Source organism: Thermobia domestica, chromosome 2, assembly GCF_964235325.1.
Source record: "Thermobia domestica chromosome 2, izTheDome1.hap1.1, whole genome shotgun sequence".
Taxonomy (NCBI): Eukaryota; Metazoa; Arthropoda; class Insecta; order Zygentoma; family Lepismatidae; genus Thermobia; species Thermobia domestica.
In genome coordinates, this window is record NC_137455.1 from 35,106 (window position 1) to 107,194 (window position 72,089).

Below are 72,089 nucleotides of genomic sequence, written 5' to 3' on the forward strand. Positions count from 1 at the left end.
GTTCCCATCGTTCAAGATATTTTCAAAAATTCTACAATTGCTCAGGAACTAAAATTAAAACGAACGAAATGTACGAGTTTGATCAAGAATGTTGTTGCTCAGGTTGAAACAGATGAAGTTGTGAACGATATCAAAGTTACCGCTTTCTCCATTTTAGTTGACGAAAGTACAGATATTGGATTTAAAAAGTTTCTTTACGTTCTTATGCGCTATATTTCATCGATAACAAGGAGAGTGAAAACTCAGCTCTTGGAGCTGGTAAATCTAGATTCACAAGACTGTTCGGCAGAAAACATATATACCGTCTTTAAAGAGTGCCTTATTTCCAAGGATATACCCTTAAATAATATAGTCGGAGTTGCTTGTGATGGAGTCAGTGTTATGGTGGGGCCAGAGACTCTTTTGTTTCGAGGCTTAAAAAGGATTCGAGTGACCTAATTTCCATGGGATGCATCTGTCACTCTGCAGCTTTAATCGCTAGCAAAGCCTGTGAGAAGCTTCCGCGGGCACCGGAAGAACTCTAAAGAATATTTCCTTCCATTTGTCATGCAGTTAAAACAAAATGCACAATTTCACGAAATTATAGAATTTTTGAACACGGAAAGGAAAAAAAATCTCAAGCCTGCCCTTACGAGATGGTTAGCAATGCATGCGTGCGTGTGTCGTATTCTTGAAAATTGGGAGGCGCTCAAAAGTTTTTTTCAATTAGCAGTCTTCGGAGATAAATTGAAAAGTTCAGAAATGATATTGACAAAATTTAACAATCTATTCATAAAGACATACATGGTTTTCCTCAAATATGTGTTGAGATACCTTAATACTTTGAATGTACTTTTTCAAGGTCGGAAAATACTTATTCATACATTAACCGAACCTTCTGTGCGTCTTCTGAAGGAGATAGGGCAGAACTTTTTAGTGTCAAATGCTTTACAAGATATAGAGACAGTGAATGCTTCATGTCCCAGAAAATTTCTTCCCTTGTCTGAAGTGTACCTTGGCCCGGACGCTGAGAATTTGTTAAGTGAGTTACCAACTTCCGGAGCAGAAGAAGTGCGAAAGAGATGTTTGGAATTTTATGTTACAGTTGTGACTGAAATTCAATGACGCTTACCAGTGAATCAACCTCTCCTTCATGAACCTAGGTTTCTGTCTCCCTCTGTAGCCTTAGAAGTAAATTCTTGACATGAGCTAAAAGAGCTTACACATTTAGCCAAACATTTCAGTAAGCGTATTGACGAAAACGATTTGTTTATTGAATGGAGGGTTCTGCCACACTTCTTTAATGCCAACGAAAAAAGTAATTTAATGGCTATGGAATTGGATATCATGTGGGATTCCATTTCAAAAACGAAAGATTTTAATGATGAACTTAAGTTACCCAACTGAAGCAAGCTTGCAAGACTTGTACTCACATTGCCCCACTCAAATGCTGAATCGGAAAGAATTTTCTCCACTGTGAATGATGTGAAAACAAAAAAGAGGAACAGAATTGGAAATGATGCTCTCAATGCAGTGGCAGTAGGGAGATCAGCTTTTCAGGCGAAGAATATAGATTGCTCTTCCTTCAAGGTCAGCAGGTCTCATATTCCTCTTCACAACTCCGATGATTTCTACGACTAATGATTCTGAAGGCACTTCTGCACTCCCTGTTCTGATGTCTCTGTGGTAAGTTAATATTATTGTTAATTTTTCTCAGATTTCTTCAGTATGTGAAACTGATTTGTTGTTGTTGTCGTTGTTTATGATTTCATTAATGTAATGGCTCATATACTGAATTAGAAATATGCCGCCTTATGCACAGTCGTTTTGATGTATGATTAAGGTCATACTAAATGTATGACTACTGCAAGAAACATATGTTAGTCGAACCCTTTAGTATGGCACCAATCAAGCATCAAAACGACTCTACATACGTCCCATGATGTTTTGCATCAACCAATGAAGCCGCTGTTTGTTGCAAATCCAGATTTATCGGCACATGAGAGTTTTAAACTTCGATTTGCGCAGAACAGTGGTTTAATTAGTTAATGCAAACCATCCTCGTATTAACTGCTAATATTTAGTCTGTAATCTTTTCTTTCTGTTAGTGAAGAGAGTTTTGTAGAAACCCATGTTAAATGGGTAATTGAGAGTTATAAAATTGATAAAAGAAATATTGTGGGAAAAATCAGGCAGATGTGGGAAATTTTCATAATTGATGTGGGAAATTCAATTCTAGGCATCTGGCAACACTGTTTAAAAGAAAAGAGAAGAAAAAAAAAATCAGTGCATCGATAAAGTGTAATGTATAAGAAAACAATACTATACAAGAAAGGTGATATACCCGTAAGTAAAGTAGAAGAAAAAATATAACAGTTCATTCATTCATTCTTTTATTCACCCATGTCGTACATTATTGGTCAGAGACCAGTACATAGGACTTGTCTAATAATAAGAAATTACAGCATAATTGATATTACAGTATTTCCGTGCAGGTGTAGTTTTGGCGAACCACTAGAAAGACTTCATGAAAAAATATAATTCTTTCGCTACTTTTTTTTCTTTTGGTCCCCTAAAAGATTTGCAATGAGCGATATAAAAATATCTGCCCTAGTATAGATACAGTTCAAGGGGGCCACCTGAAATAATTGCTGAAAAGTTTCTTTCAGCAATTTCCTTCTTACTGACCAGTAATAGATTTGTGATAGGCGGAATGAAAATATCTCACTCGGCATAGATGGATTTCATAGGGACCGCAGTAAATAATTGTTGAAAAATAAAAAAAATTTCACAAATTTCCTTCTTCATCATTACCAACATCATCATCATCATCATTTTCACAACGGGATTTGACAATACCTCATTTACCTTTATCTTAATTCAAGGGTGCTGTATAGAAATGATTGTTCAAAAGCACAAACCAACTTGTGCTACTTACCCACTAAAAAGCATGAATGCCATCTAACCGAGGCAGGGCAGGGAGAAGTTTGTAGGGCCACGCGGTGTTGCGCCAGAAGGCAGCAGACACGTCAGCGATGATGGGCATAGACAAAATCGAGTATTTACACAAAGAGCACACTCATTATCTACGTGACCGTCATAACAATTATGCACTTACCTTACTTAGTCTAACTGGCTGTAATAGCTGATTTCAACACTTTCCTACCATTCCCTGCCTCGGACGATTTTCAGGAACTTTTGGGCTACGGCCTCATGTTTGAACATAACATGGGCTAAATATAGGAAAACATTCTTCTACCTATTGTACTTCGGAAGACTTTGTTTCACTGTTCTCCAAGTACTCTCAGTTGTATTTGTATGTGAGCCTGTTTCTGCATTTATGAAATTAATACTGTGATTCACTCTAAGATGTGTGTAAGTTGTTGTGGAGAGATTTTTGTAACCTGCGCAACAGTCTTTTACTGCTGTAGTCTATTGCTTTATCCACTGCTGTGTCAAGTTCAGCAGAGTCCCTCTTTTCGGCCTGAAACCGGAACTAAAGAACATATGCTTGTCTCCCTCTCTATACCTCCAAACACCCACTGCCTTTCGTCTGCTCTTCCAACTCCTCCCACTTTTCCGCTGTTCTCTCTAATGTACTCCTCCATTACCTCTTAAACAAACAAACAAACAAACAAACAAAAAATCCTTCCTGTCTACTAGTGTTCTTTTTGATATATTGTACTACTCTTCAATCCTTAGTACATAACTTTCCTTCAGTACTTCGTATGATTACTGTAATAGTTAAATGACTTCCAGTAAACCAAGATTTCTGCCGCACAGATAATCTCCGATAACATCGTTTGTGCACACACCTTCTGTTACGTACTTCCCTTCTTCTCTTAAAACACAATCACTGCATACGGTCACTAATTGCTCTCTAACAAGGTCTAAATTATATGATCTTGAAGCTTTGCTGGCGTCTACTATTAATCCAATGTTCTCGGGATTGCTGCCAGAGTGAGTGTTGCTGTGCTGAGCTTTCGTTACCATACAGCGGCAAGATCTTCAGAGCTATGTGTTGGAGTGTGCTGGTCGTAAAATTTATATTGTGGTCTTGAAGGATCGCTGTGTTTCTATTGGTTGTTTTTGTTGGCCAATGGCGTGCTCTGATTTTGCTGGTGGAAACTGCTCTCTGATTGGCTGATGGTTCTTTTCGTTCTGAGAAGCTGGATCCAGATGTCAGGTAGATGATAACCTTCGTCTCTGTTGATGGATGGCTTGTATGTACGGATGAATAGAGATTCATGTATTTTCCTGTCCCAGAACTGTTTGCTTTTCTTTAGTACTTCAATTTGGTCCCACATGGCCGTATGATTGTATTGTATGCAGTGTTCGGCTATTGCAGATTTTTCAGGTTGTTTAAGTCTGGTGTGTCGCTGGTGTTCTTTCATTCTGTCTTCAATGTTCCTACCCGTTTCACCTATGTAAGTGGCGTTACATTCACTAGTGATCCTATAGATGCCTGGTGTCTTTAATCCCAATGAGTCTTTTGCAGTTGGTAATAAAGTCTTGATCTTCGGTGGGGGGCAGTGTACCGTCTTGATGTTGAATTTCTTCAGTAGTCTTGCTAGTTGGTTGGAGGTTTTTCCCATGTATGGAATAACTGCAATATTTTCCTTGTCTGCCGTATTGTCCTCTTTTGTAGTGCAATTTCTGTTACTGTATTTTCTCATGACTGTCTTGAACTGTTTTGACGAATGTCCGTTGAATTTGAAGAGAGATAATTCTATGCTTATATTATCTGCATCTGCTATTTGGTATGCTCTGTATATTAGAGTATTTAACACCCCCATCTTCTGTGCAGGATGATGAAAACTGGTCGCATCGAGGTAGAGATCAGTGTGCGTGGGTTTCCTGTAGATTGAATGGCCTAGACTTCCATCTGGTTTCTTGTATACGAGTACGTCCAGGAACGGGAGTCTTCCTTCTGTTTCTGTTTCCAAAGTGAACTGGATGTTGCGTTGTATAGAATTCAGATGCTGCAGGAATTCGTCGAGTTTCTGTCTGCCATGGGGCTATATGACGAATGTGTCGTCTACATTTCTGTAGAATACTGTAGGTTTGTATGTTGCTGTTTCTAGCGCTTTGTGTTCAAAATACTCCATATAGAAGTTCGCTATTACTGGAGAGAGAGGAGAGCCCATTGCCACACCATCGCTTTGTTCAAAGAAATTGTCTTGGTAACTGAAGTAGGTAGACGTTAGGGTATGTCTGAAGAGATGTACTATATCCTTGCTGAAGTGCGATTCCAGGAGTTTAATAGAATCTTCTGTCTAGAATCAGGAGGTTTTCTTTTCGATGGAGTTTAATAGAATCTTCGTAAAGAGAGAAACCACATCAAAGCTGACGAGTATGTCATCTGCGTTTGTCTTGATGCTGTGTAGTAGTTATACGAAATGGCTGGAGTTTTTGATATGGTGTGTACATTCTCCTGTTAGTGACTGTAGTAGTCCTGTTAATTTTTTGGCCAGATTGTACGTGGGGCCTCGTATGGTGTTAAGTATGGGTCGTAATGGAACTTCTTTCTTGTGTATGTGCGGAAGGCCATAAATCCTTGATGGTATTGAACCGGAAGGTTTAAGCCTCTTCTTTTCTTCTTCATTCAGACTGGAACTTTGTATTAATCTGGAGGTTTTCTTTTTGATGGCCTTGGTTGGATCTCTGTCAATTTTTCTAAATGCTGGATCTTCCAGTACGCATGTCAATTTGGAGTGGTAGTCTTCCCTGTTGAGAATGACGGTCGCATTCCCCTTGTCTGCTGGTAATATTATGATGCTTTCACCTGCTCGTAGGTCATTGTGGGCTTTCCTTTCTTCTCTGGATAGGTTGTACTTCAGCCTCTGCTGCTTGGCCCTCATAAGGACCGTAACGGCTTGTGTGCGTATGTGGTCTGCTGCTTCTTGGTGTAAGTGTTTTATTGCATGTTCAATACCGCTTACAGTTTCCGTGATGGGAATGTGTTTTGGTGTTGGAGCGAATTTCAGGCCTTTGCATAGAAGACTTGTAGCTGCTTCACTTAGTCTTTTGCTGGAGAGATTCACCACTTCTTTTTCTCTGCTCGGATGAGATGGTTCAGGGTTTTGTCTTCGGTTAAGCTCTTCGAATTTCTTCTTGAGATGAACTGTGTGTACTTCATGCTGCCTGCTACCATATGCATACCTGATGGAATCTACCCATTCCCAGTCTCGGGTGTAGAGCACTGTTGGTAAATACAGAAGTAGATGCTTCATTTCCCTGTCTTGGTGGTCTAGTCTTCTGTGAAGTTCGTATATCTGTTCCCTGACTAGAGTGTGGCTGGCCCTGATAAGGACCCGTTGTGCCTTCTGTGACTTGATGTGACTGGTTACCTTGGCGAAATCTGGAATGATACTTTGGTCTCTGCATCGTACTAGGAAGGCCAATCGAGATAACAACGTCCCTTTTGTTCGGCGGAGTGTCTGGAGTCTGTTTATCTTCCTGTAAATATCCTCCCCGTAGAGGTTTGTCAATATGATCTTGAAGCTTTGCTGGCGTCTACTATTAATCCAATGTTCTCGGGATTCCTGCCAGAGTGAGTGTTGCTGTGCTGAGCTTTCGTTACCATCCAGCGGCAACATCTTCAGAGCTATGTGTTGGAGTGTGCTGGTCGCACAATTTATATTGTGGTCCTTAAAAATCGCTGTGTTTCTATTGGTTGTTTTTGTTGGCCAATGGCGTGAAACGGGAAGGAACATTGAAGACAGAATGAAAGAACACCAGCGACACACCAGACTTAAAAAACCTGAAAAATCTGCAATAGCCGAACACTGCATACAATACAATCATACGGCCATGTGGGACCAAATTGAAGTACTAAAGAAAAGCAAACAGTTCTGGGACAGGAAAATACATGAATCTCTATTCATCTGTACATACAAGCCATCCATCAACAGAGACGAAGGTTATCATCCACCTGACATCTGGATCCAGCTTCTCAGAACGAAAAGAAACATTAGCCAATCAGAGCAGTTTCCACTAGCAAAATCAGAGCACGCCATTGACCAACAAATACAACCAATAGAAACACAGCAATTCTTAGGGACCACAATATAAATTTTACGACCAGCACACTCCAACACATAGCTCTGAAGATGTTGCCGCTGTATGGTAACGAAAGCTCAGCACAGCAACACTCACTCTGGCAGCAATCCCGAGAACACTGGATTAAAAGGTCTAAATTAATTTGTGCACTGCACTTGTCACATATCCTTTACAAGTCCACCATCCATGCAAAATTGGATTATCCTCTCATTGTCCTTTCCCAACTTTAGAAAAAAAGCACGATTTGGTACGTCAACAATCCCGATGTCTTTCCCTCTTCCAACATTGGGAAAATCTTCATTGTTTTTCAATTTCAATTAATACTCAAATATAACATCTGTTAATTCTTGCATTCCGGTTCCTGACTTTCTGCCCACTTCGCCGCGAAAACTCAATTCTGAATATAGCTAATGTTCATTTCGTTTCTCAATTGTTTCTCCACAATAACGTACTTAACGGAAGAATACTTGTATTCGTTTCGCATTTTTTTCCCTACAATGCTACTGACGGGTTCGGATTCCGGGACAATGTAAGTCTGTTATAATACTGTGCAATGGAAGATACTGAAGGCAACTAGATTTCAAGTACGGTAAGTTCTTCTGCCAATTTCTGCGTTCATGCTTTACATTAAATTATGTCACCTACAAAAATTTGTTCCTTAAAAATGGAACGTATTTTTATGGAAAGTATTCAATTTCACCTATTAATCTTCCAAAATGTGGTGCGGCAAAAATACACCAGCACCGATATTTCGGTATGGTTCTGTATTTTCGGTAATGTGGTATATCGATATTTTGGTTTGGATAGTAGCAAAATTTCGGATATTTTAAAATAGTGGTTTCAGTACCGTAAGACTCACGTCAGGGGTAACTTTGCAGAAAATATGAAAAGAGTTGCACAGTCGTCTGTCGGAGAAACCATGAACTTAGTTTACTTTATTTTAACATCCTGTACAGCAGCGAGGCTATATGAGACGTGGACCTACGGATTAAAGTGGAATCCGAACTACATGACCTCCCACCGGGAAAGAAAACCATGAACTGTAAAAAGAAAGTTTCAACTACCACCGTAAGATAGAACATCTAACTGTATTTTGGCTATATTGTTGGCGGTTAACATCAGTTCTAATTACCCGTAGGGTTTGTTGTTGTAGAGATGTACAAAGGAGTAATTCTGAAGGCCGACAAAATTTGAAAGATATCACGTACAAGAATTTCCGTGAAAGTTAAGTCAGTACCGGTCCAAAGTAACCCCTTAGATAGGAAATTATTACTGCTGGTACCTCCTGCCTTCTAATTTTATGTAAATGCCGGAATGGATTTCTTGTTTGAAAATAAATTACGAAGAGTGGCGGATTCAGAAAAATACTTCGAGAGGAGCTTCACTCAGAAAAACTTCGTTTTTGCTCAGAAATCATTAGACTTTTAAACTTTGGGGGGGGGGGGCGTCACAAAAGTTTACACGGATAGGAATGACTAAAATTAGATTTTTAAAAAAGAAATGCAATTTGGCTATGATTCAGCCTGAAAGCCCCAACCCCCGTACATTTTCCACTAGTTACGGTTCGGATGATGTTCTTGGACATAAACAGCAACCAAAGCAAATGAGTTCACAGGATTTTTTTTTTTTTTTTTTTTTTTTACGTTTCTCAGTTTTCATTTCGTGTGAGATATGCTAAACTGTCAGAATGTGGTTCCTGTGCCGCTACCAGAAAATACATAATTTTCTTACGAATATCGATAATTCATAATAAGTACTGACACCTGTACCATCATTCTAGTATCAATATTTGTAGACTACGTGCAAGTTTGTATACGAAGGGAAATGAATAAATGCTGATGGGAAAACATTGCACAGAAACATTATGTTTCTATGCTGAACGTACGTTTTTGTAGGTTGTGCAAAGTATCCTCACCTATACACTAACTTTGCACGATTGTTTATACTTCAATAACTACGTTAATACTGAATGTTTACTAATGCAATTACACAAATGGTTTCCTTATACTGTATATCTATCTATTATATGTTTAAAACACAGTGGTCTAAATCATTACGTTTGTAAGTTAGGTGTGATTTTATTTAAAATTCCTTAAATCTTATGCAAAGTAACCCCGTCTTACGGTACCTTTTACAACTCTAGTCTGATCGCGAACCATTTCACTCACTAACTCAATTTCACTTGAAGCGGTACTTACGTTGTCTTCTCCCGGCTTACACAATTTTTTGGTTAAAACGAATAATATCTTTCTTGTTGCTTTCAGATTTGTTTGTTTTGCTCAACATTAAATGCTGAAGGTTTAAAATCTCCAACGTAGACAGTTTTTCTGGTAACGAAATGGCTTTTCATTATTTCAACTTTACTTGTAATGAAATTGAAATGAAAACAGGAAACGTTCCTATTAAGATTGAAATGAAAACAGAAAACGAGTCATTTGAAGAATGTACTTATAAACTATGTACTAGTAATAATGATCATAAAGATCCTTTTAAAATAAGTTTGGAATGTAAGGAACCAGAAAGTGCAACGAAAAGAGAGAATATCGCTTCAGAAAGTAATGTGGATGAAACAATATCAGATTGGAAACTATCTTCGAAAGCAATATGTTTAATCAAGCGTTTATCAAGTAGTGAATTACTTGTAAATGCCAAACATTCTCACAGTAACATTAAGCCAAGATCCCCGGATTTTACACATAACACGGAAGGGTCAAGCACTCACATGTCTGCCACTATCGGAGACAAGGACGATCACGAAGATGATGTTCAAGAATATGATGATCGAGAAGCAGGTAGCAATGCTCAAGCCCTCAGGTAGGTTTAAATGCGTTTATTTCACTACGGGTTTGCTGTGTATAAATATATATTTTGAACATTTGCTTAACTGTGTAAGAAGGAAGACAGTTCGGCAATGAAATAAGTATGCAAAGGCAAATGCAAATTGTTGTAAACCGCCTCCTACTGCTATAATCGTTGAGTGTTAAGATGGAAAACTAATACGCTTTTGAGTAATGTCAATATTCGGGACATATGTTTTCTAATATAGAAAATAGTGCTTCACTGGCTTATCTATTACTTTCTCCGCTCATTCAAAATGTCTTCGTTATAGAAAAGCTCATACTTTAGTATTAATTTATTTATCGCTTTCTTTTTAGGTAAATTACAAACTTTCAATCTAATGGCTACAGCATCATCGTAGGATCATGGTTCTTAAATCGTTTCCTTCACAATAGAGCAACCTTTCAAATGGTACTATTTACATTTCCCTATCATGTCTCTGAGACGGGAAATTTTTAGAGAAATCGGGATTTTGTTCTGTAAATATATTTTTTTTTAATTTTGAGGCCCCTCTGGACCCCCTATAATAACGGAGAGGCCTGAAAATCACCTGAAAAATACTGAGGGGATATACTAAACGTGTTTACAAAATCTCAAACTTTATCTTGACTAGTAAGGGTGGGGAAAGTAGTTATCAATAATCCCCACAATGTCCAAGATCACCGCAAAATGACCTGATCTCAGGTAAAAATTTCCTGAGTCATCCCTATTTATGCAAGGATCATGGTTCGCCCATCATTCTCTTGAGAATAGAACTGCCCTTCAAGCGGTACCATTCACATGTTTCCATCATGTATCTGAGATGATAAAATTCGGAAGAAAGGGTAAAATACCCGCAAAGATCTGGAAAAAAATATGGTAAATACTACTCGGTACAGTGAATATTTGTGCAAAATTTCAATTTTCTAGATGCAAAAGATAGCCCACCAAAAATAACGAAAATAGGCATAACAAATTTTTTTTTTTTTAAGTTATGAAGTCATCACCTCCAATGTCTCGACACAAAAGGCAAAACCTCTAGACTTGATAAAGCAGAGACGAACAGAAGTAAAAAGCTTTATTGGTTATTTTTTTATCGAATAATAAAGACACTACTTTAGTACCTAAAAATAGGTACTAGAACTCCAAAGGGTTAAGAAACTGTAACATTTTATATACAGAACACCATACTAGATAAGAATGGAAAGTGCGATTCACTCGAAGTAATTACCGAGTTTTTTAAATTAGTTTTTAATGTTACGGAACCCTTTCACTTATTTATTTATTTATTTAACAAATAGATAAGTAAAAGGGTTCCTTAAAGTTAAAAAATGATTACTCCAATGTTGATGTATGTCGTAAAACCAACAAACTATAACTAGACCAACCAGAAATTAAGCTTTTGCAAATAGTTCATTTTAATGTATGGTTTCATTAACTTCACATTTAAAAGTTCCTGGGTCAGGAAATTATATGTTAACGTGGAGTCAAATGTCAAATTATATGTTAATATGACATAGCAACACAGGCAAAGCTTATAAATAAAAGGTTTTTTCTTGTTACTTTTTTATTATTTTGGCGGCAAAATAATATTTTGTCTTAAAAAAATACTTTTTCCTGCTCTCCAACACCGACCATGTTACGGGGGTCACGGTGGATCATTGGGAGAGTGATCACTTCCGGCACGGAGACCCCAACAATTGGACTTTGTGATGTAGAAACACAGTTTGTTTGGGTTTCTCGGAGTTCTCGCGTGTTTCCCATTGTCCCCATTAGCCTGGTTGCATAACCATGGGATGATAAAAACGACCATGTTATAATTAAATGTTGACAAGTAATTTGCTAAAGAAAAGAGAATCTAGGAGGATTAAAATCCTATTAGAATCGATAGGATCCGATAGCATTAAAAGAAAAGAAAGTTAGTCATCATTTATTTAACTATTCTGCTGCTTCGATTTTTCCAAATGGATGCATTGCTTTGATACTTCGTTTCACTTATGCCAAGACAGCAATGCTTGCCTTGTAACGAAATATCATCAAGTTATAACTATAGGTTTTTTTGTTGCTTCGTATTTAATGGTAATTGGTTACATCATCGTGTAATGAGAAACATTGTAAACGGTGCTTTGTAATTGTTTAATGAAATGGCAGGCAAACACACTATTAGGAAAATGTGTGCTTTGGTCCATTTATTAAATAAGTAAGCATTAAGTTCTTTGAATGATTGGCAGTAAGAAATTGATTAACTCAATAATTGAAAATCTTCAACTAAGAAATTCAGTTGTATTTTTTCTTTTTTTAAAAAAGTCTTTTGAATATCTGTTCCTTGGAAAACATTTATAACGTAGTTTACTAGATTAGTGCATAATTTTATAACGGAATGTTTGTCTGTATTCTATTGAACACGGAAAAATGTCAGTTCTGGGTTGCTCAAATTAGCAAAAGATATATGTGGATTATGTTCAGACATTTTACGTGGCAAAGCTTACAGCTAACAAGAGTACCTGAGATCTATGGCTATTGTGGGAAACAAAACAGAGGACTTTTGAAAGAAGGTGGAAGAAGAAAAAGAGAACGAAAAAGAATGAAAATATCGAAGACTTTCAACCACAGTGTCTGACTCACGTAGAAAACAACTTCCTCGTTTAAGCATCATTAGAACTTCGCTTCAGGCAGTTTTCTCTCTTCGTTTAGGCTAGCTATAAACAGTACTTAACTGTGCTTGAATCAAATTGATATGATCTACAGTTACTGTACAATAAAAGGACGTTTGAGTGATTAATCATAGGGATTCACACGCTGATTACCAACGAAATGTTAGTGCTGTTTGTATTTTCTTTCATTCATCACGTAAAATTCAATTCAATGATATATTACATTCAACTAGTTAAATATACATAAGAAATGTTAACATTTATACTCTCTTTTTAAGTAACTGCTGCTAAGACGTCGACGGTATATCACAGTGGTTGTGAATACTGGTAGGTCATATTAGTTCATTGTAGGTTGTGGTCTTAGTGTATCGAGGTGGAAAATTGTTAGTGTAATACAAGTGAAATAAATTGTTCTGTACCCTGGGTTTTATTACTGAATATTTACTACTGAAGAATTATGGGTTTTCAATTGTTTAGCTTCTTCAATATTGATTCTAACGTTAAAAGTTTTGTAAATAGTGTGCCGGTACTGTGCCATCAGTTGTAGCGCAGAATAATCTCTAAAAATACTCATAGAATAAAGTAACAATTGGGGATGGAACTGATGCACAACACGGTACTTAACAACTAAATTATGATTGAATTTAAATAAAATTCAAATGTTTCCAATTTTGAAAAATGACTGGTTATGGGAAACAGGTGAGAAAGAGAAAGGATGTAACTAAGAAATAGGAATGAGCACTAGCCTGATAATTCCAACAAGGCTGACGTCGTCCTGGTCATCTGGAACGATGAAGGGTTTGTCGTGAAGGAACCTGGATGTTCTGGTAACAGCCAACAACTGGAACTCAATCCTGCTGGACTGCTAGGTGCGTCGAACTCTCCGTGCCGCGTCTCTACAATAATGCGTCTTTAGGATGTCCTCTTACATCTTCATTCCACTAATCTCAACTGACAAGTGTCTGCGGCGATGAACCGTCAGAATGATATTCTTTAGACGGAGTCGGTTCTCTTCCAATGGTGGGATCTGCTTGTCTCCGATAATCCTGCATCTTCCTCAACTTCGTGGCGAATACCCCTTGTTGTGTCAGTCGTGATTTTGTTTGGCTGAAAAATGATGAGTTAAGCGTCCAAAGAATCGGGAAGTATCAGGCTATGCTTGAAGGTATGCGGAAGGAAGCTAGTCGAGTTTACTAACAAAATGTGTTTACAACGGGTGTCTTTGAATATACAATCCTGATCAAAGTTTTCTTCCAATGAGTTTTCAACAGTTCATGTTTCTTTCGTTAATAATGTAATTTAATAAAATAATAGAATTTAGTGAATTAGAGTCTATACAATTATCTCATCGTCATTTCATATCCAATACACAGTTACTTCACACACCCTCCTCGAAACTGAAAATACACGAAAATTTTAATTTTCCGTAGTAGAAAAAATATTGAAGAAAATCCCAAAAAAATGTTTGTTGAAGATAAAAGATTTCTTTTTATAACATATTGTTTGTTTTGAATTAATCCTCGACTGCAAACTGCTGAGTGTATATTGCTGAGACAGTTCATATAGTTCACTGGGTGACCTTGGAATATATGACGACAGCGTCTCTGGGAAGATGGAAAGCAAGAAAAAGAAAAAGAAACATTAGTGCTTGCATAATATTATTATGAGTGACGTGTTTTGAGGTGTTAGTGTGGAGTTCCGTTAGTGCTCAAGGAAGGGAAAAGAAAGGTGGGAATAATACTAAATTTAATAATTATTACTAATACAAATCATCAAAACTTAGATACGTATAATAAAAAAATATCATAATCAATAAATAAATATTTCATGAATGTAGTATAATCTAATGTAGACCTATATATATATATATATATATATATATATATATATATATATATATATATATATATATATATGTTCCTCTAATGCAGAAAATAACTTCAATATCAAACATGACTAATACGCGAGAAGAAAAAAAACTGTGATACTATCTAGCTAACCAAAGATAGTAAAGTTAGGCTGCACAAAAAAGGGTATTGACTTCAGTTTGAAAAAAATGAGCTTTAAGTTATTTAGGTTTAAAGCGTCCGTAGACTGGAAAAGAATTCCAAGATATGGTTATAGCCCCATATACTGGCTGTAATCAAACTATATAAAATCAGCACGACAGAACTATTCACCACACGTAACCTACAACCCTAACTAACACATAAATTCTTCTTTCTTCTTAAATCTTGTCCTCTTCGGGCATCGAATGTTGGATATCGATCATGGCATCGAATCCAGGACCTCTAAAAGGATGGAGCATGGTTCTTGCAATCTTGACTTCAATCTTCTTACATCTTCTTAATATATCCATCCAAATATCTATCCATATGCGTGTAGTTGATTTTCTTCATTCTTCACATACTCACAAAAAATAAAAGTAAGAAACTTCTGTAGTGATAAGTTGTCCAATGAAATGAAATGGTACAATTCTTGAAGATACTAACATGTTCCAAAATTCGAAGTATTCCAAGTGTCAAAGTGTTCTAAGTTTTCGAAGTTTTCCACCGGTGGATTTGGATGCACTATACAAAACCAAGATTAACTTCTGAGCGTGGCCAGTGCTAAAAGAAAATTCATCATCCATATGCAAGATGTTCCTATCCACAATCCAATCTTCAAGGAAAGCAATCCACATACAAGTTACGTGCGGACAGACGGACTAACAGATTCTTCAATGGGAAAATATATGGGGAGTAATCGCTGATAAATGTCCCAATACTCTCTATTATAAATACAAAATACGACAAGGTCTATGTCATCTAGATGTTCCTCTAAAAATATTCTTGTTGTAGCTAAGGCAATTTTGGCAGCTTCTAACTTCGGAAATGTAAATGCTCCAGTCGAAATGTTAGGTAATACGATTGTAGAAAGATCCTTCTCCAACATCACTTTAAAGCAATTTTAGTGCGTCTCGTAAAATCTTCTTGTCTGAGTTCCGTGGTCCACATGTCATAATTACATAATTAGCTGCTAATCATAATTAGCTAAGATATGGTCAAACATTCTTCTAAAAATTCAGATCCAGCTGCGTCTTGAATGGCTGTATCTGCACCACCTAAAGGAGTTAAGGTTTCATTAGTCGGATTTACTAAGGCATCTCCTTTTATATCCACTATAATACCTTTATAAATACTGATCTTCTGATTGATGGCTGTATTACAAGCAAATTTCGATTGTTCTTCTGTGAAATTCTTCCCTATAGTTGCCCACGTTGGTAGATTTTCGGCAATCACATCATCCTTAATATGAAGAGAAGGGATGAAAATTTCTTCTTCTAAACATTGTTTCCTGGGGTTGAAAATCTCTTCAGTTGGTGGTCCTTGATGGTCTTCGCGTCTCATCTTCTTTTTCATCGTTTGGTCTTCCGAGTTTTTCTTCTCATAAAACTTTTATAATCTCTGGACTGCTATGCTGTCTATCTTGTAAGATCCTCGGGCGGTTTTATACTTAACAAAATAAACTTCGATTTTCCACACCTTCAATTATGCCTGGACCAATCAACTTTCCACTGAATGCTTTGGCGTGACCCTTCTTTCTTGTGGTGCCCAATATCCAAACTTTTTCTCCTTTAAAATCACGTTTCGTATGTCTCTTGTCAAAAAATATTGTCGCCGTTTTATGACGTTTGTAAAGATTTTCTTGCGCTCTGTCTCTAATCTCTTGTAGTTGCTGTAAACGAATGGTATTGTCTTCGTATTGACACGGGGTATTTAATATTGCCTGATAAAGTAACCTAGGTTTGTTGCCAAAAAGACATAAATGGTGAAATTTGAGGCGATAAATTCTTGGTGACGTTAAGCGAAAAAAATATAGGTTATAATAAGTCAATCCATTCTCCTAAATCTTTGTCACATAAAGGTGATTTCAAACGCTCTTCTATGTCCCTAATACTAATTTCACAAACACCATTACTATAATGCCTATATACATTTACAAAACGCATGTTAGCACCAATCATAGCACATAATTCTTTAAATAGTCCACTAGTGAATGCACTGCCTTTGTCAAAGACAATTTCATAAAAAATTCCTAACTTTAAAATTACTTTATGATAAAGTAATGAAGCAAAAGTACTTGCTGTAACATCAGGAAGCGAATCTGCAATTAGGTATCTAGTACAACAGTCTACTACAACTACCAAATATTTGTGATTTAACATATTATTGGGGATATAATTCCCAGCTACATCTATGTGGACGCGATAGAAGGGAGGAACTGAGGGATAAGTAAGCAATGCACCATACGGAGAACCAATTTTCGATTTCGATACTTGACAAGTCGAACATTCTCTATACTTCTGATATATATATTTCTTCAGGTTGGGAAAATACACTGTTTTTACTAACATGTCATAGGTTTTAGAATAACCAGAATGAGATGATCCCAATGCAGACGTATGACAAGCATTAAAAACTTCATAACGCAAAGAAGTGGGAACTGCAACCAAAAATTTTATACCTTGAGAAGTTTTCTGTTTTCTATACAAAATTCCATCCTTAATAGTAAAATATAATGCTTGGCGTTCTATTTAGGATTTCTATTTTCTTTCTGTTCTAACCAAGAAAAAATATCTTTATAAAACGGATCTTTACGCTGTTCTGTTGCCAGATTTGGCTCACCTAAAATTGAAAATCAATTTGTGTTCTGAGCAAAGAAAATTTTCGGATCTTCTTGATTCTTTTTCTCATCTTCCAAATCTATAGGGGGGGGGTTAGAAAATGGCGTCTGCCTCTATGTTACTGGAGCCACTAATGTGTGAAATAGTAAAATTTACGATTCAATTTCACTCAACATCTGGAAATTTTACTTACATTCTTTGTTTGCTGCAAATAAGGTAAAATATGACAATCTGTCTTCAAATAAAAATGACTCTCAAGAGAAAATAGCTAAATGAACGTATTGAGTATAACAATGCTAGTAATTCAAGCTGATATGGGTGTAATTTTCTCTCACTAGGAGACGTTGCACGATTACAATAACTAATGGGAACTAGATTTCTGTCGTCAGGTGAATTTTGAGGTTGTTTGATTAGTCCAGAACGAGAGACCTTGCTGGCATCAAAATAGAGATACAGAGGATAATCAGGCTTGTATCTCATTAAACAAGGCGCTGAAATAATGGCTTGTTTGATATTATTGAATGCTGCCTCCTGCGGTTCCTTCCAACGAAAAGGAGCATCTTTTTTCAACAAAGAAAGTAACGCTTCTGCCAATTGACTAAAATTAGGTAAATATGAACGAACAAACAAAGCCAATCCTAAAAAACTTTTGACTTGTTTCTTTGTTTTGGAACATTGATAGTTGGAAATTGAGTTAATTATTCGTTTCGAAATACACAAACCATCTTTACTAACAGTGTGACCCAAAACATCTAATGAAAAATATCCCAATTTTGTTTTTTTCTGGGGAAAGCTTTAAACCAATTTCTTTTATTCTTTGAAGCAACATACGAGTTAACTGCAAAATTTCATCAGAACAATCACTAGACCAGAAATAATCGTCAACATATGCAAATATTTTACCTTGTGGAAGACCTAGGCTGAGTTTCACTAATCTATTCATACCACTAGTAGATGTCTTGACTCCCTGAGGCAAAAAATTAAAATGGTACGATCCAATGCCCGGAATCGAAAAAGCTGTAATAGGTTTTGATTCTTCAGTGAGGGGAATATTAAAGAATGCTCCAAAAACGTCGCTAGAACACAAATATTTGCGTCCTGCCAAATTAGTCAAAATATCCTGCATGAGCCTAATACTAGGCTCTATGATCTTACTTTTCAATAAAATATCTACTTGTTTTTTGATCTCATCCCGTAGATGAAATGGTATTGGAAATTGGGGTTTATTTACTGGGATATTGTCTACTAATTCAATTTTATCCTTATATCCTGTAGCAAAACCATAATCAAATTCATTCCGAGAAAAGCTAGAATAAAATTCCTCTACTAAATCATATAATTGCTGTTGATGTGGCAACAATTCAGGGTTTACATTTACTCGATATTTATCATAACTTTCATTAAAAGATTTCGTATCTACTGCATTAACTTGATTAACCTTATTGTTAGTGCTATTTTGTTTCTTGAAATTGGTATCACTGATAACATATTCGGCAGAACCCAAAACAACTTTTTTTTTCAAGTAACGTTTTTACTTTTGGTAGGATTAACTACAGAAATTACTGGATGAATTTCGTCTACAACTGATTTACGCACAAAAATTTCTGCCTGCGTATCTATTAACTCATTGGGAACAAATAAATTGCGAGTTCCTGCAAGATCATTCACTTTTTTTATGTAACTTGAACACTTGAATTTGGAGGTAAAACAACAGAGCGAGCTACTAAAACTTGAGGTTTATATAATTTCGATATATAGTTAGAAATTTCATCAAAAGATACGTATGGCGGCAATTCAACTCTTGGAGGAACACCAAATTTAACAAAACTAAAAGAATTCTTATTGTGATCAACCATTGCAAGATGATTTTTTAAGAAATCTTTGCCAATTATGCTATTATACGGAAAATCTTTATACACTCGAAAAGAATGCGTAAAATACTGTCCTCCTAATTTAAATTTCACTAAAGCGATTTGATCACTTTCTTGAGAATTTCCAGTGACGCCACGAATAAAAGTCGTTCCTTTGAGTATTTTATGCTTATTACTTGAAGTATTGCCAGAAATTAAGCTGACAGTGCTGCCTGAGTACAATAGAAATAAATGCGGCTTATTATCAATATATGCTTGAACATTAGGCAAATTAGCTTCATATTGAATAGGAACATAATATCGCTTACTATTTCTAACATTATTACACTTATTATTGTCTACTTTATTCCTATTATTCGATTCAACATTCTCATTTACATTGACTGCATTGACAGAAGCAGGAGGCAACGAATATGCAGAGGATGGAGAGGATGCGTGAATGGGATTTTTCGCTCCAAACGCGAATGCTCATTAAGATTGTATACACACAGATCTTCCTTTGTGTGCGTGAGAAATTTGCGAGCGCAGTTCGTTGCACGAGATCTTGTAACTGGACTTTGATACCGTCTAACTGAGCTATCAAGGTATTTTTTCTTCAGGCTGACTTACAGTTTCATTTACGTTCTGAATATTAACATCTAAAGTATTTTCTTTTTGCTGTATAGCATTATTACCAACAGGATGTATATTGTGTTCATTTGTTATTGCCAAGAACTTTGGTCCCTGACTACGCATGCTGACAAGAAAAGTAACTCTTCCCTTTAAACCTAAGGACTTTGCTAACTTAATAACAGTCTTACATGATTTTCTTACGACTACAGAAGAAAACGAAGGCAATAACCCATCGATTATCAAGGTAATTTGTTCGGTCACTGACATCTTCGGATCGTACTCGAGTATTAATTTCCATTTATGAAAAATGTAATCTAAGACAGATTGAAAATCTGACTGTTCTCTATTTCTCATTTCTTGCTCTAAAACTAGCGAAACTACGTTATCTTCATAAGCCTCTATTAATTTCTTCTTAATCTGAACTTACATGAGATTCTCATATTCTGCTGTCGATCCTAAAGCTAGCAAAAAGACAAGAGCCCCATTTTCTAAACAATACGGCAACAAATTACGTTTCTGTACATGACGTAGTTTATGAAGGATAGAAAAATCGTCAAAATAACTAAAAAATGACTGAACTGACTCGTTCAATCTGCCAGAAAATTTTGGGGTTCTACTAAACGATCTAAAGCAGAAGATATAGCACTAGTATTCTCCATTATATCTATTTTAAAAATCACACTTATAATAAATATCTTACATTTATATATCTCCAACACCAAAATGTATATAACACTTCTTATATACAAACAAAGAGAAAAACAAAATATAATAACTTGGCAAAATTTTCTCACCCACTTAATCATTCGACTAAGAAACAACAAAACAAAAATTACTCTAACAAAGGAAATAAATAAACGTAGCGAGGGTGGGCGGGTGGGCCAAAAATAATTCTACTCAATTCCTCTCCGGAAAAAAACTATAAATTACACTGTACTTATTACTCAAAATGCTCCAGTAGGCTAATCAAAATATTTGAAAATTTGGGATCTTAAAGCATCTACCACCATGTGCCTGTGCTGTGCCATCAGTTGTAGCTCAGAATAATCTCTAAAAATACTCATAGAATAATGTAACAATTGGGGATGGAACTGATGCACATCACGGTACTTAACAACTAAATTATGATTGAATTTAAATAAAATTCAAATGTTTCTAATTTTGAAAAATGACTAGTTATGGGAAACAGGTGAGAAAGACAAAGGATGTAACTAAGAAATAGGAATGAGCACTAGCCTGATAATTCCAACAAGACTGATGTTGTCCTGGTCATCTAGAACGATGAAGGGTTTGCCGTGAAGGAACCTGGATGTTCTGGTAACATCCAACAACTGGAACTCAATCCTGCTGGACTGTTAGGTGCGTCGAACTCTCCGTGACGCGTCTCTACAATAATGCGTCTTTAGGATGTCCTCTTACATCTTCATTCCACTAATCTCAACTGACAAAAGTCTCTGCGGCGATAAACCGGCAGAATGATATTTTTTAGACATGGAGTCGGTCCTCCTCCAATGGTAGGATTTGCTTGTCTCCGATAATCCTGCACCTTCCTCAACTTCGTGGCGGATACCCCTTGTTGTTGTGTCGGTCGTGATTTTGTTTGGCTGAAAAATGATGAGTTAAGCGTCCAAAGAATCGGGAAGTATCAGGCTATGCTTGAAGGTATGCGGAAAGGTAATGAGGAAGCTAGTCGAGTTTATTAACAAAAATGTGTTTTCAACAGATGTCTTTGAATGTAGAATCCTGATCAAAGTTTTTTTCCAATGAGTTTTCAAGAGTTCATGTTTCTTTCGTTAATAATGTAATTTAATAAAATAATCGAATTTAGTGAATTAGAGTTTATACAATTATCACATCGTCACTTCATATCCAATACACAGTTACTTCACAATAGTATTACACGCATTTTTCTGTATTAATATAGCTCTCCTCTCGTTGATTTCATTCCTTTTAGCTCCATGCCAAATACTTTAACTTAATCAACTCCTGTGTATTATTATTATTAAACGTAATTAGTAGTAGCACAGCGAACCACAAAAGTATCTCCCCCCTAAGTGCTCTAATTCCATTACTTGGGGTCCAGATAATTTGCACTTGTGAGAACGCCTATACAGATGCAACCCAATTTACACAACTTTTCTCGGCACTGACAGAAGTTGGTAGCCTTGAACCAAGTGTTTTTGCAGGTAAAATTGTAAAGTTAGTCACTAACGAAACAGTTCTTCAGTCTAAGATTAATCTCTATGACGCAGATCGTGTTTTCCAAAGAACACCATGTATTATCTCAATATTACTGTGTACGAGCTGTGCTCGTATGTGTGTGCTGTGCTCGTATGTAATGTATTATTTATTTATATATTGTATGTTTAGAAAAATAATAATACTGACCACGCACGAATCAAAGATGCTTGAAAGTATCTCAAAATATCAAATCTAGAATAACTGCTAGAAATGACTTTCTAAGTGATTACCTCCATTGACAGACCTCCAATTCTCATTCCAATATCTTTTTCTTCCTGCAGGAGAGATCTTGCTTGTTACACTGAGTATGTATTGAAATTGAAACATTTGAAAAAGTTTCAACCTGGCCGGGATTTCAACCCGAGTCGGCCGAATAGAAGTTCAATACTTACCTACCGCGTCAATTCATCTTTCGGGGGGCATAGTGGTAGAGCGTTCACCTCCGGTGCTTGGGGTCCCTGGTTCGATCCCAGCTCGCGCCTTGTTTTGTGACAAAACTTTGTTTGCAAAAAAATTAATCAGCGGACGTATGCCTCTTGAACAGGTGTCACTGTTTTAGGTGCATATTAGCCTGCAACCTTGTTTACTGACTAGGGTAGTGGAAAGTGCTGCCATCTACGAGCTTTCGTGGATGTGCAGAAAACCTCCCCTCTTCAGTTGGAAAAACTGTGTAAGAAGAAGTAGGACTACCTTTATTTTTTTCTTAGTAGTCTTATCTTATAAAGCATGTTGTCTATAAATTATCTTTTTTTGTGCTTGGAAACATATTGAGTGAATTTAGTGTGTTGAAACTAAAATGAAAAATGAAAAATAAGTTGTGTTATGAAGAAAAGTTGAATTTTGAATTGAAAAAATTTCGACAAAGCTTGTTTGACCAGCTAGATCTATATTAGAATTGGACCAAATAGATGTTAAATTTCCTGGATTCTTGTTATGTATTCTTTTTATTAATATTTGCATGGAAAAGAATATGGACAATTTATGTTGGGTATAAAGTACTTCAAATGATAACATGCTTCATAGACATTAGAAATACCCATTATATTTATTATTCGCGGATACTCTAAATTACTTAAAAGAGACATTTAATCGATATTATGTCTTGTTGACTACCTCAAAGAGAAATTATCTATTTAAAATTTGTTTTCTATTTTTGAATTATTACAATAAAATTTTTTGTTATATTCGTTTAGTTCAAATTTCAATGTTTACTTTTGCTATTAATCCTGAGAATACACCACAAAACGTACTATCCGAGCGATTCTATACTAATCTTTATCAGAACCTGCAACAAAATTTAAATTACCCAGTTTTTCCAACTCGGTGTTTCTTATTAAAACCTTTGGCTTATGAAAAAATTATACTTATTTGGATTGTAACCTTGTCAGCGAAACCTGTAAAATTGAGTTTAGAAGTGTGAAAGAGAACCACGTTAAAATAGACATAAGACAGTATGAATTTCATGTACGCTACAGAGGCATATGATTATTATTACCAATTTAATAGGGGGAATTATATTCCTAACCGCTATCAAGATTATACCCATTTAATATAGCAGTGGTTATAATGCTAGTATGGGTAATATGTGTTCGTCTGGACATGTGGGACCGGGCAGAAGTAGTCAGATGCGACCACTAGAAGATCTGATTGATTTTGCGGGGATTACAATCCGTCACAGCACCTTAAGTCATAACCCTAATTCAGGGCAAAATACCGGTATAAGATGTGATTTCAGAAAAATTTAAAATTAAAAGTGCATTTAAGGAAGTAGAAAGTTTGGTCAATAATCCCGTATTAAATTCCGTAGATGGATACCAGATATGTCACTTTTTAATGCAAGCTAACAGTTTGATAAAACAGAATGTAGCACCTATTGATACCACATTAGTACTTTTATTAGGTAGAATTACAGGTCCATTATTTTTAGATTTCCAACAAATCATAAATGAAAATGCAAATTGGGCTATAGTGCGTAACAGAATTGTAGAAAAATGTGTAAGCAGTATTATTAAAACCTAAATAATTAGAGAAAGGTTGTATAGAGTAATGCGACCAGAGGAAACGTCTAAGGAATTCATACTAGAAAAGGAAAATATTTTGGATATATTTAACATGCATATGAGTGAAATAGAATATTGTAACATGATAGTTAACCCAATCACACCTGAGATTCGTAATATATTTTTGCTAACCTCTACACCGAATCAAAAGCAATTACTATTGTCATTTGCTGAAACCTACGATTCAAACCGGAAATATAATACAGATTATGCAAATGCGACCGTGCAGTCTCAAGTACCTAGTAGTTCAAATTCACTTAATTTTAGAATAAATCGTAGTCAAAATAGACAGTGTTATATTTGTGGTATGAAAAATCATTTTTAGCGTCAATGTAATTTAAGAAAAGAGAAAAAGACTAAAAATTTGGTAGAAAACAAAAAGTGTTATAATATTTCGGATACAAAGCAAGATTACATGGTGCAAATCATGGTTTCGGTGTGTCATATTCCTGTATGTTGCTACATTGACACTGGCAATAGAACAAACTATATAGGCAAAACATTGCTGGATCAGATCAACTTAAAGTGTACTCCCAAAAGAAAGACAGTTAATCACGTAATCACTTCCATGAGTCAAGTACCCATTTCCATAAAAGAATTAGTGGAAATTCATTTCTTTATAAACAATAGGAAATTTACAGACTGGTTTGTCGTGATAGACTCTCCAGACATTTCATTGTTACTTGGTGGACAATTTTAGCAAGAACACGATGCGTGCATTCGTTATAAAGAAAAAGAACTGTGTCTAGGCAAAGGAGGTATTCTGCGTATTTTAAATTGGAAGAGAACAGCCTGTCAAAAACAGGAAATTCCCGTTTCGGAATTCTCGTTCCAGGGTTGCCGGCTCAACAGCTATGTCGACAAGCGCGCTAGGCATTACTGGGGAGAGGACAAACAACCTTGGACAAACGCAACAGCAAACATCTAACCTTCAGCGCGCACAGGAGACAAAAGGTGGAAGAGGAGAGCGAAAAAAGGAAGTTACCGATTTTCTCCCTGCTGCAGGACAGCTCGTGTTCAATCCAGTATATCATACTATTCATGATAATGAGTTGGATGAAGTCATGAGCCAATCCCGAGGTAATAATGTAATACGTGCCGATATTTTTATGAAAGTTTGTGATTATGTAAAAGACATAAAATCAAAATATTCAGATGTCATTTCAGATGAATTACATATTATCAAAAATCTTAAATATGAGATTTTGTTAAAAGATGATAAACCTAGTATTCAGCAGCCGTATGCTCTTCCAAAACAAAATGAAAGAACTGAATAGCTATATAGATTAGTTAATAAAACAGGGTGTTGTAGAAGAAATTAGAAGTTCTCCATACATATTCCCTTGTTTCTTGGTAACCAACAGAGATAATTGTAAGAGATCAGTCGTCAACTACTCTTCTGTAAATGAAAAAGTGATTATGCAGGCGTTTCCGGCTCCTAATTGTGAAAGCATAATAGGGAATATTGGTAAACATAAGATTTTCAGCGTTTTAGATGGAGAATCTGCATTCTACCAGTGCTTGTTAGATTAAAAATCTAATTATATACAGCTTTTGCTACTCCCAATAGACTTCTAGCCGTATATAGGGGAACGATCTCGAAGTCTTGTTCATCAGTTTGGTATTTTGTGCATTTGTGTTGGTAAGCCTCACTTCGATTTTACGGGCATATATGGTCGTGATTTGTTCACGTGATTTTAACATGCTTGGTGACTGTTTACTTCTACCTAATTTTCGAGACCCTTGCTTTTTCACCCACGCACTGTGGTAATTGAGAGCTGATTGGACTAAGCTATGTTTTGCGAATTGAAAATCCAGTGGTGTTCTCGCCCGTGAAGACGCACTACCTGTGCAGGTCGCTGCTTAGTTTGCTACCCTCGAACGTAAGCTGGGGTGCTACTTTACGTTGAGTCGCGCGCTTGATTTATTGGGAGCTAATCTTGCAATTTACACGAAAGTGAGTAGTATTTGTGTTATACCGTCAGTGTATTGAAACTCTCGGCTTTATGTAAGAAGAAATAAATACGCCAGTGTGGACGATTGTAATCCCTACCAGCAGAGGATTATAGCGGACTTTTAGGATAACACGACGTGGAACGTTTAGGACCCTCACGACTGCAATACCTCTAAAGGAGTTGACCGGTCGAAGATTATTGTGTGTAAGTGGAACCTTAATTTATCAATTGTGCCAAACAGCCACCTTTATCAAAAGAAAAGAAAAACAAAATAAAATAAGATAAAAGGGGAAAATGAAAGAAGTTAGAACGGCCGTAAATGTGTACGGTAAAAGTTGCTTGTTCATTTATAATCTTTTAATGTTCTTTAATTTGTATGAACTATATTCAGTAGAGATGCAAGGGCTCGAAAAAAACCCGGCTTTTTCGAAAAAACCTCGGATTTTTCTACTTCGCTTTTTTGCTTGGGAAATTTTGGGCTTTTTTCGAAATTCTGCTTTAAATTGATAAAGCAGACTTTGTTTCGCTTCTCTATAACACAAAAAGTCATTTAATTAGTGGTTGATGCCGATAATAATATAAAACCTCGAAAATAAACCATGAATTTCGAAAAGATATTTTAAACAATTTTACTTCAAAATTTTTACATTATGAATTCCAAAGGATTAACTAATGTATATAATAAAAAAAATAACCTCCTATATACAAAAGTAAGCAGAGTTGGCAAGAACCATGGTTGTTTCTGAAAATGCCAAAAACCCGTTTATGGGGGGCAGTTTAAAGCAGGCTTTTCTGGGGTTTAAACCATTTTTTTGATTTAGGTATTTTGCTTTATGTATTTATATTACAAATTCATAGAAATAATTTCGTTTCGCCTTGGTGTTATTATGCAACAGCGGGGTTATGCTGGAAGAGGTCCCATAAGCTTAAAGAAGTCGGGTCAGTAAATTTCTTAAATTGAGAAACTCCCGCCCTAGCCATCGGGAAAATCCCGTCATTCCTTTAAATGTAAAACAATAACGGGAAAATCCTGTTATTGCTTTCCATGTAAAATTTAAAGGGCAACGTATTATAATCAGTACGCTAAAACTGAGGTATTAAATTACAAATTTAGTATGTAGATATCATTGAAGGCCCAATCCAAGCTAATGTTGGAAGCTACGTAGGCAATCGAAAAATTTTACCAATTTCAATCAATATATTTAAGCAACCTTGGCTTCTTTATAAAACAACAGGCATGCTGAAATATATAATTTGGTTTCGTTTCGTATGTTTAGGCTTAACATCATTACGAAATACCGAGGTTATCAAGGAGAAGACTTTCGCTTAAAGTGACATCCGAACCGCTACTTGGTTTACACATGAAAGAAGGGTTGTGGTTCGACTGAGAATTGAACATGGGACACCTTGATTAAAAGGTGAAACGGAAATAAGACTAATGCACATGGTTTGACATGTGAAAACGTCACCATGAAGTTCAGATGATTCGCATTTTTGTTCTTTTTATTTTTTGGGTTTAAACCAGTTATTTAAAAAAACAGCTGTTGTAAACGAGCCAACCCTAAAAGTAAAAAACTTCTTTTAAAAAAATATACAAATAACTAGCAAAATTGTATGTAGTATTTTTACTTCAAAATATTCCATACCCTCTTTTTTGAAACAAAATAAAATTAAAATAAAACATAAGAGAAATATTTAGATTTATATGATACAGTTAAAGGCTGCACATCTGGAACTTTTGGTTCTGCATATTCTTGAAATTCTAGTCAAGTTTTTTATAACCACCATCAAGGGCGCCCATCAGGGGGGGCAAGGGGGCGCTCGCCCCTCCTAGAAGAAAATGTACTTCAGAATATCGAAAATCCAATAGAATTTTTACATTAGTTACAGCAAAATTTGAAACTATTTTTGAAACGTCGCTTATACTTGCCCCTCCTTGGAAACCACAACATGGGCGCCCTTGACCACCATCACGGTTTACCCAGTCCTAAAGTTTTCTGAATTTTTAACAAGAGGGATTCAACATATCATTACGGACCTCCCAAAAAAAAGGACTACGGAATATATTTAAGCTAAATGCCACTGCACAACAAACATGACTTAAGTGGTTGGCTTTTGCGCTTCTATCGGGAAGTCCGGGATTTAACCCAGCATTCGACCATTCTGACAAAGCTTTCCTTCATTCCATCTGTGAATGTAGAAATAGTGCGTGTACTAACCGACTAGGAGTGTAGGAGTTGGCCGACTTCCTTTCTTATTGTCTTTAAATCGTTATTATTACTAATTACCAGAAGTGACGGTTTTGCGAAGGTTAGGGGATCGGTCTTTCGGACTGAAGTCTGTTCCCCAAAGTTGCGGAATGTCTAAAACGAACGAAATATCTATTAGTTATGCCTTTACTCATAAACTTTAAGCTCCCGTCAAATAAAAATTACGAATGTTTAGAAAACTAAACATTAGTAGTAAGAAAACCCCTCCCAAAGCACTTTTTTAAATTCGCCACTGATTCTCAGTATAAAATGACCTTCAAGGTTGTATCCGGAAGATTATTGCCAAACATATAAACGAAACGAAATATTAGTTATGCCTTTACTCATAAACTTCAAGAACCTCCCAAATAAAATTAGGACCTTTTAGAAAACGAAACAATCAGAGAAACCCCTCCCAAAATACTTTTCTAAATCGGCTACTGATTATTTGTATAAATTGGTACTCAAGGTTGTATCTGGAAAATTATTGCTAAATCATTGCACAACTAGAGTATAACAGAAATGTGGAATTACGGTTTGACGGACATGTTGAAAAACGTATGCTTTGACGGATGTATACAAAAACGTAGTTTAACTTTTGTGCTAGAAGCTAGAGTACTAAGCTCTTAGAAATGAAACACGGATGACAAACTAAAATGATCTAAAGAAAAAATGTCGATAACTCAAAAGTTAAAATAAAGTTAAATAGCCTGTAAAATTGCCCTCAAATACTACATTCTTCATATAAGCTTTAATTCGTAAAATATGTGCTCCATCCATCTTGATGAATTACAGAGCTAAATATGGAATTTAGGTCATGGAATTCTTATCTAACTATAGAATATACTATAAGAAAGCTATTTAGATAGAAAAATCATGAAAATGAAAAAAACAAAATTCTCGTTTTTTTTCCAAAAAAGCCGGCTTTTTATGTGGAAAAAACATCGATTCAAAAAAAAGCCGGCTTTTTTGCATCTCTAATATTCAGTATTATTACGTTTTGTATACGGTTTAACCATTTTTTTTTGTGATTTTCACCGCAAGATAATTTCAGTTTGTTAATATCTGTGCTTAATTTAATCATTTCCACACTTTTCCATTTTTTATGGTATCTATATTTTGTCTACCGTTCTCCCCAGCTTCGGTTTATGACAAAACGTAGGTACGGAAGAAATCGTGATTTGCCGTAGCAAAGCTGGGATAAACGCACTAAACAAGTGAGAGAGAGAGAGAGAGATGTGCAAACCTTTGGGACAAGGCGAAAATTAATATAAACGTTACAGTTTTATTCACAAGATTCCAACAACGACAACAAAAACAATTTCATCACTGCATATCCAGTTCTTTGCTTCTTCAAGATCAGTGATGTCTTAGAGTAGTGGCTCAAGCTATAGTTTCATAATGTTGGCGTGGCGGGTTCGATTCCGGCTTAGGCAATCAAGGAAATTTTTATAATTTGCAACATTGATACTTTTGATGTATACTGACATGAAAAATATTCAATTTCTCTGGGTCTCAGAGTTGAGACGACTTCCTTCACAGATGAATTGCCAACAACAAAATTACGTCATCCATATCAACTTCATTCGTAACTGTCTGGGAAGTAACGTGTTTGGACAAGAATTGATGAATACATAAGGGCTAAACACTTCTCTACTGCTGTAGTATGCGCCAAAAATAAGTTCCAAAGAATTGTTCTTAGCTGAGCACAAATTGCAAATAGTGATCGAACTTACAACGCTAGTCACGAGAATGATCCTATTTAAGATGTCACGGCACCATTCTACCTAGAAGAAGGGCGGAGCAAACTGCATTACTGTTATCAGCTAACAAATATTTATATTCCATTTCTTGTCATACAATAATATTTCTATCTGTAAATCCATAAACATAATACTATTATTGCATTCATGTGTAAACCTAAAAAACATCTGACATATTGTATATCTTTTCTGTTCCTCTGAATACCTTCTACTATGTTACTTTTTCCTTCCTTCTGTGGTAATAATAATAATAATGATAATGGAATGGCATAATTACAGTACCAATTACATAAACTTTACCTTCTCATACAGAAAAATTAATAATTCCCACGACGGGATTTGAACCCGAGTAGCTGCATTGGGAGTTTCCTGCTTTCACATTTTTTTAAACAAATCGCCCCAATCGGGGTATTGTTCGCCACTGGTACTGTCCTTTCGACGTATTCCAAACACTAGAGGGACCGACCTTGCTCTTCAGAAATATTCGACCCCCAGTGGATTTCGCCTCATGGTCAGAAGCCGAACGCCCGAGATCACTCGACTAGTGCCATCGGCTTAATTTGCCACAAATTCCTCATATGAATATAAGAAAATAAACTAGTAGGTGTGGAACATAAACATAGAACTGTCTATATCTACACGTGTTGATACAATTCAGAGAATGCGAAAATAATTTCAGTCGTCTTTTCTTCTTTGGAAATTAGAAGTTATGGTAGAGACGAAATGTAAATCGGGACCATCTCTGCAACCAATGACGTAGCCTCAAGTTGAAGAATGTTTCGTTATATTTTCCTAATCAAGGAACGTCTATATAACTTATTTTTAAGTTAACCAAGAAAACCTTGAGTAAGTAAGTCATTGTGACACTCACATAAGGATTGGTATCTTGTGTATATTCTTCCATGAAACGATTTAACTACGTGGTAGTTCAGGTGGAAGATGAAGTACTACGGTAGGTGAATTGTTAGCGCATTGAATTTCTCTTCGGTAGGCCCAGGTTCAAATCTTTGCAAGGCTGAAACTTTTTCAAATGTTTCATTTTCAATGCATACTGAGTATGACAAGCAAGATCTCTTCCCTAGAAAGAAAAATAATGTTGGGTTAAGAATAACTGCAGAAGGTGTGTCAATGGAGACAGTGATTTACAAACTTATTTCCAGCTGTTAATCTAGGTTTGATATTTTCGTCTACTTTCAACCATTTTCTTATTCATGCGTGATCAGTGTTTTTATTTCTTTCAATATACACTATATAAAAAAATAATACATTACATATATAGCAATATTGAGATTAATATGTGGTTTTCATTGGACAACACGCTCTGAACCAGAGAGATTCATCTCACAATGGAGAAATGTTTCGTGCATCATCTACACACAGTTTTAATTGCATAAAACCTGACTCAGAGCTATCAACTGCTGTCAGTACCGAGAAAAGTTACGTGTAAGTTGGGTTGCATCTGTCCAGGCGTTCTCACATCTGTAAATTACCTGGACCCGAAGTAATGGAATTAGAGCATTTAGGAGGAGATAGTTTTGTGTTTCGCTGTACAGGGTGTGGCGAATCACAAAACATGGGAGATAGTTTTGTGATTCGCCATTTAAAACGAAACTTGAAATCAGATATAGGCTAACTTTTGAATGGAATGAAGTACACGTATAAATAATACACTAATTTTTAGCGTTATCCATGTAGATATTTTTAGACATAAAAGCACCTAGTGAAGTCCACGTGTGTACGTGCAGTGTTGTCAAATGTAAGTGAAAATGTAAAATAAATATTTACAAAACATGATAAATCGCTTGTCACAAATGTGCACGGACATGCAGCCAGCAAATTTCAGCGATGATTTGTGTTTTGGATCGGTAGTTATCGTAGTCGAAGAAGAACGGTTCATTTTCACCATCAGCTTGTCCAGAATTCTGCCATTAATGGCGTATCCGCGATAACGTGGTTTTTCAAGTTTTATGTTACGCACTGGCAACATTGCCTAAGTTTTAAGTGCAACATCATGTGTGTTTAGGTATTGTTTATTACACGGAATCATTGAAAACACTAAATAAAACATTGAAAAAAGTAGGGAAAATATCGTAGCTTACATGGACCCTGCAACACCGTGTGGAAGGGAAACGTAGGCTTACAATAGATATAGAAAATGCCCGCCATTCTCGGCCAAACAACGATTTACACGTCTTAGCATGTTGGAATTCACTTCACGGGAGTGGCAGGTTCCTTTCCTCAATGGCTCTGCGGATGTTGGTTTTCAAGTTGTACAGTCCTTGTGTTATTTGTGTACACGATTTGTTTTAAATATCCCCATAAGAAAAAGTCGGGAGATGCCAAGTCCAGGGAGCGGCTGGGTCACAAATTTTTACTTATTACTCTGTCATCGAAAAACTCAGTCAAAATATGCATAGTTTTATTTGACGTGTGGCATGTAGCCACATCTTCTTGTAACCAACAATCGCGTTTATCAGGTTCATGGAAATAAATTGGGTGATTATGTCACGGTACACAGTACCGTCAATTATGGTGTTGAAAAAAAAAAGACCCATTATTCCACGTCGTGAGATTGAACACCACACACTTCTCTGGATGCAGCTGTTGCTCGTGTAATACATAGGGATGATCACTTGATCAATATCGTGAATTTTGGCTATTCACGTACCTGTTTAAATGGAACCATGCTTCCTCACTAAAGGAAACTGTCCAAAACATCCATTCCTTGCTCTGTAATGAATGGTTTAAACCAACGACGGTATGTGACACGTGCCACCTTTTTTATTTGCTTCAATTATTGTACAGTTCGTATCTTAAATGAATGTAGGTGCAGCTTTTTTTAAGGCTCTGTGTGCTGTTGCTTTTGGTAAACTTGCTTGTGCAGGAAGTTTACGAACTGACCTTCTAGGTGATTGGAAAATGCAATGCTCACCTTTCTGAATCCTCTTCTGTAAGAACATGCAGTTAGCTGTTGCGTGGTTTTTCACGTACAGATCCCGTTTCGCGACATGTTACTAATCGCTGAATTGTTGATATTTCCGTCTCACGTTATTTGGAAATCTTTCTTGAAATAATGATATCATATTAGCACACGACTTTGATTTTAAAAAATGTTCAACAACAAACACCCTCTCCTGTGTGTAGTATCCTCATGGTAGCAAGCAAACCACTACGACACAACACGAACCACACCAAACCAAGTAAGACGATGAACACACTGCCTGTTTACTTCTCATTTTACCTGTATTTAGCCTCTAACAGGTTTGCCGGGTGCATTAAGGTTAGGCTATTTTTCCTACTTTTATCAATGTTTTTATTTAGTGTTTTCAGTGATTCACGTGATGAACAGTACCTAAACACACATGCTATTGCACTTAAATACAGGCATTGTTGCCAGTGCGTAACATAAAACTTGAAAAACCATGTTTTCGCGGATACTCCATTAATGACAGAATTCTGGACAACCAGATGGTGAAAATGAACCGTTCTTCTTCGACTACGATAACTGCCGATCCAACCTACAAATCCACGCTGAAATTTGTGGGCTGCATGTTTATGCACATGTGTGACATGCAATGTACCATGTTTTGTATATTGCCTATATATATATATATATTTACACTTTCACTTACATTTGGCAAGACTGCTTGTACACGCGTGGATTTCATTAGCTGTTTTTATGTTTAAAAACATCTACATGGATCACGCTAAAAATTGGTGTATCATTCCATTCAAAAGTTAGCCTATACCTGATTGCAACTTGCGTTTTAAATGGGACACCCTGCAGTAGTACTCACATCAATATTTGTGATTATACTGGCCTTAAGTCGTTTCCATGTGCTTATTTTACATGTTTGTTATGAGATCAGTCTCTTTACATGCCACTGAAAAAGTGTTTGACTTTTCTTCTGGTGACTCATTTAGACTCGGAGGTAGTAAGACGTCATAAGTGCCAAAAAATTTAATTATTCACCAGAGAGCTGACAAACGTAGCAAAATAAGAAATAACAGCTTTTTCTTATTGTTCAGACAGGAAGCTTAAGGCAAATACGTGGTAACATTTAATGCTCAATTCTGCAAAATTGTGTCATAAGATATATGACTGAGTTTTTTGGCATTAGATGCGGAAATTGTTGTTGATATCTACAGTGCCAAATAAATGGAAGCATTGCAGTAAGGCACGCATTGTCTTCGTCTGATTCTGATCAGGGTTGGAAAAAATACATTTAAAAAAAAAGAGAGAGAACAAAACATATGTCTAAAACATGAAAAAGATGTTCAAAATGTTTTAAACGTTTTAAAACACACACGAAAAAAAAAACATGTTTTAAACATTTTGAGCAGTTTAAAACATGGTTTTAAACATGTATTTAAAACCGCATAACAACTTGTTTGTTAAGAATTTTTGCTCTACTTGCAACCGACCTTTACATTTACTTTATCCTGGTTAAGAATACCTGTTTTGGCTACAGAATATTTCAGTATAGATTATTAATTCTCAATTTATTTCTCACGACTCACTTTTATCACACCTTTTTGCGAGTGACTCGCATAAATACTTTCTTGGTTGTAATTACCTTGTTAGGCAGATTTTAATATCTACCTACTATGGAGATTACACACAATCTATCAATATACATAGTGAAACAAAAGTCCCCAACACCCTTGTGAGTTAAGGGAGAATGATGAAAATCGAAAGTGGTCTGACACATCAGATGGTACTATCAAATATCATGGCGGCCACCTTTGTTTGGTGTTCGAAATTTCAAAAACAAAGGGGCTCATGTTACATGTTTTAAGGCTAGAACTTTACTAGAAATACGCTTGTGCAGTTATTTTAGCCCTAAAACAAGTCATTTCGGAATTACTGCTTGTGAAAGTTTCCTAATTATACCCTTAGGGGATAAATAAATGCGGAGATCTTATTAAACGCTTGCAGGGACATGGGTTTAGAAGTAAATGCAGAGAAAACTAAATACATGGAAGTGCGTCGGGACCGTAATACGGCAAATTGTGGAGGCGTTAAAATATTAAATAATGCTTTTGATAAAGTGAATACTTTCAAATATTTAGGATCAATATTAACAGACGAAAATGATATTCACGAAGAAATTAAATGTCGACTAAAAGCAGGGAATTCGTGTTACTATTCGGTTCAAAATCTCTTGTCGTCGCGAATTCTGTCGAGGAATTTGAAGCTTAAAATATATAAAACGATAATCATGCCTGTTGTTCTGTATGGTTGTGAAACATGGTCGCTTACTCTGAGGGAAGAACATAGACTGAAAGTATTTGAGAACAGGATCCTGAGAAGAATATTCGGACACAAGAGGAACGAGAATGGGGAATGGCGGAAGCTTCATAACGAGGAACTACATAGTTTATACGGTTTACCCAACATTGTTAGAGTCGTCAAGTCTAGGAGGCTTAGGTGGGCAGGTCATGTAGCTAGAATGGAAGAAAGTAGAAACGCTTTCAAAGTCTTGACTGGTAGACCCATAGGAAAACGAACATTAGGAAGACCTAGGTGCAGATGGGGGGACAATATTAAGATGGATCTCGCAGAGATAGGAATACAAAGTAGAAACTGGATGCAATTAGCTAAGGATAGAAGTCAGTGGAGAGCTTTTGTGAACGCGTCACTGATCCTCCGGGTTCCATAGGCCATACAGTTAGTTAGTTAGTTAGGGGATAAGCTTGAGTTTCGGGAGGCGGGTGAAATTTTAGTTGCAAAATTTGATTAGTATTTCAGAACAGCTATGCTAATAAAATTATTTTAAAATAAATTTTTGAAAAGTAATGTTTTAAGCACACTTCCTGTTTTGCTAACTTCAGAATATTTTCTGCAAGCTTACGTAGTTGGTTTGTTTCTTGAGTCAATAATTTATTGAAGAAAAGTAATATTTTTGGCGTTCACAGAACAATGGGTCCAAGTTCATTTTCAATAAAGTTCAGTTTTGCTCAGCAAATGAACTCTATTTCAAAACGTAATATCTTCGCAGTTAAGGGTCCGAAATAGATGTAACTAAAACCACGTGATAAGGCGTGGGATACTTCCATATGACAGTAGCTAGACAGTGGTGCCGGTGGGGAGAAGGGCAGCCCCTCACCCTGAAATTCAGGTTTTGGGGGCAGTAAAGCAGTTTTAGAAATCTTTTGATAAGCAAAGTGTAACATAAGCTTGAGGTCCTTACACCAATAAATACGGAGGAAATACAAATGGTAAAGACTGAAAAGTTGCTTAGGCCCAATTCCCAAGAATTCTAAGCAGGCCCGAAACTCGACAGTAGAGCCACCTTTGAATCCTTGGTCCAAAAAATATGTAAGAGTGCAATATAGGCCTGTAGCTCCTTATGGCCAGTGGATTTTGATTATAACTTATCAAAATCCGTATTTATTTTGTGTAAGGACTTATATTTTTTTCTGTTTGACCTTGCTTAGCAAAAAGTTTCCAAATTTGCATTGCTGCCTCCAAAATCTGAAATTCAGGGTAGGGGGCGAGAGGCCTCTAAACGGACGCCCCTCTAGCAGCAATCATATAAAACTCGAGATTGCACCTTGTCACTTACTAGAGATGATTCCATACCAGGACCAAGTACCTGGGGGAAAACTATATCATCTGAAAGCTCTTGCCATGAGAAGTACGAAACCGTTTTCAAACCATGGCCAAACTCGCAACCCGAACTTATAAGGGGCCCGTTTTTGGTATGTGTGTCCCTGTGTAAGGCATATTCCACAGAACTAAATATGAATATTACGATGAATCACCAGTAAGCGCCTGTGCCCATCATGTTCCTTTTGGGTGCATTGCTAGAACACGACTCTGGCAATGGTTTGATATCATTTTGCTCCCAGACGTACTTGTTCAGTGTTGCCAACGAATTGTAAATACAATGTGGCAGATGGTTTCTGTACTACCGGATGTATATCCATGAAACGTGGCATGAACATCATTCGTCACTACAAAAAATATACTGTGGACGTATTCCTTTCCCAATGACAAAGTTTTTCAGTGTTGCCAACCAGTTGTAGAAATGTGAAGGTGTAAAACAGGTTCCGTCCAATGAGACGTTTATATACCAAGCTTGGCAGAAGCATCACACGACACTATAGCAGAAAGACGTTGAGTGTGACCGTCTGTGAACCACTCTAGATTGTCAGTGTTGCCAACCAAGTGTAAACATCTCAATATTACAAATGGCGTGCGTGCCATTGAACGAATGTAGAACAAATGTGACAGAAGCAGTATTGGACAATTGAAAATATCGTGTGAGTCTCCCCGTTTACTAAGCACCTCAGTTTGTCAGTATTGCCAACCAATGCGAACATTCAAGATTTTCGCATGAAGTCTACAGGATTGGCGGACATAATTAGACTTGAACATGGCCCCAACCACAGTATGTTTGCTGTTGTATCGAATGATGTTTATGTGAGGTTTTGTCTCTATGCATACAATCGTCAGGAAACTTTCGAGAAAATGTATTTTAGAATGGTTCGAAACACTGACAACATGGGTGTTTGTGGGCTCAAACCAACATACTGTTGCATCACCGTACATAGAGTCGGTATGCACTGAAGGCAACCTAATACAGTAAGAAAATCGTTGCCCAACAGATTGGGGATGTTGTCTCCACCACCAGCTTATATGGAAAGCTTGAAACATGAATAATTAAATTGTAAAATTCTTTCATGTAATGCAAAAGATACTAAATTCGGGATGTAGCTTTTAACAGGGTTAATATTCTAATAATAAATGAAATACATATTTCAAAAGATGCAGCAGAATTTGGGCAGGAAAACTAGAATGTTAGGTCTGTAAAATTGCAATGGTTTGAAATATAAAGTTCCTTCAATATGTCAGCTGATTACAATACCTTCAAGTATCGAAGTAGCTCCATGACCTGTCGTTTAACGATGTTTTCTCCGTCAAAATCTTATTCCCACTTCCTCGACAAACTCGGTGTTCGTGGTTTTATTCAAAGGCTGGTTTTACAAAACCCAACCCCTTTTCTTCTTATGCCCATAAAAGGTAACAAAACTTCAAATGTTCGGGAACACCCGCAATCACGTTGTCTTGACGTAAAATCGAAAGTTCTAGAAGGTTTAGGACAAAAACCTCCAAAGATCAGTACCACAAACATTACCCTCAATCAACCTCACAAGAGGTGACATCGTCCAACGTGAATTCACCAATATAGCTGATAACGTAGAAAATAAGTATTTCCACAATAAAATAATGTTTATGTTTGCGGATATAAATCATTTCACTCAGTAAAAAGAGCATTATCTGGCATATTAGTTAATATCAGAATATTGACTCAACAAAATGACAAAACAAGATATAGCTGACATATGACACGATGTGAAAAAGTAGCAAGTAAGGGGGAAAAAGCAGGACAAGGAATAAGGTGTAGACATGTGCAGGGTAAAGGACTTCTGCTATTGCATCTAGTTCAATAAACCAAAAAAAGTATTACAAATTGCTTCAAAGAAGCTTGAGGCTACATTTCAAATCTTCTTGGGAAAAAAAATGTAAGTAACATCCACAAGAATCGAACGACGGACTTCCGGGACCATATCTTTCATCATGTAACAATACTACATACCTAGCATGGTCCACTGTCTAATTATGTCAGCCATGCTGTGGACTTCATGTGAAAATCCCGAATGTTCGCATTGGTTGGCAAAACTGCCAAACTGGGTTGCTTGGGAAACGGGGAGACACACGATGTTTTCAATTGTCCAATGCTGCTTCTGTCACATTTGTTCTACATTCGTTCAATGGCACGCACGCCATTTGCAACATTGAGATGTTTACACTTGGTTGGCAACACTGACAATGTAGAATGGTTCACAGACAGTCACACTAACGTTTTTTTTATTTGGCTATAGTGTCGTTTGATGTTTATGCCAAGCTTGGTGTAAACGTCTCATCGGACGGAACCTGTTTTACACCTTCACATTTCTACAATCAGTTGGCAACACTGACAAACTGGGGTCCTTGGGAAAGGAATATGTCCATAGTATACTTTTTGTAGTGACGAATGATGTTCATGCCACATTTCATGGATATACATCCGGTAGTACAGAAACCATCTGCCACATTGTATTTACAATTCGTTGGCAACACTGGCCAAATGGGTACGTCTGGGAGCAAACTGATATTATCAAACCCTTGCCAGAATCACGTTCTAGCAATGAGTCAAAGAGAAACATGATGGGCTCAGGCGCTTACGCGTGATTCATCGTAATATTCATTTTTACTTCTGTGGAATATGCCATATACAGGGACACATATACCAACAAACTGGCCCCTTATAATGTCGGGTTACGGGTTTGCCCGTGATCTGAAAACGGTTTCGTACTTCTCATGGCAAGAGCTTTCAGAAGATGTATGTGTTTTCTCCAGGTACTTGGTCTCGGTATTGAATCATCCGTAGTTAATTTTTCCTCACTCCCCTCCTTTCGAATCGGATTCGGGTTGCAAAGATATGACGTTTTACGTCTGTGTATTCTTTCTGGCACACCCTGCATGTATTTAACGTAATTATGCACTATTGACTATAGCATCCGGGGTTTGGCTTGTTAATCATTCCCACGCTGCAGCATACACAATGTAATGTTAATATCTTAAGTTTGTGAGCAAGGAGGGGAAATTAGCCCTCCTGTTTCCCCATTCCATTAACATCCTTGTCTAGTGGCTGTTCTATGAAACTCAAGCCCACACCCTTTGATGTGGTTTTTGTTTCATTTATTTTGGACTATTCGCTACGAAGATACTACATTTGTTGAGCAAATGTGAACATTTCTGAAAATGAACTTGGTTTCCTTGTACTCCTTGTATATCTTAAAAAAAAAAAAAAAAAAAAAGTTGGAGCAAAATTTATGCTGCAACCCAAGTTTGTTCGAAAAGCATTAAATTAGTTTTAGTTTGATTGATAACAGTTTTGCATCAATAGCAAGGCTATGTAAGACAGGGGTTATTGTTTAAAGTGGGATCCGAACCATTAATTTTGAAATTTTACGTCGGGCCGCAGTCAAAATGTATACAGCAAATTCCGGACGTCTCGTTGGTGAAGAACCTACATTTTACGTAGACCGTTACTAATCACTGTTACTCTACCCTATCGCTTGTTGCGCGAAAAATCTCATTTCGTTGGAACCTTGCGAAGTAGCAGAAAAATATTCCTAAGAAAGTAAAATATGCGAAGTTGAAGAAAGGAGAGTCTACTGGCCAGTAGCGGTTCGTAGTCTGTAGAAGCACCGGTTGCAATATCAAAGGTATGTAGATGCGCACAAGTGTTTCCCTCCCGCAGCGTTCTTGAGTTTTATCCAAAAAATATTCAAGAAATATGAAGAGGAAAGTCTTTTTAAGCTATATTTGTATATTTATTGATTGAAGTGTATTCTCTAATATTGATTTAATATATAAGCTATTTTCTTTATTTGAAACAACCACTATAAATGTACGTTCATAAACTATTCATATATCCAGGTACAAAACCTCTACACTCGTGTTATTGAACAAGAGATAAATTGAATATATAGTATGTGCTGTAAGCCATGAGTGATGGCGTTAACCCAAAAGAAGAAAAAGCAAGGAAATTGCATATATTCAAGCAAGCAGTTAAACAAAAATTATTTAATTAAATAAACTATGCATTATTTTAAAATAAAAGGTCTTTCTTCGTTCTTTTCGAACTTCAAATTTTTGTATGACTTCATTGAAATCTGAAATACTGCTCGCTGAGTTTTTCTGAATAAAAAGCATCGCTACCGCAAATATTTTTCGCTTTATTTTCTTTAGGGTACAGAAATACGTCTCTCCGACAATACGCATTTTGTTAGCATTTCTTTGTGTGAATGTAAGGGACAAAAAGTCCATTTTCAGTAACCACGTATTTTTGTCTGCTGTTCTACTATAAAGAAGCATGAAATCTAAGATGTTTTCCTTCGAAAATAATAATTAAAAAAATAGTTTAAGATTCCAACAAATTAGGCTAAAGAAGACAAATGATTATTGAAAGTGAATGATTTGAGATTAATTTTTTATGCTTTCCGCCGGAAATCGAAAACGGGATCATGTGCATGAAAGACACAGAGCTAGAAATTAGACCAGTGATAGGACTTTTTCTCCTTCGAGACATGATTTACTAAATATTAATATTTGGAATGATTTATTAGTTTTCAATCGATGGGAATTAACCATGAATTCGAAATCACTGAATTTGATGCTGAAAATATCTTGAATATAGGAATTTCTGTATTAGGAATGGTAGGTATATATATCTCAAAGTAGAAAAAAAGAACGAACTGCGATTGCAAGGACTAGATATTTCTGCTATTATCAATGTTCATTTGATTTGATTTGGTTTACTATTCATTCTGTACATCATATTATATGTATATTTGACTCTTGTGTCTTCTTTATTTCAGTTCTTAACTGTAACGATGTTTTAAATTGGATAAAGTTTGTGAAAACAAAATCAAGCAACCTCTTTAACACAAAAATAATATGTATACTTCTGTGCATAGTAAGATTATTATTCTTTCAGTGTCACAAATTATTTCCTGTATTGTAAATTACTTGCGGCCCCTGGTTCGATCCCAGGTCGCGTCTAGTGGGCTTCGTGTTGGACGAACATCGTACACGTGTGTTTTCTCCCACTTTCTTCATTCCAACATTTCATTCATTCCCATCATCTTTAGTATATAGCCATAAAAAGTATTGATGAAAATTAATTACAAATTACTTAACTGGGTGGAGTGGGAAGAAATATAAATACAGTATTTATTTTAATAAACTACCTCTTGAAATTAAAATAACCTGAATATTACTTATAATTTTAGTAGTTTTAAGATAAGTCCCGTTGACTACATTTATACATACTTCCTGGTGTTCCATGTTGGAATCTCTTGATTTCATGGCTGGTAATATGACAATACCCCCGAGAAAAAAGGAAAATATCTTGCTTGAAAGAGAACCGATAGGGGCAGTTCTTGAGGCAGTAAACATTCTTAAAAACTGCACCGACACAAGCACAAAATTAAAATACAGAATTATTTTATATTTTGATAATTCCTCTGTTTTAATCATAATGAATACTTAGGACCACAACCACCCAACTTTGGGAGGGCAAAACTTCCCCGATATTAAGAAAGAAAGAAACAATACTACCACTAGACGCGTATTTGTTCTTTGCGAGTTTGTTTTGTGAATAATTTCCTTTCTTCCAAGCGTCTGTATGTTGCCCTATCAATTGAGTCAAGCGCTGCCAAGCGGAGGAATTCGTAACTATTACAGAAGCTGACTATACACCAGTTGCGCAACGAGCTGCAACTGCAAACAGGCACCTCATTTTAAGAGATAGGCGCTCGCCGCTATATGCTCAACGTTACTGCTTCCAGTGGCAACTCTCGCTGCAACTGAAAATGTAAATCTCTCTCTTTCTTTCAGTTTTTTTAATTCAATATTTTAGAAATGCATCAATACTGTCTTGCGCCCAAGAGCAAAGGTTCATTTTTTACTGATACACTACTTTAATACCTAAAAATATAATATCTAATACCTAATACCTTTTTTAATACCTAATATCTTTAGTATTAAAAAAACATCCGGTTGCACAACCATGCAACATATAGTACCAGCTGCCACTGCTACTGGCAAAACGTCAAGAGAAGGGGCAACAATTTTGAAAGTGAAAGCCCAAAGACATGTACTGATTTCCACTGCTCATTCTGGAAAAGACTATGTCCTGAAAACTGTTCGTGGTCAAGAAGTTAACAGATTACAACCACGGAAAGGATTTGATAACCAGATGGCCACATATGGTAGTACTGTGAAAAGATGTACACACACGAGCAAAAGTACATTCACACTTGCAATTTTCACATCCTGCAACGTTTGACAACCAACAATTGTTAAGGTTCCCTGGTTGAGAACTACACAAGGCGTTCTTCAAGTTCACTAGTTTGTTCGAAACAAGTCAGTGTAGCAAACTTCAAAAAAATAGAAAAAATATCTATTCCTCTGCAAGGAGTAAAAAGTTGGGTAGAATTCACCGTTTAGTATCTACAGAACGATTGATATCATGAGAGAGTTACAGAGAAATTTTATTTAACCTTAGATATACCAAGCAAAAATCAATGTTGGTCAAACATTCATTTCATTTCAAAGGTTACAGCATTTTGTAAAATCTCTGAATGTTTTACGTTATTCGTTTCAACGTTACCTTCACTTTTCTTACTAATCAGTTTTAGTATCCCTACAAACCTTTATGAGAAAATATCAGGTTGAGGTGTTTTGACTTCCATTTTTGTTTTGCGAGAATATTTTTTATCAGCAAAACGATCGTAGCTTTTATTTTTTAAATGTATTATTATTACTTTTTATTTACACATTAAATCTAACAAGAATATTTTCTGATGTTATATTACTGGTTTTTCAGTGTGTTCGAAAAGTGAAACAAAAAAAGAAAAAGAAATACAAGGGAAAAGAAAAAGAAAAAAAGAATCTGAGAAAGTAAAAACAAGATGTGCAGTGTGTCAGTTCAATTTGCGAAACCCATTGCATCAGTAGAAAACATGCCATATGTTTCAAATATGACAAATAGACATATTATGTGTGCACATAACATGAATTTGCGTAATTTAATCCCCAATTAATAATACAAGCATGTTTCTATTAGAAGCATATAGAATATCAAAAGAATACAATTTCTCTCTGGTAATATGCCGTAATATATCATTCACTATCTCTTGCTATATTCTAAGTAATCTAGAACTGTAATTTCGTAAAGAAGTCTAAACAAAAATGAACTAAAACATAATCAAATATGTATATCGATCAAAGTTTAGGATAATACTTCAATTGGAGATATCTCGGCTTTCTTTCTTTCTCTCGGTTGACATGTGCATGATTCTTATATTTCTTCTCTAGATGGAGAAGTTTGAGCATAGAGAAGTCATCATAAGCTTGCAAGAACAAATTACATTTAAAAGTATTAAGTTTACTAAGATTGGAATTGAACCCGTCTCCCGGATTTCTAAACTAGTGCCTATAACACCTCGACTATTCTTTCACTATTGCTGAAGTCTCCTAACTTGAGAGTTCTGTCATGAAATCTTGGTTGGAGGAAGAAAGAACGGAAACAAAACTTTCATTTAAAAAATAGCAATTACACAGAAAGTTTGGTTTTGCCGAATGAAGGCTTAAGTAGTCAAGTCTCGGTTAGGACAACCCTTTTGAAGAACTCTTGACTATGACACAAGATTTCTTTTCTCCCATAGAAACTTGTGTGTCTTGGTAGGTATTTAATTAATTACGCTGAAATCTAAAAGAAGCGTCTTGTGTGGTAAAATAATACATTACTATCAGTCAAAAAGATTTCTGTCGCGAGACTACATTGTTTAACTCTTCCTGAAATTTGTTATGAACAATCAGTCCATACAATACGCATCCGCTTCGTAATTTAATTATGTTTAACAAAGCTATTCAAGTAGCAAACATTAATAAAATATTTATTTACATTTATTTTACTGTTGTAGTTCTGACAAGCTCTAAAAATAAAAAAAATCAGAACAAGTCTTCATAGCTTAGCACTTAATACAACAAAAGTATTACAACTAGTCCGTGATGTTATTTTTGTTACAGAAACTTCTGCTGTGTATCGTTGGGTGAGTGGATAACGTACTTCAACAGTGAGATAGTCATTAGGTGCTTTGGCTTCGAATCTCCGCCCTAGCTATTTTGATTCCTTTTTTCTAATGCTTGCTAAAAAAAAAGAAACACAAATAGAACACTTCGATCACTTCAATTTAGAGCTGACTGCGTAATCCGTGTTCTTCACTACTACGTCAAACAGTCGATATTTTAGTGGTGGATATAAGTCCTTGACCAGGTAATGTCGACTGCTTTGAAACCAAATGCAGATTATGAGAATTAAATCTGTCAAATTTGTAGTTTGGTGTGGAGAAGAAACAAAATTAAGAACCAAAGGTTTAAGAAGAAGTAACGTAGAACTTCGTAACCGCAGGCAAAGAAACCTAACGTGAACCCACTAAGGATGAATCTTTTACTATCTAGTGATTGTGGTTCAGTAGTCAAGGCGCTCGGCCTGTAACGTGGTCATCGGATCGGATCCACGGAGGGCAAATATTTCTTTTTACTTTAGAAATTTTGGTGGCGATTGGTCAGCGATGACACGTGTTTTATTATCTTCAGATATTAGACTACTCGGATGTTTCAATACTTGAACTATCAAATCTTCAGGTATAATAATTGTATTATTAATAATCTAATAACAATAATTATTATCTCGTAGAAGATTAAAAGTTAGGAACTTATCGGTCTGGTCATACCATTACAAGCAGAAATGTTACATTTGGCAAGAATATTTCAGTTTTGTTTATTGTTGCCCCACAAGAAGAAGAATTTCTCATTTCGTTTCTCAAACAAAACAAAGAAAATCGAGACAAAAATAAACATATTGCATAGAACATTGTAAGTAAATATACGTTATGAGTACGCTCTAAATATAATAAAATAACGAAATACCGTTCAGAATATACATTTTAAAGAATCCCCTGGTAATAATATACTGTGATAAGAAAATGAATTTAACTTTGAAATCACAATATAATGATAACTAAAACTAATTCTATTGCCTATGGAACCAGGAAATTCAATGCCGCGTTCACAAAAGCTCTCCACTGACTTCTATTCTTAGCCAATTCGATCCAGCTACTTTGTATTCCTATCTCTGCGAGATCCATCTTAATATTGTACTCCCATCTGCGCCTAGGTCTTCCTAATGGTCGTTTTCCGATTGGTCTTCCAGTCAAGACTGAATGCGTTTCTACTTTCTTCCATTTTAACCACATGACCCGCCCATCTAAGCCTCCTAGATTTGACGACCCTAACAATGTTTGGTAAACCGTATAAATTATGTAGTTCCTCGTTATGAAGTTTCCGCCATTCCCCATTCCTGTTTCTCTTGGGTCCGAATATTCTTCTCAGTATCTTGTTCTCAAATACTTTCAGTCTGTTCTTCCCTCAGAGTAAGCGACCACGTTTCGCAACCATACAGAACAACAGGCATGATTATCGTTTTGTATATTTTAAGTTTCAAATTTCTCGACAGAATTCGCGACAAGAGATTTTGAACCGAATAGTAACACGAATTCCCTGCATTTAGTTGACATTTAATTTCTTCGTGAATATAATTTTCGTCTGCTAATATTGATCCTAGATATCTGAAAGTATCCACTTTATCAAAAGTATTATTTAATATTTTAACCCATCCACAATTTTCCGTATTATGATACCCACGATTAATCTAATTAGCTTTCTTGGTATTCCAAGTTCTGTAAGAACGATGTATAATGTTTCTCTCCTAACCGAGTCGTACGCCTTTGTAAAATCAATAAATAGTCTATGTACCGTGGTATTGTATTCCCACTTTTTTTTCGAATATTTGGCGAATGGTAAATATTTGGTCAATAGTTGATCGATTTCGTCTAAATACGCACTGATAATTATCCAATAATTTCATCTACGTATGGGGTCAATCTTGCTAATAGAATATTTGAATGGATTTTATAGGATTTTGACAGAAGAGAAACGCCTCGATAATTATTGCAGTCAGTTTTGTCGCCTTTCTTATGATAATGATTGATTCTTTCCACTATTGTGGCAATTCTTCCTTGTTCCAGATAAGGAGAATGAGTTTGTGTATCTTGTTCCACAATTTTTCGCCACCAGCTAAAATTAGCTCAGCCGGAATTTCATCTACACCCGGAGATTTGTGTTTCTTTAATTTCTTTATAGCGGTTTGTACTTCTATTCGGTTTGGTTGTGGAATATACGGTTTTGCGGTGTGTATCTCTTTTTCTCAACGCACATTAGTTTTTGACTGCGTGTTCAGCAAGTCGTCAAAGAAATCTCGATCTTATTTGAGATGCTATCCGTATCAGTGAGAACTGTATCGTCAGCTTTCTTTAATATATAAACACGAGGTTGATAGCCTTTCTTAAATTCGGGTACCGCGGTGGCTCAGTGGTATAGCGTTCACCTCTGGTGCTTAAGGTTCGATCCCAGCCCCCGCCAAGTGGACTTTGTGGTGGACAAACACCGTGTACGTGGGTTTCCTCGGGGTTCTCCCGTTTCCTCCCACTTTCTTCATTCCACCATTTCATTCATCACTCATCATCATCGTCTCCTTTAGCCTAACCGGCATGACTGTGGGACGTAAAACTAAAGATTTCATTTCATTCGTTTTCTTAAATTCACTGATCCCCTTATACGTGTCCTGAATGTTTTTATTTTTATTATTATCTTGAAGTTCCTTAATTTTAGCTTTCAAAAATCGCGATTCTTTGTTCTAAAAGTTTTGGAAGTTTCCCGCCTGATATTGGCGAAATTTGTGTAGTTATTTCATTCGGATTTTTTAGCCAGCGTAATTTTGCCTGTTTTCTCTTCGCTGCTAGTTTAATGCATTCCTGATCGAACCATGGCTTGTTCCTACGTATTTCCGCGTGTCACAATTTTTCTTTTGCTGAAATTTTAATGCTATCTCTAATTTCAATCCAAGTATGCTAAACACTAGTGCACTCCGAATCTTCTAAAACCGAGAATCTATTCGAAACTTCAATCTGGTGTTCCTCTCTCACCTGGCTCTCTTCTAATTTCTTTAAATTAAATCTCTCCGTTTTCGGACATTTTATATTACCTTTATTCAACGATAATCTATCTCGCATTATCGCTGCTACCAGGTACTGATCAGTGTCACAGTGAGCCCCTCTTTCTTCTGTCTACTAAAACGTGATCAATTTGATTATGTGTTTTTCCGTCTGGTGATGCCCAACTGTATTTATGAACGTCGTGATGTGGGAATTTTGTACTCTTCACGATTAGGTTTTTGGATGTTGCAAAGTTCACGAGTCTAACACCGTTGTCATTACTTTCCTTATGCAGACTTTCGTTTCCTATAATTGGTTTAAAAATATTGTCTCATCCAACATTCGCATTGATATTCCCTAATAGAATTTTCATATGATATCGCCGGAGTTCGTAAATTATCCGGTCCACTTCTTCGTTAAAATTGTCTTTTATATCGTCATCCTTATCTTCAGTTGGGGCATGTACATTTAAGACAATAATATCACACCACCGTCTCGTAGGAGTAATAAAAGAAAGTCTGACAGTAACAAATTCAACCCGTTTATTTGCTGGTAATATTCGTTTGAGAACGAAAAACCCTATTCCTAACTGGTGATTATAATGTAGTAATAGAATAAAATTTTCTGTGATTGTAAATAAATTCCCGGAATATTCCCAATTTTGGGAATCTACCCGGGAATATTCCGGAAAAATATCTTTCCGGGAATTTTCCCGTCACTAACTACAAAAAAAGTATTCAACTGATGACAGAATTACTGAGCTGTATGATTTTTCTATTTTTAGCCACACACTTGACCACAAGTAAGTTGTGTTATATATACATATAATACTCATGGCGATAAAACGAATGTTCGTTGCGTATCAGATTTGATATATGATGCATACACGGAACACGCTATATACACCACCTATGATACACATGTCGATCAGTGTGTTAAGATGCAAAAACAAATATAAGAGAAAGCAAGTATCTTCCCATTGGTGGTATATTTATGTGGAAGCCTTTGTATATATTTTGTGTTTCATATAATTTTTCTCAGTATCCATTTCCGTGTTTATCGATTTTGTTGCAGGTTCCATAAACATACTCTATCCAAAAAAGAATATACGTTTACCACACGAAAGGAGATACTTTTACATGCAGATGCAAAACCTCACACATGCCAACAGTGTAGGAAGGGATTCAATAAGCGTTCAAATTTGACAACACACATGCTAATACATACAGGTGCAAAACGTCAGATATGCAAAGAGTGTGGGAAGAGTTTCAATTTACTTTCAAATTTAGCTATACACATGTTAATACATACAGGTGAAAAACCTTACACATGCCAAGAGTGTGGAAAGAGGTTTAGACACAGTTCAACTTTGGCCACACATATGTTTATACATACTGGTGAAAAACCTTACACATGCCAAGAGTGTGGAAAAGGATTCAAAGTACGTTCGAGTTTAGGTAGACACATGTTAGTACATACAGGTGAAAAACCTTACACTTGCCAAGAATGTGGTAAACGTTTCAGCTTACGTTCAATCTTAGCTAAACACTTCTTAATACATACAGGTCAGAAACCTTACACGTGCCAAGAGTGTGGAAAGGGGTTTAGTAACAGTTCAAATTTGGCTAGACATACGTTCATACATACTGGTGAAAAACCTCACACATGCCAAGAGTGTGGAAAGGGTTTTAGATACAGTTCAACATTGGCTACACATATGTTCATACATACTGGTGAAAAACCTCACACATGCCAAGAATGTGGGAAGACTTTCAATAGACGTTCCTATTTAGCTAAACACGTCTTAGTACATACAGGGGAAGAACCTTACACATGCCAAGACTGTGGAAAAGGATTTAGACAAAGTTCAAATTTGGCTAGACATATGTTAATACATACTGGTGAAAAACCTCACACATGCGGACTGTGTGGAAAGGGATTCAATGCACGTTCGAGTTTAGCTGCACACAGTTTAATACATACGGGTGAAAAACCTCACCTGTGCCAAAAGTGTGGAAAGGGATTCAAGCAACGTTCAAGTTTGGCTAAACATATTATCATACATGCAGGTGAAAACTCTCACACATGCGAAGTGTGTGGTAAGGGATTCAAGGTACGTTCGAATTTAGCTGCACACAGGTTAGTACATACGAGTGAAAAACCTCATATATGCCAAAAGTGTGGGAAGGGATTCAAGGAACGTTCAACTTTGGCTAAACATATGATCATACATACAGGTGAAAATCCTCACACATGCAAAGTGTGTGGAAAGGGGTTTAAATACAGTTCAACTTTGGCTACACATATGTTTATACACACTGGTGAAAAACCTCACACATGCCAAGAGTGCGGAAAGAGGTTTAGACACATTGCAGGTTTAGCTGTACATAAGTTTATACATACAGGTGAAAAACCTTATACATGCCAACAGTGTGGGAAGAAATTTAGTCAAAGATCACAATTAGTTACACACGTAATAATACATACAGGTGAAAAACCTCACAAATGTCAAGAATGTGGGAAGGGATTTAGTCAAAATTCACATTTGACTAGGCATATGTTAATACATAACAGGTGAAAACCTCAAACAGGTCATGTGCGTGGGAAAGGATTTAGTCTAAAATTATATTTAGGTAAACATGTTCCTACACAACTGGAAAACGTGAAACATGGCAAGAGTCGAGTTAAACATCTTAATACATACAAGTGAAAAATCACACGCACGCTAAGACAATGAAAAGTGACTTGGTCGAACTTCACATTTAACTACATACATATAAATACATATAGATGCAACTCCCACACATACCAATAGTGTGGAATGGATTTAGTCAAATTTCAGATTTGGTAAGGTTGATACATGCAGGTGGAAGAGATGCGTGGTGAGATCCGGACAGGTACATTATGTTCCTATCTCGGAATACGTGTTAATCTATACAGGTGAAATAGCTCCGATATAATTACATGTTTACATATATAGGTGAGAAAAATCACAGGGCCTAAGAATGTTTTATGTAGTCAAGGTTCAGATGTGGCAAAACAAACGTGGGAAAGTATTTTGCTTAAAGTGAATTCCGGTAAAACAGCTAAAAGTTTCGTCGCAAGATTGTGCTAAGGCATTTAGTTGAAGTTAGCAACACAGGTTAAATCCGTATCGGGTAAAAATGTTGAAGCTGGTATATTCAGAACTATTTTTTCCAAGATATATGTGAGGGTATTATGTATGAAAGTATATGGGTGTGCGAGCATATAGAGCTGAGAAAATTCATACAAGCAAAGAGTGTGAGAAATGATTTAGTTTAGAGCAATACATATATTAAGACAAAAGATATATATATATATATATATATATATATATATATATATGTGTGTGTGTGTGTGTGTGTGTGTGTGTGTAAAGTGTAGCAAGGAAGTTATTGGAAGCTTACAAGTTGAAACATGCATAATACTTTTGACTTGTAAAAAATACGGAGAGGATTTATTAAAAAGTTGGAAAATCCATGTTCACACCTATAATAAGGATACTTTGAAACAATAAAAATAAACCTAATTTAGAAAGCATGTTTAGACATATAGAGAAAAACCTTCACATGTCTTGCTGGTTGAAAGAAATTATGTTGAAAATCATATTTCAGAAGACCCATTTAAGTTGATTACGACTCATTAAGACACTCATACGAAACTACATATTGTCAACCCCGCTGTGTGTGCCTTTAATAGCAAGTGCATAGCTCATAGACACAGGAAGATTGTCCTCCGAACATTTTCTATAATGTACGGGAAAGTACATTTGCTAATTTTAAGAAAGTAAACACATGAAGAGTAAAGTTTAAAATCATTATATTTTCAATAATTATTTGTAATATTCAAGTGTACTCTGTTGTGTAAAGAATGGACAAACGTTACCAGATCACAACCTACGGAGTCTGACTATTTTCTCTATTTGATGACGAAAAACGAATAGCAAACACATACCTTCAGAATAAATGTTGATGTCGATAGGAAGCTAAGGTACAGCAGAGTAAACTCCAACTACTGGCGATAATAATGCGGCTCAGATATTCCAAAGTCGAACGATTGTAGAACAGATATCACAGACTGATTCACCATAGCTAATGAACAATCTCAATGTAAATCTCGTTTAATTATAAAATGTCATATGACTGAACTGAAACTCTCTTCTCCGTTGAGTAATCGTCTGAGACCTCTCTCCGTCGAATCACCCTGATCTCAATTTCGTAGAGTATTTATGTCAAACCTATTACTCTCCAAACTGCACGTTGCTCCACGTGTTTGCTTTCTCATTGCCGAAATTCACATTTCTCCAATGATCATGAAGAAGACAAAATCTCCAGACGTCTATCTCCGTAATCTGACAATTTTGTCAGATCCTAAAATTTGTGTCGATGTTAACAATTGACAAATAATAACATAAACATTGCAACTTACTCTCACACCATTCCTGACACAGCATTTCATCTTTGTTATTCAGTGTAATCAAAACATTGCACACTCACACGTCTGCATTTACAACTGACATAACCAAAACAATACTGGAATAACATAATTTTGAAATTTATTTCCTTAACCTAATTCTGCATTGTCATAATTACTTGACTTTTAATTTTGTCTTTAATTTTATCTTTTAATTTTCACACATTCATTTATCTTTATTCAATCCAATTATAAAAATTTTAGAAATAAAATCTATTTAACTTTAATCCCTCAACAATATATACCTTATATATGTAAATACTGTTTAAGTTGCTTAACACCTTGTAAACGCTGTGTTTCTTGATTTAAAACTGGCAAGCACATACTGATTCGTGTACAACATTCCGTTCTTACGATTGTATCTTTAGAATATTACGTATAACAGTTTAAAGTGATAGGAAGAGAGAGATACGTAAGTTAATCTCATTTGAGTTTCTTCTTAAATGTGACAAGGTTAATAATGCATCACGGTGGCAAGGTTAATTCATGCCTCCGATCACAATAGAATTCAGTGGGCAAGAATCCCATGAATTCACTATATGAGGATCACTATATTTGGTGGCCTAGGCCGGGTCAGGCTCTGTTCGCAGAGGCTGTGTACAGTACCATTGCACGCCGGAAGCTTATGAATTTGATTCAGTGGCTGATATTGTTATAATTTAACACATACATATACATGCACAAGCAACGATGCACGGTGATCCTAAAGAAACCTCATAGGCTCTATATTTAACTATACGCAGTATTTTTCAGTTTTCGGTTTCTTTCTGTGAAATATATATCTAAATTTAATAGCTGTGTTGGCAAATAGAAAGTAGTAAAGAGGAAAAAGGATATTTAAACATATAACTCTAGTTCCTGCATAGCAGTATTGTTAATGCGCACGACCTCAACGTGTAGAGTTCTTTAGGTCCGTTGGGACTACACATTAATTGGTGCTGATTCTGAATCATGAGACAATCGGGGACCTATCTGAATAAAGGGGTATTGCTCTACGATCGAAAAAGCGGGACACATGTGAGCCGATGAACTGACTACGCATCTCCATGTTAAATAAGTGGCACTTATCAGCATCAGATCAGCATGAACTGCGAAAGAGCTTTTAGTACTTCCCTTTATCTGTTAGCAAATCTCATCATTTCTCCATACTGAGTTGACAGGAACACGGACATCTGAGGACGAATAGAAGGCAACTGCCCCTCATTTTCCGAAACATGATTTTATTATATTATGTACACATATAGTAACAAAAACTGTGATGCAACTGAACAATCTTGCTGACTTCGGGGAAACCTAAGATAATGCTACTGTTCTGTAGCCTAGAATACTTGGTTGGGATATTTGGATATTACGTAATAAAGTGATCTCATGTTTTAAAATTATCTATATGATCATTTCTATATTACACTTTACTCCTTGCTGTGATCCCACCTATAAATGCTTATTCGACAATAAGATTTCGTGTACCTGAATACTAAATCCAATGTCGATAACAATTTTATCAATAATTTCCATTTTCTTTGAGAGAGGAGGACTCTAAAGTCCAGCCTTGGGCAAAAGAATATGTTGATTTGGACTCATACGTGGTCAGTCTTTCGCTTCAAATGCCATACTTTTAACTTTTTCATACCATATCTATATAATGCTTTGATATACGAGGGTTGGGGCAAAAGTCATGGCAACTATTTTTTTTCTTGCAGATATGTGAGCGGATCACAAACTTCTATGTGTCGTGTGGAAGTTCTGCAGGCATAGTGTGTATGCAGAACAAGAGATGACTCTGTGATAGCTGGTAGTAGCACAGTGAGGGATGTGAAATCAGTCAGTTGGTGAGTGTCGTGCGAGATTGAAGTAAACCTTCTTGAGCAGCGCGCTTACATCAAAATAGCCGTTCTCCGACGGAGAAATGCGATGGAATGTCACAGTGAATTAGTGGAAGCCCTTGGGAATAATGCCCTACCATACCGGACAGTAGCACGGTGGGTAGGAAAGTTTCGGAAAGGACGTGCGTCAACCAGTGATGAGCAACGTTCGGGACGACCTGTCAGTGTGCGGACCGACGTGGCACGTGCCGTCATCGAGTAGCTCCTTGATGAAGACATGCTGGATCACCAAGGAGGCAAAAGTTCCGTTAGAATCCTTCCCCAGTCAAATTGATGAAGATCGTCGCGTATGACGTCAGGGGTGTCATTGTTTGCCACTTTGTTCCACATGACAAAACAGTGACCACACAGTACTACAGGGACTTCCTGGTGTGACAGGTACGACGTGGCGTTCGGGAGAATCGTCCGGATCTTGTGGACAGTGCAATAATCCTGCACGACAATGCAAAACCACATAAAGCAGAGTGTGTAGGGCAGCTACTGCGACGATGGGGATGGGAAGAATTGGAGCACCCACCGTACTCTCCTGACATTTCGCCCTGTGACTTTGATCTCATTCGAAAGATTAAGGAACCACTACGTGGTAGGCGGTTTGCAACACGCGAGGACATTGCTAATGCTGTGCGCGAACAGGTGACCCGATTCACACATGGTGATACAAATGCTGAAGCGGATGGTATTCAGCGCCTCCCACATCGCTGGCAGCGTGTGGTGCAAGTAGCAGGGGACTACTTTGAGGGTCTTTAGGCCCAGGTTTGTCATGCCAACTGTATGCGTACTGTGTTGTCATTCTTTTGCACCGTGAAGGCCATATTGCCCTTTATACTACCGTAATAAATTAGTGGGTTACGATATTTCAGTGCTATTCGTTGTCGGCACATGTAGTTAACACCTTGTCCTTTCGTCTGTATATGTCACATTTTCCAACCGGACTGGTATCTTGAAGAAAAAAAAATAGTTGCCATGACTTTTGCCCCAACCCTCGTATATTTTTGGGAGACCTAGACATTATATGAATTCAGTAGCCAGACAGAGTTTGATTGTCATTTCATCTCGCAGAGTTATAATTTATGCCATTTGCGACGAACTCGATACATAGTAGTATGTTCTGGGCTTAACTAGGTGCCACACTTCAGTCGCCATTCTTCGAGCCCTTTACATATTATATATGCTTGGGTATGGGCCCTCTCGTAATAGGGTTTTGGCTACGTCACTAAAGTCAAGTATTCTGCTCATGGACTTGCTATCAATGTGCAGTGTTATTTCGGCTTTAGATTAAGGATACATTTACAATATCAAATTTCTGGAGATGAAATCGGGAATGTACCCCTGCTTTAACAATATGATTTTATTCACAACTACATGTTTATCGCATTACGCTTTTTCAGTTTCCATTCCAACAAACAGTAGTTGGGTCGCAATAACGTAGTCAGTAAGGATTATCAATTTGCCTAGCAACTGAAAGAGCCAAGTTCCAATCAGTCTACGGGTGGTATTCTTTTGTAATTTCATCTTCGTTCTGTTGTGGCTGTGAGATCAAGCAACATTAAAAGGAAGTCTTTCTATAATCTACGATCGTAAAAATGACACAGGAAAATTTTGACTACGTAAGTTTCGAAGCATGGAATAGTTATATTCATTTATTCAATGTACGGCACACCAGTGGGCTTTTGTTAACCAGTATAGAATGCACAATTTGCACAAAGAAGCAGGACAAGAGATATGAGACAAAATAGGTGTCGAGTATTACGGTTTCTCACGAATGCTTTATAATACAAAATATACTGACGTTCAGTTGTTCGGCCAACCAAATTAATCTTGAACAGGAAGCTCAACACTCTGCATGAAATTGAAAATTAACATTAAGGACTTACGACATTAAGCATTTAGAAAAGTAGCTCAGATTCGTCCATTGCTTGTTGAAACTTTCAGCCCTTGTTTTGATTATTATAAATCCTGCAGTTGAAGCTTCCTTGCTATTCTCACAATGACTCGCTTTACATTTCGGCATGTTTTAACAGTGAGAACTTAGCAGAAAAATATTTGACCGAACGGAAATAGTAATGTGCATATTTTAAAGGAATTCCTCATACGAAGTTACTGATATCAGAATTCCCTAAAATGTAACGTAAGTCCGTTTCTACTACAAAATTCAATTTATATTTGCTCAACTAGAAAATAATCTAAAGAGCGAATCCAATGGCGTAGACTAAATGATAATTTATGTGTGAAAATGGCATCATCTATTTTCAAGATTTTAATTTTAGTACCGAAGTGTCATGGAGAAATGTGTGCTGTTTATCAGAACGATCGGCTATCAGAAAGCAAATAGATTATCAAAAAACAAGAATGAAAATATGGTTTAGAAGCTTCCGTTTTGAAAATAGAGGTATTTCTCAAGTGGTTATTCACAAGTAATGAAAAGTGGATAACCTCAACAACAATCTGTTAAGAAGATTGTTATCGGAGTAAGGAGTCAAATTTATTCAGTTCTGACACTTCTTTTACATTATCTAGTCTTCGGTATTAAGTCCTATTCTTATATTTCTTTTCCAACATTAGGCAAAAATTCAAGCTCGAGATAAGTGGAGTACTACAAGTACTATTTATATTACTACAAGACTTATTGGATTCCGTTAGATAACATTCGTACTAAAAAAAAAAAGAATGCTAAAAGTTGTAAATTAACTTTCTTGTGTCTGGATACCACGCGCACTGTTAAGAAGGGCAATTGCTATTTACCTGATACAGTGGTAGCAACTTACGTCCTGCCTAGCTGTCTATAATAACTAGTATATGTAGTAGAATACTAGAATATCTGGTAAAAATGTCTTTGTATTCATTTTCCTTTCAGTTCCCTGTAACAACTCTATTGATAAACTAGTAAAGTATCTTTATTATCTTAGGTCCCTATGCCTATAATTATCCTATAAATTCTGTATGCATGACGAAGAAACATCTTTGCTGTGATTAGTTATGGATGAATTTAATATTTACATGTGTTTAAGAATAACATATTACTTAAGCAGTTTTGGCACATATAAAATCATGTGCTTTAAACATTGACACGTATCAATTGTAGTGTTGTTTATTTTGTGCTGACTCTATATCGAATTTCAAACGATATATTCATACATACTTAATGGAGTAGATTTCTCATATATTTTTGCATAGTAATGCGAATTTCCTGAGTAAATCACTTTCAAATATGCTTGTGAAAAACTTTCCTGTTTTTTTAATTAGCATTGTTTGATATACTTTTCATACGTACGGACGAATTCTCGTATGTTACATTTGACTCCTTGCCTAATTTCACATTCGTTACTATTTCTCTGTCGTGTTAATGGTACTTTAACACTACCGACAATACATTTTATCTTTGGATTGGTCTATACATCCTTGGCTTTTTTCCTCAAAGTTATGTGAGAGGAGCACGTCTTATTTAGATATGCTTCCGATTATTTGGTATTACTCCTTATTTTAGTGATCAACAATTTCTGCTTGTAATTACGTAAACCTAGTCTCGTATCATATAACATTTTGCAGAGCTGGGGATCAAAAGTCAGTTGAGTAGTTAAAGCTTTTTGTTTGATCAATAAGACAATTTTTTTTTCTTGCTTTCGTTTGTTCGCTTAGTGTTTTTTACTTGAATGTTTTTTACACTTATGACGTGAGAACTTTCCTACTAACTTCAGGACTTTTATATAGTGTATTAAGGCATGAGGAACTTGTGTTTTATGAAGGAATTAATCAATTTAGCCTATGCAACAACGAGGTTCTAAATGATACGCTCTGTTGTTTTCGTGGGGTCGGAAGCACATTGGAATTGCGTAATTGGCGTGTACAGTGGTGAAGTTTTGCTGAGAAACTGCTATTCAGCTTACTCAACCATTGAACGGCGCGCTACACTTGCGCGACTGCAGACACACCTTTGTCAGGGGTAAATTTGTTCGAACTTCTAGATTACAGCACCATTTTTATTGTGAAGGGGGTGAAATAATACTGATAACCCGTACATAGGGTGGACTGAATTTCAACTTTTTTCGAAAAGCGGTTAAAGGATGTCTTTTAGTGGGCAAAGTGTGCCATATTCTTTTTCCAGAATCTTAAGTGAACATCTTCATGTGCCGCATCGAGGTTTATGTAAAATGTATGCAACCCGCACTGCACGATACCATATTTCACTCTTTTGGCTCTGTGAAACATATACGTAATTCACCTTTCCAAAGCCCTTTTCTGTGTAGTTCTTCGCTTAAATTGGCTAAATTTCAATGCTTAAGGCAAGAAGGTTGCACTCTTTATTTGTATGTATAAAAAATTGATTTATTTTTCTTTAGCCTAAGAGTACAGTTTATTTATTTATTTGCTGTAATGCAATTCATTATCAACATAGTCGATCATTTATTGTTTTGCCAAAATAACTCTCACCACGAGGAAGTGACTGCACTTCGAGTTGCACCCACTTTTAGTTCCGCTCTGTCTAATTTTGTACCATGGCCTTGCTTGCGTCCCCACTTACTTGCTTTACTTTTCTAGATAGCATAGTATTATTTCCATCCGAGTGTTGGTATCTCCTTGCTAAAAAGCAAGGCAGCGTATGAAACCATCACGACTTGCCGGCCCACACACGGATTGAGAAGCTTCACCAAACGTACTATTCGCTCTACTGCTTGGTTATGGCACGGTAACACAGTTATTTCTTCTCCGAGCATTGAAGCTGACTAAATATTTTCTTCAATCTCGTCGTCGGAGAGCATCTTGGTTAGCGGTCGTTCTGTTGGGGACAAGATCATCCACTCCACGATGTCGTAGTAATCGTCCGCGTCAAAATTTATTTTTAGGAACTGCGAATTATTGGAAAATACAGAGAATACCATCTGCTTAGTTTCCGTTGGTAGAAATTGGGCTAGTCGTCCCAAATTCCATAAATGCTGCGGTTCTTCACAGCATGACGGCTTTTGCTGGATTGCAAACCAGACCCGGGGTACACCTTGTACAAGACACACGAATGCCTCGCAAAGTCTCGCTGTGCTAAGGTACAAACGAAGAATGCGACATGCCGTGGTGAGGCAACTTGACTGGACTACTGGACTGAGTTTCTTGTTCGCCAAATTTGAAAAAGTTTCCTGAGTGAATTACTCTGCACATTGTTCGTTCGCACTGAGGTCTTCAACTTTTGTTAATTCATCCAACCAGTCAAGATTTATTGCTTGGTATTTTAACATGGGTGCTTCCTCGCACTTGTCGAGTTTTATTCGAATGGGTCCCAAAAGTGTTTTTGGACCACATTTTCTTCTATCGAGATATCTAAGTAACAAAGCGGTAGTTCACTTTGCCCTTTAACCACTTCGCCGAACCGATTTTTGAAAAAAGTTTAAATTCAGCCCACCCTGATGTATATGGTCATAGTATATAAAATAGCATATGTAATTTGGTAATGTGACCTGTGGTATTGGTAACTTTTCACCAAGATGAGTACAAAATGTTATTGCATTGTATAAGAAGGAGTTCAAAAACTTATCAAGTAAGGGTAGAAGAAAAATTATCCAATGTGCTCGTTGACGTTGATACTCCACAGTTTTCTTGATATCTCCAGTGGACGTTCAAAAATATCCATACATGTTCAAAAATTGTCCATAGATGTCCCTGGACTATGTGAACTTTTATGGATCATCCATATTATGTCCACAGAGGTCCATGGATGTGTGTGGACTTTTATGGATCATCCATGTCAGGACCGTCATGGACCTACGTAACGTTGGTACGTAATATGACGAATGTGGAAGAGCAATAGACGTCCAAAAAAAGATGTACATAGTTTGTCCACATTGGTCCGTTTACATACCAAAGCCAAAATAGGTCCAACAGTGGACGCAATATGAATGATCCATAAAAGTTGAAATAAAAGAAAATCGTGATTGGGAGCAAAAGGATGAAGTTGCTAGTATTTAAATTGAAATCTTGTAATTTAGTAATTTATGATAAATCGGTTAAGGTATGGAAAATTGATATATATGAACTTTTAGAATATTCTAACTTCAGATGTTTGTTATAGGATTTACTAATTCATATCGGACTTCCGAAGAAAAACATCGAAGCAATTTTATAACCGTGTCTGTAGCGACAATTCCCAGTCACGACCCATCTTCAGTTTTATTAGAAATAGGAAAAGAAAGACTAAGAAAGGAGAAGAGGAGGGAAGAGAAGAAAAGTAGAAGCAGTTAGAGGAGAAGGGATTACTGGATACTTTTGGAAATATGGTGAAGAAACTCAAATAGTTATTAAAAGGTAATTCATATCCAAATGCTATTATTTGAGGATCAATTATGAAGTGATCCCGAAAAGACACATGTTCCCTCATACGATCCCGTCCTGGATCCAGGAAACTGCACAAGTGGGAGTTGCCCTAACCCAGCCCAGATGACGAGAAGTTTAATTGTTTGTCTATTGTTTCGAAATGTTGAATAATCTGTATCCAGTATTTGAGCTCCAAAAGGAAGATCGAAAACACATCTGAATCAGCCACGGAAAAAAGTTCAAGTGTATGTTTTTCACAAATAGATGTTTTGAGATTCCTGAAAAGACTGTCGTTATCCTGGCTCATCCTATTATTATGGCTTTTCTCATAGAGCCGATTTTGAGTACTTCTGAATTATTTATTCCTGCATGACCTCCGTCATGTACTAATACATATAGCATATTAATACACATATATTACAGATACTATCATCCTAAATCAATATTAATACTACCACTTACAAACTAAGTTTATCATTCATTCACGCACACTCACATATATACAGGACAGCGTATCGACATGGACGAAAACAATGTAAAAGAAACCATCTAACTACAATTTGGTGAGCATTTATTACATCTATTCGAGAATGAGACACAAATTATCACGAACATGCTATCAACATACATATGAATATATCAAACTACATATGAAATTGAACAATAGCGTTTTGATGACCTATATACATTAAAAGAAAGATTAAATGAGCATTTGATATTTGGATCTGTATATATATATATTCACTTAAATTTTAGGAATATATGGTACGAATTAAAAAAATAATAATATATTTATGGTTTGCAAGATCATAGCTGATTGAATGAAAGAATAAAGAAAAAACTTTATATGAGGATTTTAATGAGTCTTTTCTCATATATGACGATTTTAAGTAAATTTATGAGTCCTGTCTCGTAGTTAGCGATGAGCGATAATATCTCACTAAGTATCTAAGCACCCTTTTCTGGTGTCCAAACATTTCACTTTACTTTAATCCTCGTATACACGCATGAAATTAGGTTACTAATCGTAACCGATACATATTGTCTGTAGACAAGAGCGCCAATCCTGTGGGCCCCCTATTATATTTATGAATATACGTTATTTCGAATAATTTGAATGCAATGAATGAAAATCCTCATATATATACCTTCTGCATCTGAATGAACCCCCAAATTTACAGAGAAATCGGCGCCCTTGTCCGTAGATATACTTAGGAGTACATTCCTCACACTTTTTCGTAACAAGGACAAAGTTTGTCTCTACTATTACGCCGCCTCTTTCGGCATTTTGATTGATTTACTAGTTCCTTGACCAGGTTTGAATCACTATCGCCTTATATCATTAAATAAACACACTTATTGGTAAATTCGCACAACTCAAGAAAAAAACTAGTAAATGAGAATTTCTCAAGTCCAGAAAGATCTTCGTCGGTGAGAGCACGATTATAAGGGTCAAAACACTGGCTGAGTTTTAGGATTTGTACAGGAGGGATGGAATCAAATGTAATTTATACAGTAGTATTTCACTTTACTGGTGTGAGGATAGATGTGGTAATAAATTAGGGTTACGTTGGCCTGCCTTAAATCCATGCTACATGCGGTTAGTGTAGTACTAATAATGTTAGTGTTTACATATGTTATTAGAGAAAATCACACTGATTGAAAAGAATGTACAACATCCGGCGGTATTTTTAACATTTACACTTCATATTTATTGGATATTTTGTGACCGTGGCAACCAAGGATTATTTTCAGTAAGGTATCAAGACCCTTTACACACATATATTCATTTACTCAATTTAATATTATACATTTTACGTCAATATTATATTCACATTCAATACATATATCTCAATATTTATATTCATTAATTATTCAATCTTTCAAAGTATCAATCCCGACAAATTGAATTTTGCGGTTGCAACACTTTACATCTTAAATCCGATACTTCGCATATATATGTATATAAATTCAACTAATTTCCTGCGCATAAAGATGAAATTCATATTTTCAACAGTAGACATTCAATGTGCAAGGCAGACACGTAAACACAAAAATATATAGGTATGGATGAAACTAAAGATATCGATAATACTCTTGGGCCAAAACAACCACATTCACAGTTACCAGAAGAAACAAACATAGGAAAAGCTAATAACTTGACTAAAGATTCTAAGGGGATAATGATACAAGGAAACGAAAGTAAAATTCAATCGTAGACCGGACAGTTGCTCACTATTGCGGTTTGTCAATATGGTGGAAAGTATGGAAAACTAGAGTAAAATCGATGAAGTAGAAGAAATCCTAACAGTGGCTTGCCAAAAAAAAAATAAATAAAAATAGATTTATGTTAGTAAGTTGTCTGCCAAATCTTACTCGTGGCTACCAGTGTGCAAGATTGCCAACCGTAAGGCGTCAACTAATTTCAAACACTATATACTCAAAATAAAAGAAGTGAAAATTCATGGACATTGCTGGTTTAGACGCGCTGACACGGTATCACTAGATTCTACTGTAATAGATTTAGTAGATTATTTGATCCTGTCCACTTCTGCGTATTACCTCTACAAAGAATGATAAACTTGGCTTAGTCGGGTGACGTGGAAAAAAAATTCAAAGTTGCTGGGTATTATCCTAAATATAAGTCAAACGCATATGTCTAAACTGTATTAATTCTGCAAACGGCTATTCTGTCATGTAATTAACCGTGAGATATTCGGGATCATTTGCCATATGGCTAATATTTGTATTGTCAGGCTGGTTGATCAAGTAACTGCTGTATTTACTGTGGAAAAGTAGGGCCAAGTGAAAAATACCATCCAACGTTTTCTACATATAACACTACCCTCATAAAAATCCTAACGTGATAATTAATGTACTAAGGAATATATATTTCGTAGCAAACTCTACCACTGGGCACATATACACATGGACGTCTTGCTATTTAATCACACTTTTTACTATACACATTTATATACTAATATTACTAACTTATTCATTTATTTATGTACTTTTCTCTACGACGTCGATTTATTTTTAGACATCCTATACTTTCTCGATAAGCCCAAGACTGTTCAAAGCAGTCTAACTAATTATATTAAAATCAGTAATTACCATAATCAATTAATTACCCGTCTAATCCTAAATGCACTGAATATGAATTTCTTTCGTAATTAACAACGGTATAATTCACTTCACGGCTTCGGAATTTATTCTGTATGCAATGAGAATTCAATGTTCTAAATAGCATGCAACTACATATTAGAAAATGTCAACAATGCAATTGCTCACAGCAAGCAAGCAACGGATAAAAAAGACTCGTAAACGCAGCCTGGCGATACAAATAATGCCATATAGACGAAACTTCGAGTTATGTGGAAACGCGAAATTTATTATTGTGATTACTAAGTTATATAAATGATTGTGCTTTTCCAGAAAGGTAGCTTGCGATGTGAATTATCTAGAAATCAATTCTTATGGGCCTAAACTAATGTTTACTTATTATTTATAGCAAAAATGGGTCATTTTCGTATTGACCAGATCACTAAGTATTTGGGTAACAAGACATTAGCAACGGACAATACTAAATTCAGATGCGGTGGCACTAGTAACATGAAAACAACCCGTGCACAACTGGATAATCTTTACATTGTAAATCATGTTTTTCACTATTATTGTTCATTATAAGTCATATATTAGGTAATTATGGTACTAACTATTACGAAATTCTTTACTATGGAGTAACGTACTTCTTATGACGACCAAAAATACAAATAAACAAACAACAATACACTGTCCATCTACAAATATTTCATACTACTCACATAAACACATGCACATTACATTCCACATTCCAAGAAAGTAAATACTGATACATATAACTATACATTATGACTGGCCAGGTTCGATTCCCCATGTTCGAGCTGTTAAATTTTGTATCCAAAGCGGATTTAGTGGTCAGTAAGAACACATGCTTAACTCTGCAGGCGGCAGTGGTTAGAACAAAAGATAAATGTGGCTCTTAGTCTAAGGTACTCTGAAAAAAGGCAAAATAGGCTGATGTTATATAGTTGTTCGGTACAATATCTCTTAAATTTCGTATTAAACTTATTGTTCTTGAAAGTTTTACACATACTTATTCTACATGTGCCTTCCATGTTAACTTCCTGTCGAGAATAATGCCAAGAAATTTCACATTATTTGACATTTCCGGACATTCATTTAATGAAAATACTTGCTGGGTAGTCTTATCTTTATTGAGAAGAAATCCGTTTGCCTTGAACCATTCATTAGTTTCTATAAAAGTTTTCTCATTCATTTGCATTAGATCTATAGAGTTATTACTAGTGTTTAGAAAGGTTGTGTCATCAGCATAGGGAAAGAATTTAGCTGAGATATTTAGTGGTAGATCATTTATCATTAATATAAACAATAGCGGCCCCAGTACAGAACTTTGGGAACCCCATGTTTTATTTGAATACTATCGGATTTCATTCCATTAACACTAACAATCTGAGTACGACCTTCTAGGTATGTTTTTAAAAAGTTCAGACTCTTACCTTGAAAACCATAGCATTCCAATTTTCTTAACAATGTATAATGTTCTACACAGTCAAAAGCCTTACTTAGATCACAAAAGATAGCCAACGCAAAACCCTTGTTCTCAAATACTTCATGAATACATTTCACTAGATTGTCAATGGCGTCTATCGTTGAGCTACCGCTTCTGAATCCAAACTGTGAATTATTAAGCATTGTGTGTTCATTTAGATAATGATATGCCTGTTCCTTCTCCACCGTTTCAATAATTTAAGAGAATATGGGTACTAAAGATATTGGTCGATAGTTGGCTGGACATAATCTGTCTCCCTTTTTAAAGATTGGTACTATCTTTCTTATTTTTAGAACATCTGGGAAAATCCCTTCACTTAAACATTTATTAATACAAAATGTAAGCGGCTCAGCAATATAGTTAATTACATTTTTAATGAACTTATTCGATATGTCATATATATCTTTGCTATTTGATGGCTTAAATCTATTAACTATGCGTATGATATCTTCCGGTGTTACCAATTTAAAATCAAATATGTGCGAGTATTTATTAAGTTTATTTTCATGGTTATCAGATCCAATTTCATTAATATTATTTTTCACTATATCTATAGAGTTTATAAAATATTTATTTAATTCATCAGGTGCAATATTCATTTTGTCTATATTATTGCCTTTTGCTACTTTATTTATTATTTTCCAAGCCATTTGACATTTATTGTGAGAGTTTTCGATGCTTATTTAGTTAAATTTCTTTTTCTCTTCTATTACAGCCTTTTTATATCTTTTACGTGTAGTAGTATAATTTCTTTTATTACGCTCTGTCCTCTCATTTTTATATAAATTATAATAAGTCATTACTTTCTTCTTCATATCTGCTAATTGCGTACTGTACCACGGAATTTCTTTTTGCCCTTTGCTTAATTTACCGGTGTTTTTGTTCATGACCATTTTTCTTTCCGGAAATGACATTTGAAATTTACTTATGAAAGTCTTGAAAAAATAGTTAAATGTATCATTCGCATTTATCTTCATATCTCTATTTAGTTCCTCCCAATCTTCCTGTAAAAGTGACATAATAAAGTTATTCATTTTTTTAATTGTCATCGGTCGAGATTTAACCGTTACAATATCAGGAGCGTTCCTGAGAGTTTTTATATTTATAGTTTCCCAATACAATCCAAAGCGAACAATGATCAGAAAAATGAAAAGGTATTACCTCGCTACTCACATTATTTCTACTTAAATTAGTAAAAATATTATCTAAACATGCGTTTAGTCTTGTTGGTTTATAATTTTGTATACAATAGTCAAATTGTCTTAGTAGATTTAAAAATTCCGTTACACTTTTTTTGCTCGTATTTACATCAAAATGAGAATTTATATCACCCCTATTATTACCTTGTACTTTTTCTTATTACTTAAATATGTCAATAAACCTTCTAATTTTTCCAAAAATATGTCAGGATTTCCATCAGGCGATCTATACAGTGATACGATTATTATCCTCAGATCTTCTAAACATATTGCAGTTGCCTCAAAATCTATTTCTACGCATAAAAATTCCAAATCTAGTTTACTATACTCTATGTCACACCGCAAAAAGATAGCTACCCCTCCCCTTTTATGCTGTTTCCTACTATAATAATTAGCCAAAATGTACCCATCCAATTTATAAAATTCAAGTTCGTTTTCTGTCGCCCAGTGCTCACTGATACATAGTATGTTTGCTGATTTTTCAATTGCAAAATCTAATAGTACACAGTTTTTCTCACTTAACCCTTGTACATTCAAGTAGCAGATTCTCACATCTCCATCAGAAATGTTTTCTCTATCGGGTTTTATGTTTTCAATGTTATTCCTGTATTCAATGCTAAAAAATGTTCGTTTCCTGCTGTAATTTCCTTGGAAGGAACTAATGTGTTCCAGTACAGAGGTATTGCGTTATCTCTTTTACTATTTACCATCTCGTATACATTATTAATTATTTCTGCGCACACGTGTTTTTTTGCCGTACCTGTTTAGATGTAGACCATGTGGTGTGTATAGTTTCCTATCTAGCGCATTTATGTCTACTACACGAACGTTTCTGAAGTATTTTGTTATTTTACATATTTTTTTGTTCACACGTTCCACTTCTTTATTCACACATGACCACGTGGCTAAATCATATCTGTATGGCACAGTGAAAACTATAACCTTTGTATGTAACAAGGCCTGAAGCCTTTGTTTTAGACACCGTAAAAATGCATTTGCTTGATTTTTTGAAATGTCATTCGTGCCAGCCAAGGAGACTACTACATTATTATCGCCCATTGATACCGATTCGGAATCAATTCCCTCACTAACTTGATCGAAAGTTGCACCTGGTTTTATAGTGCTTTTCACTTCACAATTACTTGAGTTGTTGAGATGCAACCCTACATTTCTTCCGTGACTGTCCGCGTAAAGATGTATTTTTCTTGTTTGTTTACTTTTACACTATGACTACTACTGACCCTCTTTCTTTACAATACTAATGTCACATTTTGTGCCGGTTATTTCGACACTTTCTTTGCACTTATCATTTACCTCACTTAGAACACCAAATCTGTTTGCCAGTACTACTTCGTCTTCTACTTTATTCCTTGTATTGATTTTCTTCGCACTACACTTGTTTGTATTTTTCACAACTACGGTCCACTTATCATCTTGTGCACTGGTTTTGTGTTTACTTTCCGTACGGGACCGTTCTGTACTAGTTATTTTATTGTGAGAACTCTCAGAACTTACCATTGTTCCTTGTACTTGAACTTGCGCGTTCTGTATCGTGTATTTCCCATTCGCACTATCGTTTTTTTAAACCATATTTCTTCCCGGAAGTAAGCCTACTATTTGCCCTCAGTGATCTTTAAGACATCGATGAGGGTCAAGTAGCCCTTCTGCAAACTAAATCATGTTTTCCAAGGTACTATTAATGTCGCTGAAAAGACATATCAGCACTGCTAATTGTGAGGGTCCCTTTCTTGAAGAGAAAAGAACTCTAATAAAAAATCGTTCAACTCATTTCGGCTGGAAGCTTGGTCAACTAAGGAGTAAATGAGAGCCCCTCTTTTTGTTTACACTACCATAATGATAATTACCCTAACTACCACGAAATCATATTCCTCCATGTTAGTAATAATAAAATCACAATTACTACATACGCAAATATAAGCTATACTAGGCAGGCCTAACGTAACATTAAAACTGAATTCTGGGAATGGTAAAAAGGATATTTCAAACGTTTCGATCACTAAATCTTCATTTGAAAACCACTCACTATCATGCATTCTGTCCATTACTATTCATATGCAGCAACATGGCGTCCCTGAGTCGGATTCTACATCTTACTGTTTTCAGTCTGTTTTACTGTTAAATTTACACTATTTTGGGCCCCCTTCTGCTTCCAACAGGGTTATTTGTAAAAAGAAACTGGTTTTACCTTGTTTATGCTGCTTTTTCTTCTAAATATTCCCAAAATTTGGAAGAATCGAAGATACGTGTTGTGCTTGCTTCGTTTTCCGCTTCTAGAAAGAACATTTTCGTGTCTTGATATGAGAGCGTCAGAAAATAGTTCAATCAGAAAAGATTGTTTTGGCAGCGGAAAATTATAGAGCGAATGAAAAATAGCAAAAACTCGATAAAAACCGGATCTTGATAGGATATGGGAATCTTAGAGGGACAAAGGGAGTCTAAATTATTCTGCCAAAAAATCAGATTGGTGGATAATTTCAAGAATTTCTGTCCAATAGCGTTCCTATGTTTTTGTATAGCATTAAAATGACAAATTCGATATTTATCCATCTGAAATGTCCACATACGGGACTCATAATAAAATAATGTATAAATAAAGATATTACTCCCCAAAATATAATTTCTACTAGATTACACAAAACTTCTATATTCATTTTGGTTTGAATAAAGGACTAATGAAAATACTACACGGACCGGCGTTATATTTTGGATAATCACGTAGTACAGTGCGTTAAAAATTATTGGACCCCTCAAAACAAAAATTCCATTACCTGTAATGGTGCATTACAGTTCCCGGTGGTCATTAACAAAATTTTGTTAGAATAACAAAATTTTGCTAAGCAGATATGTATCAATAGATACAATGTTAGTATTAAGTCATTCACACACTCATTTACGGACAGTGTAATGCGTTTATTTCGGATACTCTGCTAATAATTCAGTTAATTTTCCCCAGTGCAATCAAAGAGTTTAAAATTTTGGTAATTGTGCGTTCCGATAGTTTCTTCCTATAAGCTATCTAATACAGCGCAATTCTTCAATAGTTCCGCTACCAAAAAGGTCCTGTATGGACCTTCATCCACTTCGCAGATTCGTGTTTCAAGATTGATGAGAGATAATGTGTCTTCAACATAACCAGCTGACCTTATAACGTGGTGGAATTCGATCATTGCTTAGTATACTTTCGCGAGTTTACATCTACGTCTGTGAGTTTAAAACGGTCTTCAACAAAGTCTAAATGATTGGGCCATGGGAACACTTTCTGAAAGTTGTTTACGGCGGAATAACTCAGAAAGCGTTCCACTGGTGCACAACCTATGCTGGAACAGTACGAAATGTTTAGAAGGTCTTGAATCTTTACTAGATATTTATGCCATGTACTTTGGTCCTCAAAATACCATAATCTGATCAAACTATTGAGTTCCTTATGGTTGCGTTCTGTTATCAATTTGGCGAATAGCTGGATGTTCTTTAATGTTTAACCTTGAGTCTAGCGCAAAATTCCTGCCACTGCTTAGATTGGAACTGTGGGCCCCGGTCACATGAATTCCTGTGGATACGGCAATAAGTGGAAGTATCTTCTCCCTAACACTGTTATTTTTTTCTTTGGTGTGAGGTTTTCTAAGTGGGAGGAAAGTGATAAACCGGGAGTAAATGTCTATAATGATAAGATATAATACAAGCCTTGACTAGGTGGTAATTTGCCAATAATGTTTACCCCAGAGTCTCATGGGGTACAGTCGCTTGTATGTGACATTCTTGTTTTGCTATTGTCCAGTTGGTGAACTTTGTCTCAGCACATTCTATACAATTTCGAATAAAATTCTTAATAGCAGTTTTCTGATCTTTCCAATAGAAAATGGATCTGCAAAATCATTAACATTTTTGTACTCCAAAGTGGCCGGTAGAATGGATGACATTAATGATCTGTGACATACATCTCTGAGGTATTACGAGAAGCCATTTATGGACTCGTAATGATTTTATATAAATTAGTTCTCGATCCATTGTAACTCTATCCGAATTTAAATTATTTTCGTATTGCTTTAGTAGATTTTTACGTAATTCACCTGTCTTTTGATTTTCTCAGATTTGATCCATATTAATATCAGTGTACTGAGTCTTAGATAGAAATTGAACATAATGTGTCTCTGGTTCAAGCAATAGCTCAGGTGGATATCGGTTAAGGGTGTCTGCTATAAAAGTTTTCCTTCCCCGGGCAGTGTTGGAAGATTAAGTCGTTTTTATAGTATGAGCAGAATTCTAGTGGTTTGTGGTTCGAGATTTTTCTGTGTAAATGCATGGGAGACTGCTGAATTATCAGTATGGATGTAAGTAGTACGACCCGTAATATAATGCTCAAAATGTTTGCAGAGGAACAAAACAGACAGGAGTTCCAGCCGAGAGATCGTGAGAGACCATTCCTTGGGTTTGACGCGTCAACTGGCATATCCAATGACGTTGGAATCTTCGTTACCGTAAGGATATTGTGCAAGTCAGCCAGCCAAATTCTCCATGCACGCGTCACTGCGGATGTGAAACGGCAAAGAGAAATCCAGCTGACTTAATGCGGGCGGATCAATAGGAAGATTTCTGAAGTTTGTAGGATTCCAAAGCTTCACTCTCCAATACGAATTTCTGATCCTTTTTCAACAGTTGATTTAACTTTACGGTAAGTCTAGAAAAATATGGAATAAATTTTCTCCTCCACCCTATGAGGCCTAAAAATTTCTGCAATGCGTTTATCGATTTAGGTATCGTCCGTAAAATCCGTCAAATGAAATGGCATCTTTCTGTATTAAAGTTTATAAATATATTTAATTTATGCAGTATTGCCTAGCAAGCGTAAGTGATTAATGGCGGGTTAGCAATTAAAAAAATAAATCGTGAGCGAGCAGCAGTAAGTAAAGCGGGCTAGCAAGTAAAAATTAAATCGCATTCATTACAAAAGAATAAAATTTTCTTTGCGTAATTTTTAAAAGACAAAGAGGCCCTGAGTTTGGCAAATACAATGCCGATCCCCGGTTAGGCCAACTAGTTAATTAATTGAATAATCAAACAAAAAATAACTTACGTTTTTAAGGTAAAACCAGTCGAAGTCAAAAAAGCAGGTGAAATATTCAGAACAAAACACACACGCACTGACTTGCTATAGTTAATGGAAAATATGACAGGGAATTTAAGGATTTTTATATACCTTTATTTCAATATGGGCGGGCATTTTTGTATGTAATTAAAACATTATGCTTTGGCTAAGAACTTCAAATTTAAACATTGGTCAACTTTTATTTCGTATAACGTTAAAATTATCTTCTCTGTACATAGACCATACTTGCATTAAATTTTTAATAGTGTACCCATGTATTCTAAGAACATTAATCTCTATACGTAAACCACAAATGATTAGTATACTGTTTGAGTAATACCTTGATTTATTTACAACTTATAACAACATAGTTCAATGGGGCAATCGATTCATTAAAAAATTGCAAAATGTTTTTCGTTCGTGATGATCTCTGAGTAGCGTAGTGATATCATATTAACGTCTTCCAAAGGACAAGGATTTATTTGTGAGTAAGCTAATCCTTAAATTCCCTGTATGTATTCAACTCTGTATGTATTACAAAAGCAAATGAAACATGGGATTATTTGTGAGTAACGTTCCGATAACGTATTTTCCATCTCTTCCCTGTGTGTTCGTTTGTGTTTCAAAGGACAAGAAATGTTTTCGTGTTCTCATTCAAAAACCAACATGACTACAGGAGGAAGCGTTCTTGTGACATACACAACATATATTTGTACATGATAATTTCTTCATTCTGATAAATATTTAGGTTTCTACATCAGTTAGATATCGGCCGCGACATGAGCAAACGGTTCTGTTGACAAACATCTTAGTCGCTTCGCTCGCAGGGGAAGGAGGGCGGACTAGCGTTTATGTGACGTCAGTCCAACCAGAGCAGACAATTCTGATAACA

General features: G+C 36.0%; 1 protein-coding gene across 1 annotated transcript; it reads left to right on the forward strand.

Annotated features, from left to right (window-relative positions):
* The first annotated feature begins 2,233 nt into the window (after positions 1-2,233).
* On the forward strand, positions 2,234-56,891 carry LOC145669651 (uncharacterized). Its single transcript, XM_081737905.1, has 3 exons — positions 2,234-2,325; positions 9,306-9,855; positions 48,683-56,891. The coding sequence occupies exons 2-3, from the start codon at positions 9,380-9,382 to the stop codon at positions 50,184-50,186; spliced, it is 1,980 nt and encodes a 659-aa protein (XP_081594031.1). The 5' UTR covers positions 2,234-2,325; positions 9,306-9,379; the 3' UTR covers positions 50,187-56,891.
* The last annotated feature ends 15,198 nt before the right edge of the window (positions 56,892-72,089 follow it).

What these genes read in the sequence shown, in the direction of transcription:
- LOC145669651 (XM_081737905.1), top strand. Translation starts at nt 9,380, where the DNA reads ATGGCTTTTCATTATTTCAACTTTACTTGTAATGAAATTGAAATGAAA. An exon ending in AGCAATGCTCAAGCCCTCAG is followed by an intron (nt 9,856 to 48,682) that starts GTAGGTTTAAAT and finishes ATTTTGTTGCAG; the next exon opens with GTTCCATAAACATACTCTAT.